Below are 71,560 nucleotides of genomic sequence, written 5' to 3'. Positions count from 1 at the left end.
GTCTCTGATGGGCGATCTGGGTGACAGCGATTAAAATCACAGGCAGAGGTACCGTCCTCAGAGGTCTTACTATTCTGCGACAGAATTGGCCCAGGCTCCCCAGTGGCTTCTGGCCTGGTGAGAAAGAGAGAGGGGTCAGCCTTGCCCCAAGTTATTAAGGGCCTTTCTGGGCAGCAACTGCTTATTGCTTTTCAGAGAAACAACCAGAGCTAAGAGTTCTCAGGCTTCTGGAACCTTGTAAGGGGTCCTCATGTGGTCCGTGTAATGTGCTACGGACCAGGCGAGGATGCTGGTTAGGAGAGAGATCGCACAGACCTCTGTCAAGGGAGAGTGTCGAGCTGAGCAAGTTCCAGGTCTCTTGCTCAGAAACCTCCCACCTTTAGCCTTCCAGTTAAAAACGATCAGTGAGGAACAGAGCTCAGGCACAGAGCTGGTGCCATCTATACTTAAATTTTTCTACAAACACAGATTCTGATGAAAATTGAGAAAAAACACATGGATAAATCTAAGTTTAACCACACATAGATATTTTCTAACATAGGTAATATTAAGAAAATATTTCAAGCCAACCAAAAAAAAACAAAAAACACCAGGCAATGAGGGTATTTCCTGCCAACCACCGTTTTCCTTTTCCTATCATTAGTCACTGTTCACAAAGATAGCTTCAAAACTCCCCAAAACTTTCTTTTCATAATGTGCTTGGTCTACACAAATTTGAAGGTGTCTCATTCAGCAGATTTTATCAAAGTTTAAGGTCTGCACAGAACTGAGCTGAAATCTGGTGGAAGCCAGTCTCCAGTTTAGGGTTGTTTTTACTGTACAGTCACTCAGTCATGTCTGACTCTTTGTAACCACATGGACTGCAGCACGCCGGGCTTCCCTGTCCTTCACTATCTCCTGGAGCTTGCTCAAACTCATGTCCATTGAGTCGGTGTTGCCATCCAACCATCTCATCCTCTGTCGTCCCCTCTCCAGCATCAGGGTCTTTTCCAATTTAGGGCCTTACTGTTAAAAGTCCCTCCTCAGTTGCGTGTTTATTGTTTCCTCTCTCCCCCAGTTCAACCCCACTGACAAGTGCAATGGAAAGTCATTTATTATAACTTAGAATCTCCGTTACTGAGGAAAATGGCAGCGTTTCAGCAGAGTTCTCATTCTGCTCAACAGCCAAAGTGTGCATTTCCAGCCATTCTGAGGCTTTATTTTCCCGGCTGAGGAGGCCAGCCAGCACAATGGGTGGGGAGGGGGACTGATGGGGGGCCGATGGCTGACTGTGCCAACCTCCCACCTGAGATTCTGGTTTACTCCTATCCATCCACCTCCAGGCCAGCACACTCTTCTGGGCTGAGTTGGACAGGGGCTCAGCCCGCTGGGTGCCTGTGGTCCTCCCCAGGCCTGAGCCCACTGAACCCACCTTCCTCCAATGGGAGAAATTATGCCCCTTTTCTTTGCATCTGTCCACCATCACCCCAAATTCCTGCACTGGGATTGTACATAAAAAGTCTGCTCTCAGAATCTCACTTCTTATGCAATTCTTTGAGCATAAAGTTTAACTGAGTCTCTTAGAAAACTATTCCAGCGTTATTGCAGTCTATTGTAATTATGGCTATTAAATGAAGGCCTCTCTGAAGAATTTCCTTGATCCAGCGATCACGTGGGTCTGACAGGTTGAGAGTCAGAGAGTGCTTGTCCGCCACTCTGATGCCCTGTGGGCTCACGCGGACACGCTGAGAGTTCAGAGCAGTTCATGGAAGAAGTCCATCTGCAGCATCTCAGAGACTGATGACATGCTCCACTTCTCCACACTGAGAAGCACTGGTTTGCTTTCAACTTTGAAAAAAAAAATTTTTTTAAACAATAGATATAAATCGTGTGAGAGGTAATATTTTTGTATAAAAAAATGTTAGTCAAATATTTGTCCTGAGTGCCCTGAGATAGGCATGTTATTTTCTTTCTGGGGATTTTAAACAATTCCTCCTCTTCTTGCTCCTGTTCAGAGCCCCCACACTGCCCATCTGGCCTGTTACCAGATGCTGTCCAGTGCTGCTTAGGGTGACAGTTCTTTTCAAACCCAAGGTAACAAGTAAAACTATTTAAAGAACGTGTCATCTCAAGTCCTTTAAAATTCTTTTTTCCATATAAAAAGGAGATAGAGACAGAGAAGGAGGGAGGAAGACAGATAGAGGGAAGGAAGAAGGGAGACAGAGGCAGAGAGGCATAAATCTCCGAAAAGTGGTTTTCCTCCAGGACTTGGAACCCCAGGCTGTGATGAGATAGGGCTCGGCACTGAGTCACCACGAACGTCCCCGCTTCTTGCACCCTGAGTCCTTTGCCCTCCTCTCTTGTGTCTCTGAGACACTATCCTTCGGAGTCTAATTATTTTTGGTATCTGTTACAATTTGGATGACATCTACAATTACAACTAACTTGGGGGTTTTGGCCAACCTGAATATAAAAATCTCATTTCTATGAGAAAGAGTATTATTGTTTTATGACAGTGAGCAGCATGGTGAGAATTCTTAGGAAATGAAAAGGGAAAGAATCATAAAATCCTGGGAAAAAAAATTCTAGTATTTTTCTCTGTGTGATTCATTCAGATTCACCACAATTGAGCTGTTTTCATCACTTGATTTCTCTTGATCTTGGAGGCGATTTGTCTGACATTTTGAAACTTGGAGAGAGGGAGTGGGGTGCCTAGAGCCCAGAGGGGCCCAGAGTGTTGGGTTTATCTTGACCCAACAGGAAAACCCCAGTGGAAAATGACTTTAGCTGAATTCGAGCTAATAGCACAGAGATGCAAATGGCTTCAGGAGGGATGGGGTAGGACAGTTACTAAATTGTTTCCTTCCATTTCGGATGGTAAGAGTGCTGTGCCCACAGCAAAGCAGAGAACACAGTGAAGAACAAGAAAGTACAAACATGAACAGAGGCAACCAACAAGTGCACACGTCCTGGGTGTGTGCTGACATCTGCAGAATCACATGGAGCGCTGGAGGCTGCGGGTTTGTCTCAGAGACGCCCTGGGTCTTCGCCAAGAGCCTCTCCCAGGCCCCGCGTGCCCATCACAGCATCGCTCCAAAAAGAAATAGAAATGGAAGAATCTTGTCATGTACATGTTTTAACCTTTAAGCGACAGAAAGGAGTGAAGTCGGCTCAGCCTCACCCCCATGGCTGCCCAAGGCTTCCGAGGACACCACCACCACCTGAGTTATATCCGGTTTGGGAGAAAGAGTTTTATTGTTTTATGAGAGTGAGCAGCATGATGAGAATTCTTAGGAAATGAAAAGGGAAAGAATCATAAAATCCTGAAAAAAAAAATTCTAGTATTTTTCTCTGTGTGATTCATTCAGATTCACCAAAATGTTTCCTTTACTGGGCCTGCCGTAGGGGCAGCTAGGAGAGACCCCACTCAGGATGTTCACAAGATCCCCGTCTTTCCCTTGCATTTTCCAGGGTGGACCCTAAACAGAGCTTGAGCTTCAGAGGAAGACACGCATTCCGTTCAGGTGCATCTAGTGGGCGGGGAGGGGGTTCCCACTGCCCCTAAGTGGACATGGGGCACCTACGGGGTGGGAACATGGAGGGCCCAGAGGAGGTCGCCCAGTGGTTTGAAGAAAAGTGAGGTCCGTGTGGTCAGGAGCTGCAGCGAGGCCTGCAGGAGGCCCCCCCTCCCTCCCCGTCTCCCAGACGTGATTGAGGTCCAAGTGCCCATCTCCCCTCCACAGGGCTCAGCAGCAACCTTGTCTCAGGTCAGGCTGATTTCCTCAGGTCCAACGCTGCTGGCCTTTGGGGCAGGTGATACTTCGAGGGGCTTTCCTGCATTTCGCGGTGGTCAACAGTCTCCTCAGACTCTGTCCTCAACACCCAGCCCCCACCAGCGCGACAGCCCCAGACATCTCCAGACACGGCCGAGTATGCCCAGGGCTGACCCTCCCTGGTCCAGGCCAGAAGGCGCAGGGCCATCCCTCTGCAGCAACCACCCCGAGGGCACCTAAGTCAGGTGACTTGGCAAGGCTGGGGGCGGAGGTGGGTGTTGTCTGATGACCCTCCCATCCCCCTAAAGAGAAGAAAAAGCTGCAGCCGCATTGGAGCCAATCTGGGACTCAGAACCAATGTGTGTTCTGACCCGGGGACAGATGCCAAAGACAGCAGGGTGAGCAGCTCAGGCCTGGAGCCCAGCCTTGCGGGAACTCATGCTGAAGGCAGTTTTCAGAGGGACATCTGAAATGATCCCATCTGTACACGCAAGGAGGGGCCTGCTATCCACAGGGCTGTGTGACTGGATGGATGTTTAGACAGAATTCTCCAAACTTCTGATCAACACGCAGCCTCCTCCACCCGAGCGGGCATGTCGCAGGCAGCCCGCCCCTGCCCGTCCCCACCCGCACGGCCTTAGACCTGCCTGGCTGCTCCAGCCCTGACCCCTCCCTCTCACAGTTGGGAACCTCCATCCTCACCACTAGCATTTGTCCAGAGTCTGTCCCCATCCACCAGCCTTCACTGCTTCCACTCCAGTCAAGCCAGGAGTCTTGATATGAATTCTTGAACCTCATCACCAGTCTCCCTGCATACACGCAGCTCCCCTTCATGCTCTCAGGACAGTCTGAGCCATCCTGAGGGGCATGCATGTCACTGACCATCCTGGGGGACACACGTGTCACTGGCCTGTCCAAACAGCACCTGCCTCCAGCACCTGTCTCCCCAGTTCCTTCACAGCAGGCCTCACTACCTGACACACTCCGTGTTTCCTGCTTTGCTGTGGGCACTGACCATCACCCACCAGAGGGGCACCTCCTGAGGGCACACCAGTGTGTGTCCTCACTTATTCCAGAATCCAGAATGGAGCCTGCACTTAGAGCCACATTCCATGGATGGAGGAAGGAAGGAGGAACATGTGCTCAGCGCTGTGAACTGCACTTGTTATCACACTTCCAGTCCCCCACTCAATGCACATCCAGAGATTTTGGGAAAGAGGGGCATCCCCTCGCAAGGACCAGGAAATGGACCCACCGCAGGAATTCACGTAAAAACCCTCCCGGGCCTCCCAGCTTCTGATTCCCACGCAAAGACCTTGAAAGTCACTGCTCCGTCTTTACAGGAAGTGACAACCCAACAGACCGAAGGATGGTGGCACCATTGGGTCCCCAGTGGGGGCACAGTGATCACCCTTCCAGAGCAGGGTCACAGGAGCAGACCCAGCCGTGGACCCGGGGTAGGACCCAGACAGCAGTGAGAGGATCGTGGGGTGGGTCTCAGGGTTCACTGTTCAGGGGGACCTGGCCACAGGCCCCACAGAGTGGTAGGGTTTACCTCTATGAGCCCGACCAGTTCCCACGGTAAAAACCAGAGACAAGTCCCCCCAGGCTTCGGGCAGGGGGAGGAGAAAGCTCTGAAGAACACCAGAGCACTCTGTTCTTCTTAACAAGGCCTGGTTGCAGGGAAAACTAGCTAACCAGTGTCTAACCAGCTGGGCTTTATCAGAGCTGAATGGACTGGGGGAGGGGAAAGACCCAAGTCCAGCCAGCTCCAGCCAGCCTGACCTAGAGGGGTCAGGGGAAATAAATCCAGATGGAAGGAAGGAATAAAACTGCTTGGTCCACAGTTGACATGATTGTCTATGTGGAAAATAAAAATGAATAAACTTAAAAAGCTATATATATTTATAGTTGTATATATATAAAATCTTCTTCCAACACAGGCTAAACTTGCATACAAAGATCAATCAGCTGGATTCTCCTCTTTTTTCTTTCTCAACATATTCATCTCTAAGATAAAAATGCCAGCTCTGAGATGCAAACATAAAGGGTGTCTGGGCACCCAGCAAGAATTTGGGAATAAAGTACTCCCATATGGACTCTGTGGCTCAGAAAGAAATTTGATCTGACTCCTTTAAAAGTATAAAAACCATAAAACTGATCTACAGGTCTGGAAGCTGCAGACAGAACCTTGAATCAATCACAGCCCCGGATGAACCCTGTAAAGTGACCAGTGTCCTGAGAACAGACACTCGTGTACAGTCTGCCCACCCTCATTCATATCCACCCGTGGCTCCCGGAACCCTATGGCCCTCTCCTCTGCTGGGCTGACGGCAAGGTCCTCACTGATGCTCAGTCCATCTTTGGGCCCCTCAGTCCTTTACCAAACCACTCAGATTCTCTACAGCCTTTCGTTCGCTGCAAATGGTCCAAGGTCTCAGGCTGACGGAGCTGGCGTCAACACCTGTCACATGACGTAAAGAATGCTTTTTCTGCTCCTCTCACATCTTGTTCACATTCTATTTATCTTCCTCTTCTCCTCCCTTGCCTGCATTTACACCAAGCATCACCTTTCATTCATATCACCCTTTGATATTCTTAAATATTGGTGGAAATAGGACAAAAAGATGGTAGACACTTAGCTAAGAGGTATATAAGTGCCATAACCACATTGAAATTCTGGAAGTAAAACCCCGTTTTAGCAAGTTCAGTGTTAAAAACTCATCAGATTAGAGATAAAATGATGACCTGGGCTACAGGACATCACAGAAGAATGCCACATATAAGGACTGGTTATATCGTCTGGACCAGGTCCTTTAAAGAAGCATACGGTGGTCTTCTCTTAAACAGAAAGGAAGTTAGGAGACAAGACAAAGGGGTGTCTCGACTCCGTCACCTCAAGTCTCCAAGCTACATATCTGTATGTCGCTAGTTCATACCATTTCCAGCGTGAATGACTAGGGGGTTGGGGCTGGGCAGCTGTGAAATTGGGGTCCCCCTCCCCCCATGGAACTGAGCCTTCAGGAAGAAGGCCCTCCTCAGCCCTCTCGTCCCAAGAAATCCAGACAGTTTGACCCATTTCATTCTGCTTATTTGACTCACACCCTCAAGAGAATGTAGAATTTCATGATTTTCAGATGAGTAAACGAAACAGTAATTTTTCAAAAGATTTAGACAATTAATCCAAGATTCAACTTCCAGTATTTCTGGTTGTTGAAAAAACTCCACTTCCCTTGAGGTCTGTCTCTTGTTCAGATTCCCCCTCATGTACCCTGAGAACCCCTTGTTATGAGTAAAGGACAACAGCAAGCCATTACTAGAGGTACAAACATATTTACATTTATTTACTGTCATGCTATAAAACACATAGCCAATAGCATTCTTCAGTGCTACATACCTTTAAGAAGGCAGTGATGAGATGATATCCTGTAAAAACACCTTTTAAAACCAAATCCTGGATGGCAAGTCAGCAGGACTGAGGACAAACGCATAGGAGGTTGGGGCACATTACTGGCCCAGCTGCGTGGCTGGGCACTGGCCAGTCCACACCTGTGACTCTGGAGAGGGTGTGGTGTTTTCCCAGAATGGGCTTTGATGGAGCCACTGTCCCTACCTTCCTGGCCACTCCTCTGCAGTCTGGAGAAGGCAAAGTCAACCCCACCATGTTTCTGCAGCCTCTTTCCACTCACAGCTTCTGTCTCCTAATTTTCCCTGACATGCACCCTGCCCAACTTGCAGTAAATGCATGACTCTGCCTGACCCCTGTCCTTCCAGCGACCTGGAGTGGTCAGGGGGCCAGTGAACTCTCAGAGTAAAGTCAGGACATCCCACTAGTGTCCCCACAGAATCTGATGGCTCCTTCAGTGGCAGCAGGCTCAGGAGAGAAATGGTCACACGCCCCTGAAGGGGGTTATCTTGCCAGAACTGTCCAGCTGCCCCTCCTTCTTTGGAAAACTGACCTCTTTCTGGCTGCAGCATCTGTTGGACCCTTCGGAGAGCAAAGCCCAAAGCTGGAGCTCTCCCTGCCCCACGCTGTGTCCAGGTTGTACCATTGGAGAACACAGACCCCACATGTCAAAGACAGAACATACCTGTGGCAGATAGATGTGTGTGCCCCAGTCCCATCCCTTCCTGCAGCCCCCTTCTCCTCCTGACCCCGGGACCAGCTCTCCACCCTCCTCACCCACTGTTCCTGATGCTTCAACAAGGGATGCAGAGCACCCGGGACCAACTCCTCCCAGGGGGGTTGTGGGGGGACACACGCTGAAGCAGACAGAACTCAAGGGCGAGGGAGGAGCCCCAGCCTGGGACCCCGACATCGGAGGGTGGGTGGTGTCAGCATCTGGAAAGGACATCTTTCCAGTAACCCCAGCCAGTCTTCTGGCCCAGCCTTGGTGCAGAGATGCAGTCAGTCCCCCAAGGTGGCTCTCACTACAGATCATAAGCTCCAACAAATGCCGGGACTCGCATGGAGACCAACCACACCCAGAGTCAGGGGTGCATGGCCCCAGAGTCTCCAGGGGTGCAGCAAGGGCACTGCTCAGGCTGTGCACCCCAAAGTCCTGACCCAGCCGCACCCCCAGCACTAGGTAGGACCTGCCCCCTCAGGCCAGGTGGCACCCCCTCCCGAGAGAGGGCCCGGCACCCCCAGCCTCATGCAGCCTCCTTGCCCCCGAGCAGGTGTGGACCCAGCCCGGGTGCTCATCTGAGCTCCAGCCCAGGCAGGCTGATCCGCCACCTCCCACCCCCACCCCCCTGCAGCCACAGCACCTGCGCTCAGCGCTCACCCCAGCCGCCATCCAGGCCGCCCTTCCCACACACTTCTGCTGTCATTCTTTGCAATAACTCAATCTTCTGAGCTTCCCCTTGGCGTTTTGGAAATCACACCAAGAAGCCCTAAACTATTAAAGTGAATATTGTTCATGGCCCAAGCCATTTTCTTTAAAAACAGATCAATAACCTAAAACAACAAAGATGCACTTTGGCCCCACTGGCCTTCACTGGCCAGGACACTGGGCACCTGTGGTCAGCATTGGGAGGAAAGCCTGTGTGTCTCCCACCAGCCGAGGTCCGGTGCATGCTCATCACCCCACGCTGCTGGGGTCCCACCCATCTGCCAGTCCCCCCAGCTGGGGTCCCATCCACCTTGTCCATCCCCCCCACTAGGGATTCACCCATCTGCCCATCCTTCTACCCCCATCCCCCACACTGGGGTCCTGCCCACCTGCCCATGTCCATATTCCTCCTCCATCTGCCTGGCCACCTGCTGTGAGTCCCTGACCCTTCCTGCAGGCCTGCCCACCTGTTGCTCCTGACTGTCCCTTCTGTTCTCTGCTTTCCCCATGGGTCATGGCCGGATTATTTCCGGGGCTGACTCATCGGCTTGGCTGTCTGGCAGCCATCCGCCCTGGCCAGGCTCCACTGGGGAGCGGCTCCCAGGCATGGACTCAGCCGCCTGGTCCGGCCCAGCCCGCAGCCATCACTGCGCTTGTGACCGGGCTCCCTGCGTCTACAGCATCAGCCACCTGCTTCAGGCCAGGGCTCCCGGGTCAGCTGTTGCCACACCTGCTCAGAATCTGTGTGTTCACAGCGGAATTCCCGCCCTCTGTCACAGCCTGTAGTCCCTCAGCTGTGGCTCAGACCCAAGTTCACAGCCACGTGCTGTTCCATGCTCCCATGCTCTGTGAGAGTGAGAGAAGATGCCCAGCGCCCAGAGAGTCAGGATGTGAGCCCACCCCTGTGCATCCTCAGATGGGCTGGGTCTCCCAGTCACTCAGGGCCTGGGTGTGTGTTCACCTGGCGGGTGGAGAAGGGGGTCTGATGATCTGAAGAGAGGAAGGGGCAGCGGGTGCAGAGAGTAGTAGTGAAGGGAAGGAAGGGAAGGGCTAGAGGTGGCGGTAGGACAGATTTCGTTTTTCACTTCTTCCACTTTTACTGAGGAATCACTGACGTGCCATGCCATGTATGCTTGTACAACATGATGGCTTGGCTTACATATAATGTGAAATGATCATCACAGTGAGTTTAGTGAGCATCTATCATCTCACACAGGCACACAAAAAAGAAAAAAATATATATTTTTCCTTGAGATGAGAGCTCAGGGTCTACTTTCTTAACAACTCTCCTGTATACCATTGGAGAGCATAACATTGTACAAGACTTCCCTTTTTACCACTTCTTCGCCAACACTTGTTATCTCTTGTCTTTTTGATGATAACCATCCTGACAGGCATGAGGTGGTATCTCATCGTGGTCTTGATTTGCATTTCCCTGATGGTTAAGGATGTCGAGCATCTTTGCCGGTACCTGCAGGCGTCTGTATGTCTTCTTTGGAAAAATGTCTATTCAGATCCCCTGCTCATTTTTAAATTGGATTATTTGTTCTGTTGCTATTTAGATGTACGCGTTCTTCACATATTTTAAATAATAACACTTCTCAGATACATGGTTTGCAAATATTTTCCCCATTTCACAGGCTTTTTTACTTTGTGGTTTCCCTTTGCTGTGCAGAAGTTTGTTTGTTTTGTTTCTTTTTTCAGTCCCAGTTGTCTATTTTTTATTTCATTGCTTGTGATTTACAGGGGATTTCCAAGAAAATATTACAAGAACCAATGTCAAGGAGATTTTTTTTTCCTGTATTTTCTTCTGAGTTTCATGCTGTCAGGACATACATTTTAGTCTTTAATCCATTTTGAGTTAATTTTTGTGTAAGATGGAGTCATTCTTCTACACGTAAATATCCAGCTTTCCCAGTACTGCTTATGAGCTCCCCTTGTGGCTCAGTCGGTAAAGAATCGGTAAAGAGATTTGGGTTCGATCCTTGGGTTGGGAAGATCCCCTGGAGGAGGGCATGGCAACCCACTCCAGTATTCTAGCCTGGAGAATCCCCATGGACAGAGGAGCCTGGTGGGCTACAGTTATGGGGTCACAAAGAGTGGGACACAGCTGAAGAAACCAAGCACAGAGTTTAAGGAAGAGACTGTGTTTTTTCAGTATTCTTGACTCCTTTGTCAGATATTAATTGTCTATACATGCTTGGGTTTAGTTCTGGGCTCTTGATTCTGTCTCAGGAGTGTTTTAAAGTAAAATGCATAAATTTCAGGAAATTCTGTGTTTCCAACAAAATTTAGAACAGTGATGTAAGAAAACTTTTAATTAGCTAATATAATGATGCTAAATGATACTTCCATATAGCAATTAAAAATATTCAGTGAGTAACTATACTCTTTGGTCTCTTCCAATAAAGTGTAAACATATAATTTCATCTTATTTCCATGCTTCCCCGAAGGCCCTTGCTTATGGGGGAATAGATGACTCACCATAGTCCCCACGTGTGTTTGGTGCTCCCAGGTCCCCTTCTCTGTAGCCAGGCCCAGACACAGTGTCACAGCATCACAGGACAGCCGTTCCCAGCAGGTGACTGAGCAGAAATTCTCAGGGGTGAAGCACCTGCAGGGGCAGTTCACGTCTGCACTGAAACCAGAGTTGCCCCATTGCCTCCCTTTTTATGGGCCCACAAAAGCCAGATTTAATCAATCACAAGAACAAAATGAACGGGATGGTTTCGTCACCCCATGCAGGGAGTGCTGACATTCACCCACCATGATGGTGTCACCCACCCCAGCCGCACATGGACACAGCTGACCCCTGGCTCCATCGTCACTTCTGTGCATGGGCAGGAGGTACCCAGTCAGGGTGAGGGGGTGGAGGGACGAAAGAATGCTTTTGAATGTAAGCAGCAGTCACAGCTGGAAAAGTCATTGAAATATAATATCAGCCCCCAATTGGTCATAAGTTATTTTTTGAGACTTATGAATGGTTAAAGAAATGGGATCCACCTTCGGGAAATAATGTTTCTTTATGTCTCATCCTCTCCCGTTATTCCCCAAAGATGGAACCAATGTGGGATGTTGTAAATCACAGTGTGGCCCTTGAACGGCTGTGCAGGCCCCCTGCCCATGGAGCCAAGGGTGCAGACAGCGTGCCCAGCCGTGGGGGCGTCAGCAAGGACGCGGGAAGGGGGGTTCACAGGGTGCAAGGTCAGTACGTGAGACCCAGCACAGGTCTGGCATGGGGTGGGGAGCCTCCCACTTCCTCCACTGCAGCCTGAAGCTCCCTGCCCCGTGCTCTCCCGGCCCCACTGTGGCCAGAGCCCCATCCCCACCCCAGGCTGCCAGCCTCTCATGAGGTCAGCTGCCCCGTGTGGGCAGGCGAAGAATTTCAGAGTGGCTTGTGAAGACCCCATCCGAGACAAGCCTGGAAACAAGAGCATACCAAGGCCAGAGAGGCTGGCAGGGCCACCTGGCACGGCTGGGCAGGGCTCTGCACACCTCATGTTGTCTAGATGGGGCATCATACAGCAAAATGGAGGGCAGTGGGTGTACCTGGCCGTGGCCTCACTGAAGATGTGAGACTTTAAAAACTGAAGATCTCATACTATTCATGTTGTATCACCTTTCTTTTCTTTTTTTAAAAAAGATGTTTTTTTAATGTGGAACATTCTTATAGGTCAATTCTCAAAATTACTGTATTTATTTTTGGCTGTGCTGGGTCTTTGTTGCTGTACAAATTTTCTCTAGCTGCGGCAAGCAGGGGCTACTCTCTAGCTTCAACGCACAGGCTTCTTGCTGCAGCAGCTTCTCTTGCCATGGAGCATGGCCTCTAGGACGCACGGGGTTCCGTAGTTGCGGCTCCTGGGCTGAGTTGCTCTGTAGTATGTGGAATCTTCCCGCTCCAGGAGTCTAACTCCCATCCCTTGCGCTATAGCCAGTCACTCTCCGCTCACTCAGCCCTTCCAAAGGGAGGACCACTGGTCAGGGCTTTTCCAGGAGCTGTCTCTACAAGAGAAGTTCCTCCTACAACCCAGATGAAGAAGTGGGAATAAGACACCACATTTCCTGCGCCCCCATAGAATGAAGGTAAAGGGACCCATAAACCACACTCCTGCCGGAGCTACCCACCTCATTCCTGTCTGGGCACGGGGGACCTGAGGCCCTCACCACTTTTTCCTCTTCACCACAAATAGCAAGTTTAAATCCACCCCAGGGTGAATGTGTGTTGTTACCCCCTGTGAAATCATACTCAGCTATAAAGCAGAGGGTGTCAGTCCTCAGGCCCACCCTCCCTCCCCACTGATGGCCTGATGGATGTTCCCAAACACCCTCGAGTCTATCTCCACTTGGGAACGTTCGCAAAGAGCAATGGATGGCTCAACGTGCCCGCACGAGAGGACACTGGAAACCGCCTGAGTGGAAGCACATTTTCCTTTTTAATAGTCTATAAAGTGGAAGTGTTACATGTCTTGAGAAAATATGGTATTATATCAGAGTAATGCAGTAGAAAGTCCGTCTCTAAACTGTTTGGCCAATCCACTTTACTATTCCCTGGCCGATCATTCTGTCTCCAAGAAGACAGCAATTAAATGCAAGATGAAGCCAGAATGGTCAAGAGCCTATGAACATACTGGGAATGAAAATTGCAAGTCTGTAGAAACTGGAATAAAATCAGGAATACATGGTGAAAAATCAAGGTCAGAAATGTCAAAAGAAAAGCGTAAAACAGGGGGCTTTGCTGCTACGGTTGCCTAGGTAGAAATAGGTGAGAGAAGGACCAGTTTTTGTGCCTCAAAGTGGTGATGATGCTGGTGACTAGGGCTGCCAGGACCCTCAGGGCTCATAGCTGTCCTGTCCACCTTCTCAGCACATCACTGTCACCTCCAGGGTCAGGTGCCTGCACAAGGTCACACAGGATGGCGGGAGGCAGTCCTTGAGGCCAACACCAATTCTGTGCTGTCCTGCAGGTTACTGTCATCTTTCTCTTCAAAAGATGAAACACTCCTTCCAGTTTAGTTTCTCCTCATATTTTAAAAATGATAACAAGTGTCAATAATGAGTACAATATATATTTCCATTTGTACCATCTTCAATTTCTTTCATCCCTGTCTCCTATCTTTCCAAGTATGAGAGATACTATCTTTACCTCCTTATTTTGATTTATTCCTGGGTATTTTATTCTCGTTGATGAAACTTTAAATGGGATTGTTTTCTTAATTTCTCTTTCTGATAGTTCATTAGTGTACAATGTATTGCTGTTGTTGTTTAGTCGCCAAGTCGTGCCTGACTCTTTACAACTCCATTGACTGTAGCCCACCAGGCTCTTCTGTCCATGGGACTTCCCAAGCAAGAATACTGGAGTGGGTTGCCATTTCCTTATCCAGGGGATCTTCCCGACACAGTGATTGAACCCATGTCTCCTGCATTGACAGGTGGATTCTTTACAATCTGAGCCAGCAGGGAAGCACTTGCCTTTTTCAGATTCTACATATAAGTGATATCACACAGTATCTTTGTTTCTCTGTTGGGCTTATTTCATTCAGTGTAATGTCCTCAAGGTACTTCCTTTCATGTCATTGCAAACGGTGGAATTTCCTTCTTTCTCACAGCTCGTGTTCTATTGTACATACACCACATCTTCTTTATCCGTCCATCCATTGGCTGCCCTGGAGTTGTTTCCACATCTTGCCTATTGTGAATAAAGCTGAAATGAACATGAGAACACAAATACCTCTTTGAAACAGTGTTTTCATTTCCTTTGGGTTTATACCAACAAGTGGGATTTCTGGGTCTTAAGGTAGTTCTATTTTTAAATTTTTGAAGAACCTCCAGACTGTTTTCCATAGTGGTTGCGCCTCTGTGTTTTGGAAACATATTCCTCTAGCTTTTACTTCTTCCAAATATGTCTTGATATGATATGTCTGAACATGTGCTTTCATTCTTGAAGAATAGTTTTGGTAGATATAGAGTTTGCAGATGACAATTCTTTTCTTTCAGCCCTTGAAAAAGGCCGTGCCAAATACAATTCCAAACAAAATTCCAACAAGTTATTTTGTGGACATTCACAGATTGCTTCTGAAGTTTATATGAAAAGACAAAAAATCTGAAATAATAAACTCAAGACAGAAAGAGAGCAAAGTCTGGGAATGGACATACCTGACTTCAAGATTTACTCTGAAGCTCCAGGAATCAAGACAGTGTGGTGTTGGAGAAAGGATGGGCAGATGGGTGAACTGGAACAGAATAGACAGGCTGAAAACAGACCCAGAGAAACATACAGTAGGCCCCCTACTTATGAACCTTTAAGTTGCAAACTTTCAAAGATTCAAGCTTGTTCAGTCACATATATTAGTTCATGTGTCTGGCGTACATTGTCACATGCTCTATACGTGGTTGTGCTTTTGTGTACTTTTTATAGCGGGCTTCCCTGGTAACTCAGATGGTAAAGAATCTGCCTGCAATGAGAGAAACCTGAGTTCAATCCCTGGGTTGGGAAGATCCCTGAAGAAGGACCTGGAAACCCACTCCAGTATTCTAGCCTGGAGAATCCCCATGGACAGAGGAGCCAAGGCGGGCTTCAATCCATGGGGTCGCAAAGAGTCGGATACAACTGAACGAATAAGCACACACACATAGAGTACAGTAGTATGATATCTTTATTTCAAGCCCACGATGTCCAGAAGCAAGTGTAAAAGTAGTGATGTAGCTGGTACTGCTAAGAAGCGCCAAGCGCTAATGATGAAAACAAAAGTGAATATGGAGAAAATACAGCAAGAAGAAGAAGTAAGTGAAGAACAGAAGAGATTCACGATGCAGGAAATGGCAAGGGGGTTTTCTTTATTTGAAGAGGTTCTGTTAGTCTTTGAGACTCAGGACCCAAATGCAGAATGGTGCACCAAGTTTGCAGCAGCTGTTCAGAACGCAATCCAGTGCACCGTGTCATCTAAGATGAGAGAAAAAGAGCTACTACCCAGACATCACTGGACGGTTTTTACAAGAGGGTGGATAGAACTGAATCCAATAAGGAACCAGAACTGATGCCATCAACAACAGGCGTGAGTCAAGTTCAGCTTGCCCTCTGTCTCCTATTGTTAACGATCGTTTGGCTCTACCATCTCCTACCTCCTCTCCCTCCTCCAGTCAATACCTTTTCTTGCCTGTTCACCTGATGCCAGCCCCTGTACGCCAACTGTTGTTCTGTGGTATTGTGCTTTTCACAGTACTGTATTGTAAGGTTTAAAAATATTTTCTTAATTTTTTGTGTTTGTTAGCTTTTTATGTGTTATTTGTGTGAAGGATATTATAAACCTACGATAGTACAGTACTATATAGCTGATTGTGTTAGTTGGGTACCCAGGCTAACTTTATTGGGCTTAAGAACAAATCAGACTTACGAAAGCATTCACTGCCTGGAAGGGAACCAGACAAAGACATAGTTTTCAACCTCCTTTTCTAAGTTGTTTACTGTAGTCAGCTGATCCCTGAGAAAGGGGCAAAGACAATTCAGTGAGAAAAGATAGTCCTTTCAACAAATGATCCTAGAACAACTGTACATCCATGTGCAAAAAATGACTCTAGACACAGACTTTATCCCCACTACAAAAATTAACTTAAAATGATTCACAATAACCAAGACATGGAAGCACCTTAAGTGTCCATCAGCAGATGAATGAATAAACAATTCAGTTCAGTTCCGTCGCTCAGACATGTCCAACCTTTGTGACCCCATGGACTGCAGCTCGCCAGGCTTCCCTATCCATCACCAACTCCTGGAGCTTGCTCAAACTCATGTCCATTGAGTTGGTGATAATATCCAACCAACTCATCCTCTGTTGTCCCCTTCTCCTCCTGCCTTCAATCTTTCCCAGCATTAGCGTCTTTTCCAGTGAGTGAGTTCTTCGCTTCAGGTGGCCAAAGTATTGGAGCTTCAGCTTCAGCATCAGTCCTTCCAGTGAATATTCAGGGCTGATTTCCTTTATGACTGACTGGTTTGATCTCCTTGCAGTCCAAGGGACTCTCAAGTCTTCTCCAACACCACAATTCAAAAGCATCAATTCTTCAGCATTCAGCTTTCCTTATGGTCCACTCTCAAATCCATACATGACCACTGGAAAACCTGTAGCTTTGACTAGACAGACCTTTGTTGGCAAAATAATATCTCTGCTTTTTAGTATGCTGTCTAGGATGGTCATAGCTTTTCTTCCAAGGAGCAAGCGTCTTTTAATTTCATGGCTGCAGTCACCATCTGCAGTGATTTTGTAGCCTAAGAAAATAACATCTGTCATGGTTTCCACTATTTCTCCATTTGCCATGAAATGATAGGACTGGATGCCATGATCTTCATTTTTTGAACATTGAGTTTTAAGCCAGCTTGTGACATATATGTGTGTGTGCATTCTGTGTGTGCGTGTGTATGTGTGTCAGAGTATTATTTAGCCATACAAAAGAAGGAAATACTGCCATTTGTGACAACACAGATGGACCTTGAGGACTTTATGCTAAGTGAAATGTCAGACACAGAAAGACAAATACTGTATAATCTCATTTATATGTGCAATCTTTAAAAAGGAAGAAAAGAAAAAAAAACAAATCATAGAAAAAGAGATCAAAATCTCAGATGTGTGGTTATTAGAGGGGATTGAATAACAGCGACTAGAGAAACAACTGGGAAATTTCCGAGCTCTGATCTGAGAATTGTTCAGTGCTGCCAACACTGGGCCACCTCGAGGGAGAGGGCAGGATGTGAAACCCATCGTGGGCTTCCCACCAGGGGCAAATTCAGGTCTCCTGTGTTGGGAGATGGATGGTGGACAACAGGCCACCAGTCTGCCAGAGCTAGGCCACCTGACCTCAGGTCCTGCCGGGCACTGCCAGCAGCATAGGCCTCGGCCCTAGGGTGACCAGGCACCTCAGGGCCCCCACTCATGGCACGGGGAGGAGCAGAGACCTCAGACCCTGGAGGGACCATCTGCAGACGCTGAACTCCACCCTCTCCCCCACTCAGTCCCCCCAGACGCAGGTTTGTGCCATGAGAAAGTTCAGATCGTTCACTGAGAAAGCCGAGCTGCCCCCGGAGGCCCCGAGCTTCCGCTGCGCTTGCTCCAGGGTCTGGCCTTTTCCCTTTTCTGCTCCTGCAGCCGCGGGGCCTCAGCACCTGCTCCCATCACACGATCCAGGTGCAGACGCACCCGGGGAGCAGATCGAATCTCCCCACCTGGCCGGGCATATGTCTGTCCTGCTGCGGCAGGAACGTGACGCCAGGTTGACAAAATGCATGCATCCAGGGGCCTTTGTTCCACTCAGCGCCCCTGCTGCCAGGTCTCCCCAGAGTTCAGGGGTCCAGACTTCTAACACAAATGGCGGATACCAGATCCCAGTGGGCGACACTCAGCTGGATATGTGTATCCCCCACTCAGGGTTCCTCCCTGTGTGCATCTCAGAGCCAGCGAGGAGTCTGGGGTCCATGTGCACACGTGTATGTGTCTGTGTGTCTGTGTCTGTGTGTGTACGCACACACCCCACCTCTGGCCAGGAAACCACGTTCCACCATCTCCACCCTCTGCCATATGCCTGGAGGCTCATTCTGCCTCTGAGATGCCTTCTCGCCGCTAAATCTGGTCTTTCCTTGGGGTGGGTCCTCGAGGATGCTGCCACCCCAGGGGTACCTGGATGCTAGAGATGGAGCTCTTCCCACGTTCCGTCTGCAGGGGAGGCGGGAACTACATGAGGCGGGGTCCATGGGAAGGCGGGGTCTATCAGGGCAGGGCCTACGGGGGCAGGGTCTTTGAAGAGGTGGGGTCCATGAGGAGGCGGGGTCTATGGACAGGTGGGCTCTATGGGAGGCGGGGTCATAGAGAGGCGGGGTCTACGGGGGTGGGGTCTGTAGGGAGGCAGGGTCTGTGGGGAGGCAGGGTCCATGGGGAGGCGGGGTCTATGTGGGCGGAGTCTACAGGGGCAGGGTCTGTGGGGAGGTGGGATCTGTGGAGAGGCGGGGTCTATGAGGAGGTGGGGTCTATAGATGTGAGGTCTATAGAGAGGCAGGGTCTATGAGGGTGGGGTCTGTAGGGAGGCGGGGTCTGTAGGGAGGCGGGGTCTGTGGGAGGCGGGGTTTACGGGGAGGCGGGGTTTACGGGGAGGCGGGGTTTATGATGAGGCGAGGTTTATGGGGGAGGCGGGGACTTGGGGCCTCACCTAACAGAACTCCGGGTGCTGTATGGGCACCAGGATGGCCACCCTGGGCACCACAGGGAGCAGATATGAGATCACGGTGCCCTAAGCGACCTCAACAGTTGCTGAAGTATATGGCCTCTGAAAAGGGGTTAGATTCCAGTACCCGGGAAAGGACAGAGGGCAGGGACAATAGGAGAGAAAGTCAGGTTCAAAGGATGCGGGGACAGGGCAGGAGGTGAGGAAGAGTCGTCCCCAGGTGTCTGTGCCCCAGGCCTTCCCACCTGGGAGCCCCCGCCTCCCCAGCACTCAGCCCTCCTCACGCTCAGCACACAACCCCCTGAAGACCCTGGAAACTGGAGGAACCCCAGGACCTACAGAATGTCATCGCGGGGTTAGAAGGGTGGGGAGAGAGGAGAAGAGGGGAGGACCCCAGCCTGAACGCTTTGTTCCCTGTCTCCGACTCCGGGCGCATCCTGAGTGACTTGGAGGACAAAGCCGGGGGCTAAGAGCATGAACAAGCTCCCCCCTCAGCATCAACAGCTTCCTGGGGAAACCCAGGAGCCCGTGAACAGGCCAAACTCTGGGGCACAGGCAGCGGCTCCTAGATCCAGGGATTAGTCACATCCTCTCCGGGGCTGGGCTTTGGTCCTGCTCCCCGAGGAGGCTGGGTCTGGAAGAGCTGCCTCAGGCCGAGCCAGGGCCAGGCCCATCCAGGCTCCTCCAGGCTCCGCGGGAAGGCCCGCCCGCGCCTGGCACACCCACCCGAGCCTGGGACCCACAAAGAGCCCTCTGTGCTCCGGCCCCGCACATTCCTGTCTGCAGCGCCTTGTACAAATAGCAATTTCAGTTTTGACCAGTGTCTGTGGGCTCAAAACTGAGGGGAACAGAATAAAAGAAGGGCGGTTGGAAGCAACAACAGAAACTCAAAGCCAAATTCTTGGTAAGTATATGCTTTTCAGAACCATGAGAAAAAGGAAAAGGCTTCAGAGATTCCTGTGGTTGAGCCCACCGACCACTGCTCTTAGGGACATCTCACGTTTCTGATGACAGAGCACAGCCCGCACCCAGGCACAGGGACACTAAAGGGTCCTCTCACAAAGCCTGGGGGACAAGCTTCTGAGTTTTTAAGTCGAGAGAAAAACCCAGATGGAAAGGGGAGCGTTCCTACCTGCAATTGGCCTGCTGGGCCACCCCAGCCACACTGGATGGCTGAGCCCCCATGCCTGGAAAACTGAGCCCCTGGGCCTAGACGGCTGAGCCCAGGGGACTGGAAGGCCGACCGCTGAGGAAGGGGCTCCTGCTGACTGCTCCCCTCGCACAGAACAGTGTCCCACCCAAGAACCTGGAGCCTGGAGGCACGAAAGGCTGAGAAAGCAAAGCAGAGCATGATTCACTCTGAGATGAAAAGTGACTCAAAAAGGAAATTGCCGGGTGCACTGGGACAGCACGGTTCACAGTAACCCACCATGAGCAGGCCCCGCGTCAGGAGCCCTCGGGGAACACGCCAGGCACACCCCAGCCTCGACACCACCCGGAGACCAGGACAGTTCCTGGCTGGTCTGGCACTCCTGGCTGCTCCTGCCAACACTGTTCGAGACCCCCTGAGACTCCAGGAACCGAGTCAGAAGTGAAGACAGGATGGTGGGACCCAGGAGGGTGGCAGAAAAGCAGGGAACCCACCTGCTCCCCGATCCCTGGAGCCTGCGCTTGAACTTCCCGCCCCAGCTCGGAGTTCCCTGCAAGCCACACACAGGGAAAAGACATGAGCTCACTTGTGTGCTGACACGTGACTCTTTCCTAGTCTCTTCCTTTCTCTCTTTCTCCTTTCTCTCTTTCTAAGGTAAAGCAGCTTTTCTTAAGCCTTAAAACAGCTCAGTATTCCATGAGTTCGTTCACCCCTGAAAAGTAAAGATTAGGGTAAACTAAAAAAGTAAAGATTAGGGTAAACTAACATAATATTATAGATCAACTCTACTTCAATCAATAAATAAGTTACAATCAATAAGTGCACTTATAAATAAGTTTAAAAATAAAGATTAGGGTAAAGTATATGAAATTACTGCTTCGGTAAGTCAAAACTGGGGCAAATATCCTCATAATTAATCTAACAGATTATACTGGGCAGAAGCCAAAGCTGCTTCAAAAGTTGCCCTTTTTTTTTTCAGACGACTTCATTGGTGTCTCGGGAGATGTTAGCACCTGTCACTCTTCCTCACCTGGTGGTCCTTACCACGGGTCCTCAAGCACCCTGGGAGGCAGTCATCTTCCCTCACCCCAGTCGTGACAAGCCGAGTCCACCTGGCATTGACCTCTGGGCAAATTCACACCACGCCAGGCTCAGGGGTTACCAAAGAACAGCATGGACCTGGCCAAGGCCGAAACCAGACTGACAGAACAGACTTTCTCAAGGGGAGAAAGCAGCCTCCTTCCCCTTCGAGCTCGGGACCACTGTGTCCCATGACCCGGGCAGAGTGAACCAACTCGGCGGGTGGGGGATGGCCACCTGGTCCATGACTGTGGGTGTGCTGGTGGCACGCTATCCTCCACGCGCCATCGCCACCCAGCGCGGGGCTCCAGGACGTCTCCACCGGGCAACTCGGCAGCTTCCATGGAGCAGTCTGCCTGCCTGCGTTCCTGCCGCCCTTCTTTCCTTCAGCGAAAACTTAAGTGTTCATACAACACCAGGCACTTCCCAAAGAAGAATCATCAGTGTCTCAGACTGTTCCCAGAAGGCAGGGACTGTGCCCCAGCCAGGCCTGTGACGTCGCAAAGGGGTGTGTGTGGTGAAGATGGACTAGACCGCAGGGGACCAGCGAGCGTGTGGGGGCGTTACTGGGGAAGGAGCCACCCATCCCCTCCTGGGTGGCCACCCCCGCTCCAGGTGCTGGGGGCAGAGCAGTATAGGCACCTCTGACATCCGCCTGCCTCTGGATCACGTGGGCTTGACAGACAGGGGGTCTGGAGTTTAGAAAAAAATATGCAGTTCTTTAAAAGAAAGCAGGATAAATAAAGTTGTATTTAGAAAAATATATACACTTTTTTAAAAAACAGGAATCAGGAACGTAAGGATTTTCACAAAAGGAGCAGCTTTCGGTCATGGAAGCACATGGAACACAGTCCAGACAGGAAAACTATAGAAACAAAACTTTTCAGAATCTACAGCACAGGGAGCTACACTCAATATTTTGTAATAACTAACCTGTAAGGGGAAAGAATATGAAAAAATTACACACACACACACACACACACTCAGTCACTTCAGTCGTGTCCAACTCTGTGAGTCCATGGACTATAGCCTGCCAGGCTCCTCTGTCCACGGGATTCTCCAGGCAAGAATACTAGAGTGGGTTGTCATCCCTCCTCCCGGGAATCTTCCCTACCCAGGGATTGAACCCCTGTCTCCTGTGTCTCCTGCATTGGCAGGCAGGTTCTTCACCATTGAGCCGTCAGGGAAGCCCATATATATACACATGTATAACTGAATCACTTTGCTGTACACCTGAAACTATGCACTGTAAGTCAATTATACTTCAATAAAAAATGAATAAAAAAACTTTCAGAATCGGATGAATTCTAGAAAAAGGAGAACAGTAACACATCCTGGACTCTGCCTCTGACCCCCTCAGACGGGTGACCCGCACCCCCAGATCTGCCCTAGTCATCGATACAGATGGAAAGCGTAATGGAAACAAGTCTGACGTTTCCACTTGCCTCCAACCCAGACCTCCTGAGCATTCTGCTTGGAGGCAGGGTGGACTGGGTGGAAAGGAAGAAAATGGCCCAGCTCCACAGAAGACCACTTCCCAACACTGATTTTCCACATTGAGCATTCTCAACGTCTGTCAGCTTCAGCTGGTGTATACAGGTGGATCCATTTCTGAATTCTCTCTTCTCTTCCATGAAGCTGTTTGTCTGTAAGCCAACAGCACACCACTATCAGATCAACACAGATCTGTAGGAAAAATCCCATTAGACAGTGTCAGTCTTCCAGTGGTTTTCATTTCTCAGCTTTGTTTTTGTTTTCTTGGGTACTTTGGTTTTCCAAATATGTTTTAGAATCAGTTAGTTTATTTCTTTTGAAAAGTGCACCCTGATATTTTGATTGCAACTGTATGAACAATAGATCGATTTTAGGAAAATTAACATTTTAGGAATGTCCTCCAATCGGTGAGCAGGAGCATCTTATTCCATTGACTTAGGCTTCTGTCAAGCAGTGGTCTTGTGTGTGTCTTTTCCTTCTTAAGTATTGTATTTTGTGTGTTGCTATTGTACACAGGATATTCGTGTCCTGTCTTCCAGTTCTTTGCTACTGGTATGTAATGTAACTGATTTTTTAAAACCGACCATCATCCTGTGACCTTGCTGAATGCACCTTGGGTTCCAGAGAAGTTTTAGCAGATCTATGTAAACCACTGTCACCTGCTAAAGAAATAATTTTACTTCTTCCTTTCCAATCATATGCTTTTTGTTTACATTTCTTACTGCACTGGCTACAATCTCCAGTATATGCTGAGTATAAGTAATGTAAGTAGTTACCCTCACATGAGTCTCAGACTCTGGGGGAAGACATTTAATGTTTCACCAACTAAGGAGGATGAACTGCAGTTTGTTTTCAATCAAGATCTTTTTACAGACTCAGGGGCTAGGACCCATAAGCTGAGGCAGTTCTGTTGGAGCCCGAGGAAGTGAGAGCCATGGCCAGTGTGACTAATCCTAATATTATGATGATTTCATTCATTCATTCATTTTTAAATATGTATGGAGCACGATCTATGCAGCCCAGCTCTGTGCCAAGTGCTAGAGATAGAGCAGAGAGCAAGTCACCCTGCCTTCAAGAAGCTTACACTCTAGTAAAATGGCATGATTCAAACAACATTTGAGGATCATTGCAAAGTGTGCTCTGTAGGAATCATACAGCCACTCCCCACCACGCTGAGTAATGGGTGGCGAGGAAGCTGCTGGCGGAACTGGAAGGTGGCAGAGGATTCAAGGATGCAGGCTCCCAGGGAGCCTGGCTCGGATGGGGGAGTTTGGGGTGGTGTCCTCACAGCAGGACAGAGAGTGGAAGGAATGAAAGTTGTTTCTTCCTTCCATCCCTCAGGAAATATCTCATTCACGCTTGAAGGCACTAAGCTGTATATCAGACACACCTCCACGTCAACCTTTTCATTCATGCTTTAGATTCCTTTTCATGCAAAAACTTGAGATTCCAACAGAAGTAGCACATTTAAACCAAGTGCACCAGGAAGGAAGGCAGTAAAATTGCATCTTTCTAATTTTTGTCACATGCAGTCAAGCTCAGCGGACGTGCTCCAGAGGAAGTGCATGGAAACAGCTCCTTAAGTAACAGGTGGCGTTTTGCTTTCCATCTGCCTGCTTTTCGGCTTTCTTTTGTTACAAGTGTTTTTTGCTTTATTTTGTTTTAATGTCAGAAAGAAGCTCTTCAGCAAACGCATAACTTAGAGCCTCCAGGTGTCTTTCTCGAGTAACAGTCTCTACATTTTCTATCCTGTGAGATTCTAGACCCTTGGAAATCATTTAATAAGTAGAATGCTTTTTCTTCCTTCAAATATACCCTCTTAAGTGTTTATTTTAGCATAAAAGCTTTCCTATGTCACCAAATAAACACCGTAGAATAATTTCAATTGAGAACAGAAATGCTTGTGCCTCCTCTCATCCCCACCGGTGACTGTATTTATTCATTTCATAAATACTTCTAAAGTGGTTCCCATATTGTGAGCCAGACACTGATAACTTAGCTAAACAACTTTCTTTTACTGCCTTCAATTTATAAATGCGGTTAGAAGACTTTTCTTCCTTGAAACTACAGGCATGCAGATATTAACTCTCTCTATATATGAACATATGTGCAACTATGAAGTTATAGAAGATTACTGTAGATTCTTAAAAAGTAATTAATTATTATACTGCAGAGGGGTTTCACTGAGTCTAGATAAGAGATGTAAGAGCTTTAGCAAGAAAAAGAACATATTATCTATTTCACATGTTGAACAATAAATTATCTCATGAAACTTTTACAAGTGTTCCCCTGAACAAAATCCACAATGTGAAAAGAAGAAAAAATCCAGGGGGAAAAAAGCAAAATCAGTGTCATGCTTTTCTCTCAGTCCGAGTTCCATGGTCCCATGTCCGGGAGACAGTGGCCGCTCAGAGGCTGACTCAGTCCTGTTTCCACTGTAGGCGCTGCTGGGCCGGACCTGGTTTCTCAGCGATGTCATCTTATGTTTGTGCCACTTTTGTGGCTTCAGCCAAGAGCCCACCCCAGTTAAGTCTGAGAAGCTATCGTCAGTGTGCCAGGCACAAGCTGCCAGCCCATCGGGCCCCTTTGCCCACTCTGCGAGGGGCTGCCTGTCCCCGTCAGCCCCCTCTGGAACCAGATGGAATAATAAGATGAACAGAGTGGTGCTGCCACACAAGTGGGGGATAGGTAGAGAGTGAGCACCTGGGATGAATCTGCTTCCCAGCCAAGTCCCCTTAAAACTGGAGCCCTCGATCGGCGCCAAGTAAACCCCGAGATGGTCTCCAAGCCAGAGGTCTTTCCGGCAGCTCCCTCCATGGCTATTAGAGCGATTTTCTTGTCTTGAGAAGTTATGAGGAGCTTTGAACAAAGTCTGCCTTCACTGACTCAAAGAAACGATTCTCTCAAAAAGGTATCAAGAGCTTTGAGAGGCTCTTTATCAAAATATTTTTATGGAGGCTCTTTCTTAAATGTTTGACCTCCAAGTTTCCCAGACCTGAAGCTTTTCAGGTTTTCTCTCCAGACGAGAAAGAGAAGACGCTCCAGGGCTAACAAGCGCACATGGAGCAGAAACGGGACCCGGCAACAGTGAGCGAGCTACATTTGCGCATGCTCCTTTCTTCTAATACTGTTTATTTGAAAAATGCTAGAAATAGCAGAGAAACAAAAGAGTAAGACTGCAGAATGTTCATAAAATTTGAATTAGGCAGGAAATCACAACGTATTGCATTTGACAGTGAATAACTGCACCACAGGCCACAGAGCTGGAGAAAGGCCGCACACCACCAGCAGAATGCAATCATCTTTGCCTGGCTCACTCTGGAGGCGCCTGTGGGAGAAAGGAAACACGACCCTGGAAATGAGGTGACACCGAGGGATTTTCTTACAGTACCTGTGAGCAGCCGAACTTCCACAAAATTAGGGGATGATTGTCAATAATTTTAAGAAAAAAAGAGAGTTTTAATGGCTCAGGTAGCAAAAAGACCAGAACGGGATCTTCCAGTTCCATTCATTCGATCTCTGTTGATTCTTCTGGGTCCTAATTCCACACATCACCTGTTGGCAGTGTCTTCCTGGGACAATGAGAGAAACTTTGCCCATTTTAAGGCTCCATCAAGAAGACAACTCAGGTAGTAGCATTTACGAGTGAGAAGGTCTGTGTGCACCTGTCCCTGGATACAGGCTGCTGCCGCACTGGCCGAGAGCCTGAATCCACACTTGCAACGTGCAGGTCATACTTTCAGTCCAGGGCTCCCGGCTTCTGTCTAGGTTGTGGTCATGATGTGCACACTGTCTTCCTCTTGACAATCAAGATCAGCTGCTTTCTCCTTTGCACATGTTCTTTGACTTTCAAACTTTCAAGCACGTGTGTCTGAGGAGGATGTTGCTTTAAGACTAGCAGGGCAATTATGAGGCAGGATGGATGGTCCACACACAAGGGCTTGGAAGAGAGCCCTGGCATGGAAGCAACATGGGGTCATGCTTATGATGTGCACACAGCTGCCAGGTCCCTGATGGCTGCAGAGCCTGAGTATGTGCCTATAACTGGGGCATTGAGCAAAAACTTCATTGATGTCTCCTGCATCTTCCTGAAGACCAACAGTCTATGATCAGGGCAGAAAAATGCAGTATTTCCCAAGATTTTCTGGCCCTTTGGGCAAAAGAATAGTCTTTTTGTAAGTGGGAGTTTGTCAAATGAGAAATTTGGAGAGAACGTGTAAGTCAGCACGTGATTGTATGCACAGCTTCACTCCAGGCGCCGGCACACTAGGAAAGTATGACCACGATTACATCAGGCCACTGTGAACAGCTCTATGGACAGTAAAAGAAGAAATCCTGAGCACGGAATAGATGTGCTTCCCAGCATAAGCGAGAGCTCACCAGGCAAACCTCTAGCGCACATTTTCTTCCTAGTTACGATACTCGTCCCCCAGGGCTGGTGGATCCCTTCAGCCCCTGTCTCCGAGGAGCAGAGCTACATCCAGTCAGGCCCGCATGCCCTTTGCTGTTTAGCCTTCAGAGGACAGACATCATGGCTCAGGAAAAGCTCTAGTTAACTTCAGTCCACAGCTGCACTCGTTTATCAGGCTCCTGTACCCCCTGCCCCACTTTCCCTGGCAGCTGGGGTGGGGGCACAGGGAGGCGCGTGGCTTAGAGACAAAGCCCCTGAGGACACCAGTTTTCTCGTCTGTCTTCAGACTCATCTTATGGACTCCTGCCCTTTCTCCCCACCCTCAGGGAGGGGCAGCCTCCTTCCACCCTCTGCAGTTAGAACTCAGCCCTCACAGACTCCAGCACCTCCTCCTCCCCACCCCCAACAAACTGCCAAACTCCAAGTGCCTGGAGTCTCCCATCGATCACCTTGAAAGCCCAGACTACACTGAGAGCCGCCTATCACCTCAGCAGATCTGATCTCAGGAGGAGAGCTGTTATCTTGTTATTCCAAGCGGGGATGTTCAAAATTGAAGACCAGCAGACCAGCTTACCTAGAACACTACCTGCTCAGGTGGTCTGGGCGTAGCCCTTAGCATCCTGCATGTGTCTCGAGGGCAGGTCCGCAGAGCCATAGGACCCCGGGATGCCTGCCAGAGCGTGAGCTGGGGAAGCCATGCCAGCTCAGAGCTGGGGCACGCCTGGAGGGAGCGGACAAGCTGCGCCAGGATAGTGATGGGGCTAGCCAGATGCAGAGGTGGCAGAGCCAGGTGTGGGGTGTGGCCCTGGGGAGCTTACTGATTTGGAAAAAGCAGCGGCTGTGAGGACTGTGGCTCACAAGACACCCCCCACCACCACCACCAGATTCATTCCAGGATTGAGGAAACACAGGAGAAACTGTTCTGGGGGTGGTGGTGGAGACCACAGGGGCCAGGGTCCCCACCATGGCAGGATGGGGCAGATGCCAAACGTGCATGGATGCACAGAAACTGGGACAGTTTGTTGAGAGCCCAGGGTCGCGCAGCAGAGACCCTCTCCCCAGCAGACGGGGAAATAGCCCTGAAGTGAAGATTTGGAGCAGGAGTAAACAGTGGCCGCATTTGACAGAATGGCTCAGAATTCTCACTGAACTGATTGTATTACACAAAACAGACACATCAGCTTGGTGGCTACACGCCACAGCCCTTACTTTCTGTCTCCCTCGCAGAGACAGGGTTCTGACCCAGCAAACAGACCGTAATGAAACAGCGATCCACACCCTTTGTGGCTGAACAAGAGGAACAGCTAGACACAGTTTCCATTCCGTAGTCCCCCAAAACTAGATGTGAATTTTCCAGTATTTCTGCTGCTGTGGAGTAGAAGACATATATCTGAGGACCCAGACATTAAACACAGCCACAGGGGCCTGCTTTGCCCAGTCCACACCATCACAGTATCTGAAAGCCAAATATCCATTTCCTTCAGAGTCCCCATAGCACGCACCACCTAGATGCACTACATTTTGAAAAATCGATCTATTAATTTAAATTACATAAATTCAATTCTATTAACTTCACCCTAAAGTTTTAACGTAACAACAAAGTAGATCATCTTTGAGGGTTTCTTTAAATGAAAGATGCAAAGTAACATAACTGTGTTCTTTCTGCAGTTCCCTACACTCCTGTTCCTGAATCCAGGACACGGAGGTCAACAGCAGAAGAAGTTCAAAAGGTAACGAATTGTGGGAGCCTGTTGAACTGGAGAAGCAAGAACACAGGATTTAATTTACCTCAGTGCTTGAAGAAGAAGGGAGAGAGGACGGCAGAGGTGAAAGATCCGACATTCCCGTGAATCCTGGGAGCCAGCCGCGTCCGGCTTTCCCAGCTCTGGTCTGGTCTCTGGTGCCTGTTTCCTCGGCTCGGTCCAGAGGACAGAACTTTTAAAAGAAAGAGCAAATACAACAGAGAAGATTATTTTTACATCAGTTCTTTGAAGAAGTCTCAATACTGCTCATTTCTCTTCTGATCTTTAAACTTGAGTCTTTTTTTTTTAATTTCGGCTTCACTGAGGTACAATTGACACAGCTATAAGATATGGAAAGTGTACACTGCGGTGATCTGATACACGTGTGCACCATGAAAAGATTTCCCGCACATGGTTAACCAACATCCGTCTCCTCACGTTTATCTTCATGTGTGAGGACATTTAAGTTCTTCTCTCTTAGCAAATTTCAGTGATACAAACAGTGATCAACAGTTGTCACCACATTTTATATTCAATCCTCAGAAATTATCCTGCCTGTAAGCTGGAAATTTATACCCTCTACCAGCCTCTCCCTGTTCCCCTGGTCCCTGGCAACCGCCACTCTAGCTCTGTTTCTAGGATAAACTCAAGTCTAAGATGGAAAGGAAATAACCCACAAAATGTAAACAACTTAAATGCTCGTCTTAAGACAAAGTATCTACAAGAAGCAGTTATATTGAGACTTTGTTATTAATAAAATAGAAAATTCTCTCTATTAATAATACACTAATCCAACTTTATGTGTTTTTTTCATAAGCAGCCTTTATTTGATACTCCAACCCCTGTAAATTTGGGATGGGCTGGTAAATGCAATCCATCAACTAAAACTGAATTTTAATAATGTCAACATCTCATTGTGTTTAGAAGTGGTAGAAGCAGAATTTGAACCTGGATCTCATCCCCCAGCCTCTCCTGATTCCAACAGAACCAGTTGTCTTTCTTAGTTGACATGTTGAAACAAATTGATATACTCAAGTTACAGCATTTAAACTATGCATTTCCTTGGTGCACTGCCCTGAGATACTGGTGGGTTACCCTGGGGACCCTGGTAGGTTACCCGGGGACCCTGTTGGTCCCTGGTCCCTGCCCAGCTCAGCCCCACCAAGCACCTGCCCACCAGGCACAGAGAGTCCAGGCAGCAAGTCCTCACCCTGCTGCTCTCAGAGTGAAATTTTCTCCAGGCACGTTCTTACCTCCCAGCGGTCTGTGTAAAGACCTACTGGCACACAACCTTCTAAAGGAAATCAAGATCAACTGAAAGGCACGTTTAATGCTTATTGTCAGCTTTACATTTTGCCAATACTGTATATGAAATATATTGTAAAAAATTAAAAATAGCACTACCATATGATCCAGCAATCCCACTCCTGGGCATATAATTGGAGAAAACCATTATTCAAGAATATACAGGCACTCCATTGCTCAGTGCAGCACTATTTACAATAGCCAAGACATGGAAACAACCTAAATCTCCACTGACAGATGGATAAAGAAGATGTGGTGCATACATACAACAGAATACCACTCAACCATAAAAAGGAAATAATTTCATTTGCAGCAACATGGATGGACCTAGAGATAATCATACTAAGTGAAGTAAGTCAGACAGAGAAAGGCAAATATCATATGACATCACTTACATGTAGAATCCAAAAAAAGGTACAAGTGACCTTATTTACAAAACAAATCTAGTCGTAGTTGTAGAAAACAAGCTTAGGGTTACCAAAGTGGGGAAGGGATAAGTTGGGAGACTGGGATTGACATAAACACACTACTGTATATAAAATACATGACTCAGTTCAGTTCAGTTCAGTCGGTCAGTCGTGTCCGACTCTTTGCAACCCCATGAATCGCAGCATGCCAGGCCTCCCTGCCCATCACAAACTCCCGGAGTTCACCCAGACTCACGTCCATCAAGTCAGTGATGCCATCCAGCCATCTCATCCTCTGTCATCCCCTTCTCCTCCTGCCCCCAATCCCTCCCAGGATCAGGGTCTTTTCCAATGAGTCAACTCTTCGAATGAGGTGGCCAAAGTACTGGAGTTTCAGCTTTAGCATCATTCCTTCCAAAGAAATCCCAGGGCTGATCTCCTTCAGAATGGACTGGTTGGATCTCCTTGCAGTCCAAGGGACTCTCAAGAGTCTTCTCCAACACCACAGTTCAAAAGCATCAATTCTCAGCTTTCTTCACAGTCCAACTCTCACATCCATACATGACCACAGGAAAAACCATAGCCTTGACTAGATGGACCTTTGTTGGCAAAGTAATGTCTCTAATAAGGGCCTACTGTATAGCACAGAGAACACTATTCAATATTCTGTAATAATTCATACGGGGAAAGAATCTAAAAGAGTGAACTCTGTACATGTATAACTGATTCACTTTGCTGTACAGCAGAAACTAACACAACACTGTATATCAACTATATGCCAATAAATAGATAATACAAACATACATAAATACTCATTTACCAGCAAGAAAAAAAAACAAACGTGTTGAAAATTTGGGGTGCAAATGAGCAATAATCACTGTACAAATGGACATGAGGCTACTGATTGGCTTAATATGAAATTAGCTGTATTAAATTAACTAAATTAAAATGTTCACTGCTGTGGACACGGTGACAGTATGTGAAATGACAGGATGGATGCTGACTTTCCAGCCAAGTCAATGGCAAGAAATGATGGCAAAACTTTCCCAAAAGTGAGAGGAAAAACGCCTCATCCTCAAGGCAATTTGTTCAAGTTTGCAAAAATAGTTCCAGGGTATCTGCCTGGGGTGTACCTGAAATAGAAAATACCAGAACGTGTACAGTTTTCAAAACACTTTTTTATGTGCAAAGAATTCATGGCTTAATATTATTGAAAATATATACAAAATTCAAACCTCATCAAAATGAGTTTGTAGGATTGTTCAAATTGCTGCATAGCCCTAAAGAAAGAAATGAATCAGGTTATAAAGCGCTCACTAAAGCTTCTACCAGGGTACTGCAATAAGCAGATGGATCAGACAGCTGACACACAGTCAGAGTTGCGAATAACCCCAAAGTCATAATACCTGGAGTGAGTTTGAGGTTCACGGCCATGCAACATCTTTACAATTCAAAAGGGCACACACACACTTACACATGTCTCCTTCCTTGCATTTTTATACAAATTCACACACAATCCTGAATATGCATTATTTTTCTAACCTTCTGACAGATATAGAAGAGAAGAAACAGTTTTAAGAATTTATGAAACTTTTTAAAACATCATCTATAAGCTGATTAAAAGGTTATAGCTGAAGCCACATCAGGAAAAAACTGTAGTTACGGGGCCTATTAAAACCTCTACTAAACTTGGCCTCTCTGTATGTAGAAAGATATTTTTAAACACAGCTCAAGTGATGGCAGAATTATTGAATAATGACGTACAAATTGTCATTTTTATTAGCTGTGGCCTTTCAGTTTCATACTTTCCACATTGTTTTTGTTTGGCAATAAAGAGAATCCTGACACTGATAAGTCTGAAAACGTTTAGAACTTGAATTGCATTATCTCTGGAATGGAATGTCACCTCCTGAGGACATTTCTTTGCCAGGTGAGCAGACAGCCTCTGGGTGTGATGGGCTACGTGTGTCAGTCACGTGCTGGGCCCCGGGCCCTGTGCTGGTCACTGCACCTCTCCAGCCCCGCAGCCGAGGAAGCTTCCGCCGCGGCCCCGCCTTCCCGAGACAGAAGATCCTTCACGGCCCCGAGCGTCTCTGCAGAGGAGCGGACCGAACACACACAGCGGGAACCGCTGGCCGCGCAGAGCCTCACGCACTGGATGGACGTGAGGAGGCCGCCCGTGGACCGAGGCAAGAACCCAGGCTGAGGGGGAGTCTGAAGTCCAGACTCCTCTCTGGGTGAATGTAAGCCTTTTACAATACACGCCCCAAGGGTAGAACTGACGACTGTTAGAACAAAAACAAGGAGTCAGTATTCTACACAGCGGGTAGCGACCTGAGGGAGTCAGGATCCGGCAGGTCACGTGTGCACAGTCCAGAAGAGGCCGCCCCGCAGGCTACACCATGGCACGCGCTCACACCCGCTGTTTGTAAAATGGATACACTGCCATTTTCTAGAGTTATTAAAAATTATTTTTAAATCTTAAAAAATCCATATGTCTTTGAAAACATATATACATATTTTTCTATCCTTTGAGTAGAAACGTTTGTGTAAAATTAGTTTTAGGCCTTGATTCTGACGTGTTTATTTCTTTCCTTGGTTTGCATCAGGAATTACCCCCTGACAAGTCCCTTTCTGATAACACTGCTGGTTCTCATCTAAATAACTAATTTAAATAAAATAATGATAAATAACTGGTTCTCATTTAAATAACTAAGAAGTGACCAAGCCAAAGGCCAGCACACATGATGAAGAGAGACGAGGGACTCCTCTGTCACATTGCCTGACCTGTGGCCTCAAAATGAGAAACAAGTTTTGAGGTAAGAATCTTCCCAGAAGGGTGCAAATACTATTCAACGCCCATCAACAACATACACACTTCACAGAATCCCCCATTTATTGAGAATTTTCTCCCACCCTGAACTAAACCTCAGAGAAACACACTGGGCCTTCTTAGGAATAAGCCCAAAGCCTGAGGTCCCAGGAGCTATGAAATTAAAAGCAAATAAATAAAATTGAATAAATACATAATATGTTGAGCAACCTGGCTGAGCCTTAAACAACTTTTCCTTGTATGAAAACTTTCAGAAAGAAACTGCTCTGAAGTCGATAGGAGTGCATGCCCTAAGGGTTGTGCTGTGATATTTTAACCAAGATACAGGGAATGGTGACTGCAGCCACTGACAAGGTCTCCGGGCTGTCCCTTCTACTCGGGCACACACACACACAAATGCACACGCATACATGCTCATGCACACACCCACACATAAATGCATGCACATAATGCAGGCACACACATGCACGCACACACATGTACACTCATTGTATTTATTTTTTTAATGTATTTAGACATTGATGAGAATTTAGGAGCATCTCTCCTGCTCCTCTTGTTTTTGAAACTCTGATGCACATTTTAAATCTACAATAGGCACTATTTAGTCTCAGCAGGCAGGGACCCACAGGGACTGGGGGCCCTGCCTGCAGACCTAAGACAGGGAGGAATGACAGATAAAATACAACTTCATCCAAACCCTTCCCCAGAACAGATGCTGAAAGCCAAACCAGAACTGCTTTGAAGAGCATAAGAAGAGAAAACTGGGTTAACTCTGGGTTTTGCTGCTTTTAAATGAGGGTTAGTCTGCAGAGTCTGCACTTCTGAGCCCCTATAATAACTAGATGCTGCAAGAGAAATGCCAGGCCCACCCCCAAGCTGCCCAGCACACATTAATTGAGTGCCTACTGCATACCAGGGACAAGTCAACCAACCAGCACTTTCTCGGGGATCAGTAAGATGGGCAATGCTCAGAATACAGGTGGGATAAAGTGTAGTATTCTGCTTAGAATGCAGAGTCAGGCAATAGTCTTCACGTTTCCCACGCTTTCCAGTTTTCTCTCTGCCAGAAAGGCATCCTACAGCTTGGCATTCTTCTCGGAGAAATCTGTGACCACACTTATAAACAAGTAGCTATTTGTCATGAAGGAGCTTCTGTGTGGGGATACATGGACAGTCAGTGCACTGTCCACAAACCTCGAAGACCATGAGGGAAACGGAGATCCTGCAGGGCTGGGAGCTCCGGCCAGGTCCTACACCCATGCCCACGCTGCCTGGCTACTAGTGGGCCAGAGGACAAGCCTATATTTGGAACAGCTGAGTGTCCCAGGACCTGGCCAGGCATCTGAAGGCCATTCCAATATGGAGAGCAAGTTGTCCCACTGACCAAAAGCCTTCCCCTTCTGTCAAATGATAATTAACCAACAAATTAAATAATGTAACAAAAAAAAACCTACCTGGACAGTGCAGATCCACAAAATAACCACTGTCTACAGTGGGGCTTCTGAAAGTGAAGACAGTTCTGTTTTTAAATGCTCTTCAGACCCCAGGCCTGCACTCACTGGCCTCATGAGGCTGTTAATTAACAACTGTGACACTCACTCAATTGCCTAAACTGAGCTGTCAACCTGCTCACCCAAGAAGCTGCTACAGGACCAAACGTAAGGCATGACCTCGACTGAGAACAGTCCCTTTGACATCAATCCCTCCTGGTCCTCCTCGTCTCAGGTGACACTTCAGACTCCACCATCCTTCACATGGCCACCACTTAGTCCAGAAACAGCTCACCACCCCACGCTGGCCACTGAGTGCAGGTGGGGGTAGCTCCTAGAAACAGGAGTTTGTCTCCTAAGAGAAGGACACATAACCCCTCGACTCCCTCTGAACCTGCCAACTCAGCACGAATGTTGTCACATGGATGCTGAGAAAGATCAGAGAGAAGGAGGCAGCCTGATGTTGATACACCTGCAGTATCGGAGGAACTGACCTCTGAAATTCTCACTGTATGATGGTCGAATCAAGGGTTCGCTTGCAGGCAAGAGCTCCCTAGTGACTCAGAAAACATAGTATTCCTTCTGCCATGGTCCCTACAGATGAGTCTGAGAGTCCTCCAAAAAGCAGAGATTGAAAGACTGGCAACAGTCAGAGTACCATATTTTAGCTAAATGCAAATATTTGTTTTGAAATAAGTGTCGATTCACATGGCTCAGAAAGTAAAGAATCTGCCTGAAATGCAGGAGGCCTGGGTTCAATCCCTGGGTCAGGAACATCCCCTGGAGAAGGAAATGGCAACTCACTCCAGTATTCTTGCCTGGGAAACCCCATGGACAGAGGAGCCAGGTGGGATGACAAAAAGTTGGACACGACTGAGTGACTAACACTTTCACTTTTTCATAGGTCATTTAAACTTGATTTTAGAATTCCAATGGAAATATACTCCTTGGTATACCCCTCCAGGGGTAGGTGCATAGAGATCCCTGCTGTCACCAGGACTGGTGTCACGTGTAGAAAGCTTGCATCACTTTATACCCCCTTTTCTTCCATCACTCAAAAAAATTATTGGCTTAAATATTTCTTCTCACGTATAATGCTATATCCAGAAGTTTCATAAGTTTTGCTTAGACTGTCAGACACCATTTGGAGAACTCAACAAGAGAAGGCAAACACACTGTATTCTCACATTTTCTCTCTTTCCGCTCATCCTGCCCTGCTCCCCAGTCTCCTGGGGCTCGGATGACTCAGCACTGGCCCCTACAGCTGGCTCCCTCTGGGCCATTTGCTGGTGTGGGTGGGTTTGGGCAGGATCAGGTTGTCGTCTAAAAGCTTCCTGTCCTACGAGGCTCCCTTCCCTGGTCCTCAACCATGTCTTAGCTTCTGGATTATTCGGGCCCAGGTCTGGGGCACGAGGCGGAGAGAAACCAGGGACCCCTGCCCCACTCTGTGTTGTTCTCAGGGGCCTCTTGGTTCCTGTCCACCTGCCTGCCTCCACCGTCAGACTCTCACTTCATGTATTAGACTTTTGACGCCCACTGATTTCAGTTGTGCTTCGTGGAGGAACAGGAAAAGTGCGTCTAATTCATCCTCCTGAAAGAGGAAACGCCTCCGTCTCTGTCCGGTCACTGCGGAGGGGAAGGGGGGTTGCTTTTGCTTTTTGATTGTTTGGTTTAGTTGTTTTGCAAGCAAGAATCATGGCATTTTTGCGACATAAAGACAATATTTTCTCAGTTTCAGACTGAATTCACAGTTTTCTGAATGAAGCAGAGAGGCATCATAATAACAAGCTATCAGAATTCAACTGAACGATGGGAACCAGGCCGAGGCCCAGAGCCCCATGCAGACCCCGGGTGAACCAGGACACACAGGCCTCCAGGCCCCCCGGGGAGGAAGAGGAGTGTGGACAGTCCTCCCAGCCACCTCCCTCGCTTTGGGTTCCACTTCCACAGGCCTCTGATTCAGGAGAACGGCCAGCAACCAGGCCAGCTGCTCTGCGCCCGCTGCCCGGAGAGCCGTTGGGGACGCATAGGCCCAGAGGCCAGGCTATGAGTCCACTCAGGGAAGGAGCGACAGCGCCTGTCTTCCCTGCTCTGGGTTCATCCCACTCCGGGCTCCCGAGCCTGCAGCTCAGCTCCCAGCCGAGCAGGAGGGGCCTGGCGGCAGGCCGCGGCAGCAGGAACTCCTCTTGCAGACAGCCAGTCTGCGGCCGGTGGCCCACAGAAGGCCACTCTGTTCCCGGCCACCGGCAGCATCCCCACTGCACAGGCCTCGAAGGGGGAGGCTCTGAAAGGACTGTTTTTTTTCCCTAGAAAACACAGCACTCTTATTTCCTTGGGGGTGCAGCAAAAAAAAACGGGCCAGGACCAGATCGGCAAATGCTGGGGAGTCAGCAAGGACATTTATCTCCAACGCTGGGGCACGGGACAGGTCGCTGGGAGGCACTTGGAATGCTTCAGTAAATCATCGTGAAACATGAAAATAAGAAAGCATTTGCTAAACACGTCTGGGAGGAGGCTTTCATGCCTCTGCTTTTTTCTACCAACTGCTGCTCCTGGGAGAGTCGACGGGGCTGCTGGAATCCAACAGAAATTGGGTATTTGTTTGAGATGGGAGGGGGGAGAAAGCAGTCCATGCCTAGAGTCTTGATTTACACAGGTTTCTGAGGTCAAAGAAAATTCAGCTGGTAAACCCATGTGCGTATGTTATAGGAAGTGTAAAAAAAAAAAACAACAATAAAAAAAACCAAGCAGGAATATATCTCCTGGATGTGTGCATTCTTAACAAAAGGTCTATTGAAAAGTACCATATCATTTGCTTTCCCTTTCATTAAAATATAAGAATTGGTTTCCTTAAAAATCTGTGAAAAGAAGCCACATTCTTTTATGAAGCAGGCTCGTGAGCAATGTTGCACTAGTGTGGACGCTGGAAGCCCAAGACCATCAGGAGACACACACTGGGGCTCAGCTCCCTTCTTGGCAGGCAAAGCCCTGGTTTGTTCTGAGCAGGAGGTGGAACCACATGAAAGCAGGAACCCCTTCCAGCCTAGAATCCGTCCCTTCGTGATGCTGGCCCATCCTTCCTTGAGGCCCTAACCCAGCCTGACAGCCACTTTCTCCAGGAGCCTGTCTGCAGCCCAGACTATGGGCTACCCCATGCTGTCTGTGCCCCCGGTTTCCATCAGGGACTGAATCGAGTCCCCCACACACTTGGGGCTGAAGTCCTGACCCCAGGACCTCAGTGGGGGATACACTTGGAGAGAGGCCTTTAAAGAGGTGGTTGAAGGTCCTGTCTAAATGGTGTCCTCATAAGAAGAAGAGCTTCAGACCCAGACACATAGAGGGTGATGGTGAGACAACAAAGGAGATGGTCACAGGAGAAACCTGCCCTCCAACCCTTTATCTCCAACTCCCAACTTGAGGACCATGAGAAGCTGCACGTCTGTGACACTTGTTACAGTCATCCTGGCAAAGAAACAGCCTCTCACACTCCGTGACATCCAGCTCCCAGCCTCGGGCAAAGGAAGACGCAAAGCTGGCTTGTTGGTGACCCAGTTTGCTGTTATATAATACATAATAACGTAAATATATGTAATGACATATGTAGTATATACAATACATATAGATTAGATAAATTAATACAGTGATGTCTCGTGTGACATAATTGATGTATAATTCTATGTAATGTATATAATGTTATATTTGTGTAATACAGAATAATACATTATGTAATATAACACTATGCATCACATAGCATGATATACACAGAAGAAATATAAGGGTGAAAAAGAGAGCTGCAATTTTCTGAAAACTAAAAAAATGTACTGAGTTCTAAAAACATTCTGTAAGTAAGATGCTTATAAAATATTTAAAAGAAAAACTAAAAATCTAGCAGCCTTCCATCGGACTTTTGCTCCCAGGAAGATGTCATAAACAAGTTTTTCCCTTTCTTCCTGTTAAGCACAAATAAAAGCAATAAACAGCATATCTAACACAAACACAGAGGCAGGAGAAGGCTGGTAGCTAGAGAACAAAGTCACAGGGCCTGTAGGTGGATGTAAAAAAGAAAAGTCCCTGAAAGAAAGGAGGAAGAAAGTGTATGGAAAACTATTCAATGAAATAATGACTCAAAAATCTTCAAATTTGGCAAAGGACATAATCCTACAGATTTAAGAAGCTGAGAAAATCCCAAACAGGATAAACCCTAAAACATCCTTTCCAAGAAACATGCTAGTCACATTACTAACATGTGAGGGCAAAGGGAAAAATCTGGAAAATAGGAGAGGAAAAGAACATGCTTTCTCTAGGGGAAAAACAATTTGAATGAGAGTGAAGTTCTCTCCAGAAATTAGAGTCCACAATGTTTTTTAAGATATAATAGAAAAGAACTATCAATCCAGAATCCTATACTGATAAAACACCCTTCAAGAATGAAGAGAATTCAAGACTTTCTCAGATAAAGAAAACATCGCTGCTTGCAGAACTGACTCAACAGCGGGCTAAGTGAAGTTCTCTAGACAGAAAAGCATGTCTGACAGGAGACTTGGAGCAGCAGGAAATGAGAACAATGGAAAGAGTAAAAATATGTATCTAGACAATGCATGTCCTTCTCCTACGGAGTTTTCCAACTTACTCTTGATGATTAAAACAAAAATTATAACACTTTCTGGCGTGACTCTAAAAATACATAAAGAAAATACATAAGACAATTGTATTTTAAACAAGGTTATAAACGGGATGTAAAACAAGGTAGTCTCCAAACTTCATTCAAACTGGAAAATACTGACATCAGTAGTCTGTGACTAAAACAACAATAATAACAACTAGAAAGAGAGAAAGAGTTACATTTAAAGACACTAAGATAAATCTAAATGAAACTCAAAAGACGTGTTCAACTAACCCAGAGAAAGCCAGGGAGAAAAGACACAAAGAAAAAAAAAAACAATAAATAAATAAATAGAAAAGAAAAATGAAAGGGTAGGTTTAAGCCATAGCAATTAATAATTATATTAAGTGAGAGGTCATCACTTAAAAGACAAAAGTTGGCCCAGGGGATTGAAAATTATGACACAATTATAAATTATGACAAGCTATATAGTAAAGATGCATCATGCAAACATTAACCCAAGGAAAGGAGCTATCAACATCCATATTCCTATCAGGTAATGGAGACTTCAGAGCAAAGAGAAACACAGCGGCAGAGAGGAACAGTGCATTATGGTGAAAGGTCTGGCCGCCAAGAAGACATAACCGTCACGAATGTGTATGCACCCAACCACAGGGTTGTGTAAGTTATCAAACAAACCATGATAGAGCCGAGAGGGGAGACAGCAAGCCCACAACTCCATGTGGAGATGCCACGACCCCTCTCTCTGCACTTGATGGACAGTGACTCAGAAAACCACCAGCTACGTGGAAGGACTCAGTGGCACCATCAGCCAACAGGATCCAGTCAACACATCAAGAGACACCATATGCTGGTCGGAAAACAAAACCAACAAGTTTAACAGCATTAAAATCATACAGAATGCTTCCTGCCCATAACAGAGTCAACATAGAAACCAAAAATGGGAAGATACTTCTTTCTGTGGTGGATTCATTTCGATGTTTGGCAAAACTAATACAATATTGTAAAGTTTAAAAATAAAATAAAATTTAAAGAAAAATAAATAAATAAATAAATAGTCCATGGGTCAAAAAGGAAGTCTTGGGAGAAAGAAAGTGTGCATTGAACTGAATGAAAATGAAAATGGTCCATATTAAAATGTGTGGTGTGTGGCTAAAGCAGTGCCAGGAGGGCCATTCATAGCACTAAATGTTTATATCAGAAAAGAGGGAAATCCCCACATCGGGGATCTAGGCTTCCCACTCAAGCACCTAGAAAAGTAAACACGAAACAGAAGGAGGGAAAAGCCCAGAAACCACTGAAATTAGAAGCACAAAAACAGTAAAGAAAACCCATGAAACAAGAAGCTTTTTCTTTGAAAAGATCAACAACACTGACAAACCTCTAAAAAGACTTACAGGAAACAAAGAGAGAGGGTACGAGTTTCCACTCGTGGGGATGTTACAGTCATCCCCAGTCCTGCAGTCGTCAAAATGGTAATAAGAAAGTGACATGGGCAAGTCTGCACACAAGAATGTGACAGCTTAGATGAGTGGACCAATTCCTTGAAAAGCACAGACTACCACAACTTACCCATTATGACACATGGAATTTGAATAGCCTTTTAACTATTTGGGAAATCCAATTTGTTACTAAAAACATTCCCCAAAGGTAATCTCTAGGCACAGAGCGTTTCCCTGAAGAATGCTACCAAAACCTTGTAGAAAAATTAACATTAACTGTTTAAACTCTATTCTGGAAAATAGAAGAACTAAGTTACACCCCAGGCAGAATGAACAGCCGTGTCTGAGCTCCTGCCAGGGGCCAAGAAGACACAGGCTTTCTGAGCCACAGCTTCGGGCAGGGCTATGCTAGGTAGGCCTTTCAAGTAGCTGACAGAATCACAGGGTTTATGAGAAAGCAGATGCAGAAGAAAATAGTTAATATAAAATCTGCTAAGCATTCCAAAGTGAGTATAGAAAGGATGCCGATGGGAACAGGGGCGGAGGTAAGATGTAAAATAGAAACATTTTGGATTATAATAAACTTTAAAGTGCTTTGTTGTCAGATCTTTTGAGGAATTGCACATGTATTTAATAACAATCTGAACCATTAGAAGGTTGGAGGATATTAATGAAAGACCAAGTCTGTGTTGTAATTAGCACACTGATTTGCATGTAAAGCATAGCTGAGCACAGAAACGTGTCTATGTAGCCACAAGCCCTGGGTGTGTTATCAATTTATCAATTTTAAGCAAATAATTCGCCATGTGTTTAGAAATTTAAATTGTAACTTCATAGGATGTATGACATGGGACAGCCTGAGTGCACGAGGTTTTGCTATAAACACTAGTGAATTTTTGGTCTGCTTGAAAACAGAAGATTCCTTCCAACGAAGTGAGGTCAAGTGTAAAACATCAGATACAATGTGATAAAGAGCACAAAGTAATCAAGTTGCTCATGTAACCTCACAAATAGATGTTTACTTTTCAGATTCTGGTCTTCACCTTAAACTTCTCTGGCAGGAAGAAGTCTGCTTGACAAGGCATATAATAACATAAACTGAATCTGCACTCAGCTGAAGCGTCGAGGCCTGTGCAGAGCAGCCTCGCCGTTCCCGGGCTCCCCTCGCAGCATCCATGTCTGCTGGGAACTCTCGGCCGAGGGGCCTGCGGGGGCTGCGTTCTCCGCCCAGAGAGCACTGTCCACATCCATCTTCCAGGGGAAATAGCTGTCCAGGGGCCGCAGGCCGATAAGAAGTGGCAAGTGACAGATGAGGCACCAGCACCGGCGGACAAATGGCCCCTGGGGACAGGAGAGCCTATGAAACGGCAACTGCAGTTCAGCCGGCCACTGCAGGCCCGCCAGAAACATCACACGAGTGTGCACTGTGCACACACACGAGCGCAGACATAGAAACAACCACCAGAGCGCTAGGAAAGCACATTCTGAAGTGGCGCTCGCCCTTCGCTCCAGCGTGAAAATGGCAACTGACCCTCTCTGACCCTCAGGTCCCTCCAGCACAGCTCTGAGAGGAGAAAGGGGCCTGCCTCCCTGGGCCCACCTGGGCTCAGACGCTTCAGGACAGGCAGCATGCCGAGAGTGGCGTCCGGCACGTGGTCAGTCCTCAGTGACTGCAGCTGATCTTAAAGCAAGATGAGGTGCCCCATTGCCACCTTTCGGGTGCCTACCCTCCATCTCCAGCTTTCTACCTGTCACAACACGCTTCCCCGATTATAAATGCTGCCAAACTCCAATCAGCCAAGCTCACAATTTGTTCTGAGGACAAATCTTTATCCTTAACTGGCCTATCCGGCCCTCAGCTGTGTTTCCAGATGCTCGACACCCTGGATTCCACCTCCAGGTGAGGGAGGGGGACTCCCTTCCCGCTGGTCTCTGTCGCGGCCCTGGGCACCCACATCTGGGCCACATAGGGAAGGATCCAGCAGCCGGGCCAGGAGCAAAGCTCAAGGGCTGCAGGGCCCGCTCACCACCTCGGCTCCTCCTGGAAAAGCACCAGCTATTTTTGAAACAAAGTACTTCCTTGAGCCCGAGAAAGTCCATATTAGTAAAAGCACGGGGACTGCCTCCCGGCCCTTCCTCTGGCTCTCTCTCCCGGTTATTTTTAGCAGTTCCTTTCTCCACACCGGCCATGGAGAGAGAGGAAGCAAGCGTGTCCCTAGGGCGACGCTGTGACCTCATGGCTCCCCGGCCATGGGGTCCCCACGAGGCTCAGGCTCCAAGACGTGTGTGCCACCCCGGGAGTCACTGGACTGCTCAAGCCTCAGTCCTCTGCCCACAGAGCAGTTCTGCACAGAGAAGGGACCTCAGCCCAGTGCCTGGGAGTTCTGGACACAGCCCTGGAGTGAGAGGCAGCCTCAGCTCGGCATACCCCATTATATAAGAGTCTCCCAGAGATCCATCTCCAACCATCCTCGGAGGTTTCCTGATACTCTTGGCCAAGACCCCCAGAAGCGCATCCCTCAGAGCCGCTGGAGGCCACAGGCTGCCTCCTGCCTCCCCCTGTCCCACAGAGCCATGTCCCCCAGAAAGAGATGCCACTTCTCTTTCCCTGAGTCCACGCTGCTGTGGACCTGCTGTGACAGGGGATTGGGGCTGGAGGAGGGGCAGCCTCGAAGCAGTGTCCACCCCAGCTCTTCCCACAGGATGAGGCTGAGCCCCCTTTCCGGAGGGCTCAGAGAGGGGGCCACTCTGAGTGAGAGGGGGAGAAGAGTTCACCTCCCCTGGAGGCAGTGCTGGCCAAGAGCAGGGCCACCTCGCACCCTCAGGGCCACCATCGTCACTTCCCAGGAGACGCACAGAGAATGTTGAACCAAGCTGAGCCCAGATCACCAAGCACAGACCTGGGAAAAGACAGCTGGCCGTGGTTCTCAGCCACAGAGACTGGTCTAGGTGTCCATAGACACAGCTGATTCAGCCTGGCTGCAGCCCAGGCCTCCAGGCAGCTTCCCCCATGTACCCGGCCTCAGGCTGGTACATGAATCCCGAGCTGCCCCTCGCAACGCCAAAGGAGATCTGACTTCCCTGAGGAGACACAAGCGGGTCGCCCTGGTCAACACGCAACTCGAGAGGAACCCTAAGCTTCCCGACACTACTCCACGCAACCCACGAAATTCTCCCCTGCACGCTTGAGGTGCATGCTGCTCCCCTCCCTGAGGTGCCCCCACATGCCTTCACCTGGTCCTGGGAGGCCTCTCCCCTGACCCTGGCCCTGTGACGCCCTTCAGGCCATACATGTGGCCCTCTGACTCATGGCTGGTGTCCAGCAGGTCCTAGAATACCACCTGCCCACTGCATGGGCAGAGACCAGTAACACCTGCTGGGTTCAGACTGACATGGTTGCTTCCCTCGGAGCCGGGATGGGCTCCCAGCCATGCACGGCTCCACTCCACGGGACCCCTCAGACCTGAGCCCCCATCATGTGATTTCCCTTCACCCAGAACTGGTCTGGGGCAGGAAGCCTGTCCACCCCAGCTCCTGGAAAAGGACATGTGACTCCAAGGGTATCTTATGTCACAGTCCCTGAGGTGGCACAAACCCACCCACAAGGGAGACCAAGGCCAAGGTCTGGCAAAAGCAGCCCCATGCCTGGCTTCAAGCCTGTCACCATGGGGAGGTGACGAAAAGAATGGACCCCAGGAGGGAGCCTCCTAAGAGATGGGCAGATTTCCCAGGAACAGTTCTTGAGGAACTTGAATCAAAAAAAGAAAAAAGAAACTGATGTCGTAGAGAACAGACTTAGGGACACAGGTTGGAGAAGAGGAAGGAGAGGGCGAGATGATTGGAGGGAGAAGCATGGATGCATGTGTACCACCGTATGTAAAACAGATAAACAATGGAAATTTGCCGCATGACCCAGGGAACGCAAGCTGGGGCTCTGTAACCACCTAGAGGAGTGGGAAAGGGTAGGAGGTGGTTCAAAAGGGAGGGGAAATATGTACACCTATGGCTAATTCATGTTGACGTATTACAGAAATGAAAGCAACATTGTAAAGCAATTATCCTTCAATTAAAAATAAATGTATTAAAAAAAAAAAACTGATGTCCAAACTAACAGTACAAAGGAGAGAAGAGTGTGTGCATGCAGAGCTTTATGGGATGTCCCCTGGGCTCAGCTGAGCCATGAAGGAGTCAGTCCACACCACACAGGGCCAGCTGAGGTCAGCAGAGGGGTCCAAGCCTCCGATCTTGCGTCCAGCGGGAGAGAGCAGGGGAGAATGTAACGGATGCGAGCAGTCCTGGTTCAGGTCCAGCCTGGCCTCTGATTGGCTGGTTGGTTCATCCTCCTGGTCATGGGCTTCTTCCCTGAGAAGATCAGGAAATGCCCCGAGGCCATTGCCTAGGATGAAATGAAATAACGACAGAGAGGTCAAGTGAGCCCAGCTCAGGCACTCAGGAACCTGTGCTTCTCTGAGTGAGCCAAGGAGAAAACTACATGTAGGCATTTTGTGACCATTGTAGAGACAACATTTGGACTGTTTCACAGCCCCCTTCTTTCCAACACTGCTGCAAATGTAAACACTTCTATCTGACACCCTCACACAGACCAGAAAGCTCTGAAGGCTGCGGCCTCGGGGAGAAAGGATCAGGGCCCCATCCAAGCAGCTCATTGGGTCCCAAAGGTGGCCCAGCAATCAGGACAGCAGGGGTCGGGGACCAGCCAGGCTCAGCACACCGCCCACATGGGAGGGAAGCCAGGTCCCCCATAAGAGTGAGACAGTGGGGGAGCCACAGCTGGCAGAGAGGATGCCCCTTCACGAGATGCCCCCTGACATCCTCATCAAAGAGGATCTTTTCAGCAAGCGTTGAATCACTTGAAAATGCTTCAAAGTATATATGTCTATATGGAACTCACAGTCCTCCTACTAGAGCAGGACTCAGCTCACACCAGACCTTCTGCAGAGTCGGGCCCTGGACCACACTCCAGGTGTCACCAAGGGCATCTCCATGTCCCCTTCTGGCATGGTATTTCTCCACCTCCCAGAGCTTTGCTCATGACCCAGAATCAGGGAAATGAACCATTTTTAAATATAAATAGGGACTGACTTATTTATATTTCCCATCAATTAATTACATCAATTCCCAGGTTATGTGGACACACACACACACAATGAGAAACATCCATGGTTCAAACAAGACTTTGAAGCAGAGACATTTAAGAACTTGGTTTCCAGAATAAGAAGAAACACGTTGGAACCGAATCAAAGCTCTGCAACCAGGCTCGATTTTTGTATAAATGCAAGGTTCGCAGAGCACTGAGGAGAAGCCATACCTAAGTTCTCAGACTTAATGAGAAATGGCAGGATCCCCAGTGAATGCAGCCAACCCCTGAGAACTCCATACCAACCATCCTTCCATCAACCCCAAGGAGACTTAACCTGGCTCCCTCTCTTTTGACTGAGATTTCTATCTCCTCTCGTCTCCTGAGTTCCTGCTGGTCCCACCCCATCCCTAACCCAGCAGAAGCCACACTCCCAGCCACAAAGTCAGCTTCTCAAATGAGGCGTTGCCTTCTGCAGAAAACCAACGCATCAGCCCATGGAGATTATAAAACAAGGCTGCTTAGCCGATGATCTAGGCTGTCTCTCCCAAGTCATCAAGAGCGGTCATCTTGTTAACCGCATCCTCTAAGATCAGGGTTAGTCACACTTTGCTTCATAGGTTCCCAGGTCTGAACTGAATGGACGTGCTTCAGGGGACTCCAAAGAAGCACTAGAGTCATGAAGTTTCATTGACAGGAATTCCCCTGGTTGGAGACTCGGGGGAAAAATAAGTAGAAGCAACAGTGGGCAGGGTCCCTGAACCCCTTGTGTACAATGAGTCCTGAACAGTCACTTGAGCTTCAGTAAGAGATGTGTAGATCTGCCAGGTTTAGAACCTGACCTCCATCAGGAAATGATTTCACCAGGGATGAACCAAAAAGAAGGAGGTATCTGATTCTTTCTAAGCTCTCCTTGAAGGAAATACATTCAAATGTGTAAAATCAATATCTTATTAAAGGAAAGAATCCATTGACTCTGACCTTCCAAATGTGAGCAAACTGTGCTGTTTCTACTCGGTATAAAACCCAGGGTGGGATGTAAAAGAGAAAGTGAAGGTTCTGCTGATCTTGAGGCTGAAATCCACCGAGTCCTAAAACATGATGATGAACAGCAGGAAAATTGTAGGAAGCTAATTATCTACAAACTCGAACCCGACACGGACATGTCGAGTGATGTCATCATAACTGAAGCACTGGCAGGACTCTTCATTGTTTAACTGGGTCTCTCCTCAGCACAGGACATGACATCACCTCACGGAACACAATACGGGTTCAAGGTAGGCAGATGCTCAGAAACAATAGGGGAGGAAAAAAAACAGAAAGCCTGCTTTCAAAGCTCCAAGGATGTCACTGCAAGGGACACGTGGATTTAAGCTAAAAAAAAAAAAGTGAAGGGAATGTGATGTGCTTTTCGGAAACGTTATGGAGAGTATCCTTCTTCCCTGGGGAGAAAACACTTCCTCCGGCTAACACAGGAAGGAAGGGTAGGCGGACGCCCTGGCAGCCGTGGGGAAGAGGTGACAATTCAGAAGGTTCCCTCAGGACCACCTCTGTTTTCTGTTTGAAGGAGGTGGTGAGGCTGCATGCTCAGGTGTGACACCCTCAGAGTGCCCAGAGGAACAAAGGAAAACAGCAACGGCTCTCCCACATCACCCGGACGACCAACTTCCCCACCCCGAGTTGTTATATTAGAATGAGCTTTTGTTGTTGTTTAGGTGATGACGTGTGTTCCAAGGCAGGCTCTTAAAACCATGTGCTCTCCTTTTTGTAGAACAGTCACATGTGTGTCCCAAGACCAGTGTTCAGAGAAGCAGGGGAATACACAGGACCCCTTCATTCATTTATCTGTTGTATGCATTTATCTGCTTTCAGAACATCACGGGCATTGCCCTTAACATGGATTAAATTATCTGGTTTTGACTGAACTAACTGTGAAAAAAAGGGACAAGTAGGTTAAAGTCATTTCTTCACAGAAACACTGATTTGAGGGTAATGGTAACAGGAAAGGCATAAGCCCATGAGAAGAGCACAGCGCCGCTTCAGCCCCTGCCCACGGGGCTCTGCCATTGAGAGAAGGATGGCAGGATGATCTCGTCAGATCTGCAGAAAGATGGCCACCAACGAATGTATTCTCTGATCTATGAGATTACAAATGAATCACTGAAGAGGAAGCTGCGACTAAGAGAGCACTGCAGTTGAAAACACGAACTAATGACAGCACGGGCAGTAAGACAATTAAAAATAAGCATGTAGAACAGGGAGAGTAAATTGTAAAAAGCTTTACAATTTTTAAGGTATTTAAGGCTGGGTATACTCAACGTAGTACTTTACAAACTTTTTTTTAACTTGAGAAATATTTATAAATCTTGCTTGGGCTCTCTCGCTTCATAGGAAGAGAAAAAAAAAATAGCCAAACAGTTGGGGAAACTCTTGCTCTTCCTGGAGACAACATATCAAGATTATAAGCCATTCATTCTTCAGCATGCACAACTGGAAGATGCACATGAACAATTATGTATGGAGCATATCCCCTTCCTATCAGGGATCGGCTGCACCATTTTGCTGGACAGTATGTATTGTTCAGGGTTGCTGCTGCTGCTGCTAAGTCGCTTCAGTCATGTCCGACTCTGTGCGACTCCATAGACGACAGCCCACCAGGCTCCCCCGTCCCTGGGATTCTCCAGGCAAGAACACTGGAGTGGGTTGCCATTTTCTTCTCCAATGCATGAAAGGGAAAAGTGAAAGGGAAGTCGCTCAGTCATGTCCAACTCTTCGCGACCCCATGGACTGCAGCCTATCAGGCTCCTCCATCCATGGGATTTTTCCAGGCAAGAGTACTAGAGTGGGGTGCCATTGCCTTCTCCGTTGTTCAGGGTAGGTGATCTGTAACACAAGACCTCAAGTTTCAGGGTGGAAGAGCATGGAAGACCTTCTTACTCAGTGTCCACAGAAGGTGTCTGTCCTCCAAAGATCAACCTCAAACCCCCAGGCTCCCGACACATGTTCCCCCCCACCCATCCAGGGCAGCACACGTCCTCTGCCTCCAGGGTCAGGAGGGATGCGCTGTGGCCAGGCTGGGCAGCCCCTCCCACTTCTGCCCACGTCCCTCTGACCAAGGCCTGGCGATGTGGTCCCATCTTGATGCAAAGCCCTGAGAAGGGTGGTCCCCCCACAGAAGCAGGAGGGACACTAAGGGTGTGCTCCGAACCATCACAATGCATCTCAGCACATCTAAGCTTACACGTTTGATTAACTGTATTTCAAGAACAAAATGCTGTGAGTCTCTCAGTAACAAAAATGGCAGAGAAGTATGTTCTCACATAAAAGGAAGTAGTAATTAAAAAGAATATCACATTAAAGATAAAATGCGAAGCTGTGAAACTTTGACCACAGTGAAAAAACAAAACAAATCTCCCTGAGTAATGCTCTGGAGACAACAGCAGGCCATTAAGTGGGTCATTTGTGGTCAAAGTACTTCAGTGACGAAGTTAATTCAAGGAGAACAAAGTCTGTAATGTAGTCAATTTTATAAAGCGGTGACTTACAGTGCTGCTGCTGCTGCTGCTAAGTCACTTCAGTCATGTCCGACTCTGTGCGACCCCATAGACAGCAGCCCACCAGGCTCCCCCGTCCCTGGGATTCTCCAGGCAAGAACACTGGAGTGGGTTGCCATTTCCTTCTCCAATGCATGAAAGTGAAAAGTCAAAGTGAAGTCGCTCAGTCGTGTCCAACCCTCAGCGACCCCATGGACTGCAGCCCACCAGGCTCCTCCATCCATGGGATTTTCCAGGCAAGAGTACTATTTGATAGTAACTCACAAGGAGGAGGGTGGGGGATGAAGGTGGACCTTCTGTGCATCAGTGATGCTCACTGTTCAGAGCACTTTGGAGAAGACAAATGCTGTGAGCATCCAGGATGAGCACGATCACTTAGTTTCCTCAAAGACGGGCATTCTGGATTTGCTGGCATTTTCTGTCATGTGCGGCTCATCCAACATGTGCTTTTGACCCTGCCGGCGAGGGAGGGGTGGATGAGCAGTACAAGCTCAACAACCCACAGATGACAAACACACTCAGGAAATTTGGAATAGATAACTTCCTACCCTGACGTAGGCCATCTGTGAGAAACCTACAGCAAAGAGCACATGTGATGTGAGACAATGGCACCTTTCCTCCAACAAGAGAGGCAGAGCAGGGGTCACTCTCACCACTGCCCTTCACAGCACACCGGAAGGGCGGGAGCAGGCATGCCTGCTGCCCCCTGTGCTGGAGGCATGTGCCCAGTGTTGATTTTAAAAGGCATACAGACTGGAAAACAAGAAGTAAAAATGCCCCTATTTATAGACAGCATGATCATCAATGCAGAAAAACTTAAATAATCTACAAAAAAATCTAGTAGAAGAATATATGAGTCCAGCATGGTTACAGCATACAAGGTCTGTATATAATTATCAGGTATATTTTACGTACTATCAAAGAACAACTGCAATATTAAATATTGCATTTATATTAGCATCAAAAATACTTACGAATACATGTAACAATAGGTGCTCAGATGTGTGCACATAACACCTCAGAACAATGCTAAGAGAAACTAATGAAGACCTAAATAGAAAGACCTACCATGTCTGTGAGGGACTGGGGGCAGGAGGAGAAGGGGACGACAGAAGATAAGATGGCTGGATGGCATCACCGACTTGATGGACATGAGTTTGGGTAAGCTCCAGGAGTTGGTGATGGACAGGGAGGCCTGGCGTGCTGCGATTCATGGGGTCACAAAGAGTCAGACACAACTGAGCGACTGAACTGAACTGAACCATGTCCCTGGACCAGAAAAACCGATACTGTTAAGACATCAATTCAGTTCAGTTCAGTTGCTCAGTTGTGTCCGACTCTTTGCCACCCCATGAATTGCAGCACGCCAGGCCTCCCTGTCCATCACCAACTCCCAGAGTTCACTCAAACTCACATCCATCGAATCGGTGATGCCATCCAGCCATCTCATCCTCTGTTGTCCCCTTCTCCTCCTGCCCTCAATCCCTCCCAGCATCAGAGTCTTTTCCAATGAGTCAACTCTTCACATGAGGTGGCCAAAGTACTGGAGTTTCAGCTTTAGCATCATTCCTTCCAAAGAAACCCCAGGGCTGATCTTTAGAATGTACTGGTTGGATCTCCTTGCAGTCCAAGGGACTCTCAAGAGTCTTCTCCAACACCACAGTTCAGAAGATTCAATTCTTCGGCGCTCAGCTTTCTTCACAGTCCAACTCTCACATCCATACATGACCACTGGAAAAACCTCAGCCTTGACTAGACGGACCTTTGTTGGCAAAGTAATGTCTCTCCTTTTTAATATGCTATCCAGGTTGGTCGTAACTTTCCTTCCAAGGAGTAAGCGTCTTTTAATTTCATGGCTGCAATCACCATCTGCAGTGATTTTGGAGCCCCAAAAAATAAAGTCTGACACTGTTTCCACATCTATTTCCCATGAAGTGATGGGAACAGATGCCATGATCTTAGTTTTCTGAATGTTGAGCTTTAAGCCAACTTTTTCACTCTCCTCTTTCAGTTGCATCAAAAGGCTTTTTAGTTCCTCTTCACTTTCTGCCATAAGGGTGGTGTCATCTGCATATCTGAGGTTATTGATATTTCTCCCAGCAATCTTGATTCCAGCTTGTGCTTCTTCTAGCCCAGCATTTCTCATGATGTACTCTGCAAAATTGCTATATAGATCTGATGTAATCACAATCTTAGCAGGATTTTGCGGGGCGGGGGGCAACTAACAAGCTGATTTTAAGGCATGCCACCCTCATGGCACAAGGTGGATGTGTATGGCACAATTTTAAGGCACGAGTGTGGATGTGAGAGTTGGACTGTAAAGAAAGCTGAGTGCTGAAGAATTGATGCTTTTGAACTGTGGTGTTGAAGAAGACTCTTGAGAGTCCCTTGGACTGAAAGGAGCTCAAACTAGTCAATCCCAAAGGAAGTTAGTCCTAAATATTATCCAAAATCACTGCAGATGGTAATTGCAGCCATGAAATTAAAAGATGCTTACTCCTTGGAAGGAAAGTTATGACCAACCTAGATAGCATATTCAAAAGCAGAGATATTACTTTGCCAACAAAGGTCTGTCTAGCCAAGGCTATGGTTTTTCCAGTGGTCATGTATGGATATGAGAGTTGGACTATGAAGAAAGCTGAGCACCAAAGAATTGATGCTTTTGAACTGTGGTGTTGGAGAAGACTCTTGAGAGTCCCTTGGACTGCAAGGAGATCCAACCAGTCCATTCTAAAGGATATCAGTCCTGGGTGTTCATTGGAAGGACTGATGCTGAGGCTGAAACTCCAATACTTTGGCCACCTCATGCAGAAAGTTGACTCATTGGAAAAGACCCTGATGCTGGGAGGGATTGGGGGCAGGAGGAAAAGGGGATGACAGAGGATGAGATGGCTGGATGGCATCACTGACTCGATGGACGTGAGTCTGAGTGAACTCTGGGAGTTGGTGATGGACAGGGAGGCCTGGCGTGCTGTGATTCATGGGGTCGCAAAGAATTGGACAGGACTGAGCGACTGAACTGAACTGATTTATTGGAAGGACTGATTCTGAAGCTGAAATTCCAATACTTTGGTCACCTGATGCGAAGAACTGACTCACTGGCAAAGACCCTGATGCTGGGAAAGATTGAAAGCAGGAGAAGGGGACGACAGAGGATGAGATGGTTGGATGCTATCACCGACTCGATGGACATGAGTTTGAGCAAGCTCCGGGAGTTGATGATGGACAGGGAGGACTGGAATGCTCCAGTCCATGGGGTCACAAAGAGTCGGACACGACTGAGCGACTGAACTGAACTGATGCCACCCTCAGTAAACCTCGGGCATTTGGCTTCCCCACCACTCACTTGCTTAAGGTTCCAAAAAATTACCAGAAATGTGTTAATAGCAGTGAGTGTTGAGTATGTATTTCAGGAAAATATCTTCCTCACTCTCCAGCCCTTTAATGTCCCTTCTTTGCATTCACAGGGCTCTCCAGGACAGGCGCTGCAGAGGAAGGGCTCCAGGCTCCACCTGCTCAGGAACTCCCAGCTACCTCTCCCTAAGTGTGGACCACGGAGCATGGGCTGTGCTGCGAACTGCAGAAGGGTGACAGCGGACAGACACAGGGATTCAGAGATAAAACAGACACAAATATGGGGGGAAAGCAGGATCATGTGATTCACAGTCCAGCGGGGAGACATATCAGAGAGCCATCACTCACTGTGGGAAGCGCTGGGACAGAATGGTCTCCAGGCAGATAACGATTTACTCACGTCTCTGAAGAGCTGTCCTAGGGGACTGAGGGAAGGACAGGCGGGAGTCCTGGAGTGGGGAGACAGCTCCGTGCTGTCGGAGGGGCTGTGGGGAGCAGAAGAGGGGAGAGAAAGTGGTGAGAGATGGTCGCCTGTCTGAAAGGTTGGCTACAGTCCCCCCAGAACTTCTCAGTACTCTCCTACAACCTAAAACTGGTGTAGCTGGATATAAATCATGTAGATAAGTAACCTCTATATTTTCCTTTCATTAAAGTAATTTCACAGTAGATTTGTAATGTACCTGGAAATCAATTCTGTGATGTCATCTCCCACAGTTTCCAAATGCCTCCATTATAAAAGGTCCACATTAACTGAAATACTGTCATCAGTTTGACATCCAAGCTCTTTATCATAGCAAAACTTCAATTAATTGTGAGTCTAAGAGGAGGCTGTTTTGCAAACAAAATTAAAGGAAACACTCATAATCACTTTAATACACCGTTGTATCCACAAAAGTACCCATCCCAAAGCTGCTCGAACTCTGGACAGTTCTATGGCTATTTCTTACACAGCACAGAGTGAGCCCAGTTTTTGATTATTCTATTACTGATTGATTTGATATGAGGTAATTGTTCAGGCTTAATTTCTTCACTCGGAAAAAGCCCTTGGGACGCAGTCCTGCATCTCTTCCACACAAGCAACTAAACCTAAGAACAGAAATTACAACCAGTCTCAAAATACAGTCAGCAGACTCCATCAGGCCCACAGCTTGTTCTAAGGTATAAAAATATTAAGTTCAAAAAGGTACAAGAATGTAGAGAATGCTCTGAAGCTGGCCAACATGTGGACAAAACACACCCCTGATAAATACCTGCTTTCCCTGAGAAAGGTTTGCAAGACTGTATGGATGTGAGGCCAGTTCCACAACCCACTCTCTGAGATACTAGGGCGATGCTATGATGCGCTTGTAAAGTTCTGGCTAGGGAAATAACACAGAAGAAAGACCCGGGAGCGAGGGTGGGAGCAGGACGCCTCACCATGGTTTCTTGGCAGGTTCGGGATTTCAGCTGGTGGGACAGCTCTGACTCCTAATCAGGCTTCTGTCATACTGCCTTCCAGTGGCTTTTCCACTTTGAGGGAACATGGATGGCGGGACTCAGGCCTGAAGCCTATGAAGGAAGAACTGATCTGCTCCCCAAAGGTGCTTAGGAAGCTTCCGGCACATGAAGTCTGCAGAGATGCGTGGACACACAGATGTGCCAGCCGGGTGTCTGTTCAGCACACCTGGTAGACACGAGAGGGGCCAGCGGCTTCCCCTATTAACCACAAACAACCATTCTTTCAGCTGCTTGTCTCTATGATGAGCACCCCAACAATCTCTATGGACTAAATATTTGCCATAGCTCTGATATCTGACAAGTCCCTAAGGTCTCACAGTGAATGTATCCGAATACATCCATCCCCATTTGTTCCCTACAATCCTATTAGAAATGCCACACCTGCCCGACAAGACTACGCATAAGAATACCAGTTAGCCATTAACTGGCAAACTCACAATCACTATCACTTCATATTAGTTACTGTTCTCAAGGAATCTGCTTCAGGATAACACAGTGCCTGCCTTCCTCAAGCATGAATCCTTGACTCTGGATTCAAATAACATCCCAGTCTTCCATTCCATAACAAATGAAATAAGGAAACAGAATCAGAGACCTGATTTGGAATTGTTACTCATGGTCAGTAGAATTTTTCTGCTTTCCATTTTACAATGATAGTACACACACTATAAAATAATTTGTATTAAAAAGAATTACTGCTTCTGAAGTGAAACAAGTGACATGTTGGAGAATATTGTAGGACTTTTTCCTCCTGGCTGAGCTAACCCATGTTACTGTCTTAATTCAAACAGGGTGTCTCATCTGTGTTAAAAGCAAAAACTTCTCTCAGAGTAAAGATGTAAGAACTAGCCTTTGTTTGCAGTCAAAGAACTTGTCTTTCAAATAAGTAAAAGATTCATTTTGTTGGGATATTCTTCCAGAAAAGCAAGGTCAGGTTGTACCCCAGAGCCACTGTCCTTTGTCAGCGTGTCTTTATTTAAAAGGTTGACTCTTTATCCAGCTTAAAAAATTGCTAGGGGTTTTCCCCATATTCGACTGACAGCCTCCACCCCCACCTCAAGAATGAAAGGGGAAGGGAAAAATAAATAATTATTACAAGTTCCTCTTGCTCTCAGTAACAGCATCAAAACCTTGAAGATATCTTGCTGCAGACTCCCTCCTGGCATCAGAGCAAAAGGACTGGCAACCTGAGAGCAAGCCCCTCACCCTCCCTTCCTGCACAGCTGTCTTCCGGATCCACACCTGCTCATTCCTGCATGCCCCAGGTTCCCAGACCTCCCTGAGGACCTGGCGTCACGCTCACCACCCAAGACATCCCTGCACGGCGCGCACAACAAAATTCAGACCTTGACTCACGGTGCAGCACAGCAAAGGGGTTGTGAATCCGAGCCAGACACACCTGGATGGTCACTCGCCGATGTCACAGTCGGAAAGCGGTCGGAGGGCGCCTGGCCTGCTGCCCAGTGAGAGAGAGCAGACCCAGCAACCAATCAGCGGCCGCCCGAGGGTTGCCATGGCCACGCCGCCTGTTAGGACCGCGCCCTCTCCTGCCCAGCAGCCAATCGGCGGCCGCCTAGCCGTTGCCCCGGCCACGCCGCGTGTTAGGACCGCGTACACACACAGGGGAGACCTGCCTGCAGCCAAAGACCCAGGGCTCGCAACCGTCCTGGCAGCCGCCGCTAGACACCGGCCGCTTCCCGGTTTCCTGAGCTCCCAGCATGAACCGCAAGAAGCTGCAGAAGCTGACGGACTCCTTAACTAAAAATTGCAAGCATTGTAAGTAAGAATCAAGGGCTGGGCGGGCAGAGACTCCCAGGCCAGGCCCTATCTTGCGGGTGCTAGAGTCCGGTCTGCAGAGCCCCTCCGCGCCTGACCCTAAAGAGAAGTCTGGAAGGGAACACTAGCATCAGCTATTTTGGGTGGACACCCACAGAGCCCAGGATCTTAAGGAGCATTTCCAGGTGTCCAGGCACCAAATTCTACACCCATGCATGCACGTACTTGCTTTTCAAACTTTCTCTTAACTTCCCCTTACCTTATAAGAAATGCAATTTAATTACCCTGAAGACATATGTTGCCCTAGCCTCAGATTTAGGTGGAAAACAAGCACTAAAAACCACTGGAATCAAGAGAAGTAGCACAACAAAAAGCTCTTCTTAGAGCAAATCAACTGGCAAGGTCCAAGTTCTGGAAATTACTAAGCAAACCTTATGGGAAAGTGGTTATCAGTGGTTGAACATCCTTAGGAAAGGTGGGTTAAAGTGGTACAGAAACCTGTATCTCAGGGCAAGGAAATGTGCCTGGAAACAAAGGAGCTCAAAAAAGTTAATCACACGATAGAGTATCTGTTCCCATCTCTGGGGCCCCATTTTCCTGCAAAGTGAAGGAGACTTGGCAGGTGGCAAGATGAACACCTTTTAAAGATGTTAATGTCAATAACCTCCCTGCTCCCATCTCACACATATTCTGAAAAGTGGTCCTAGAGTTTCACAGGTAACTTTATAATTATATTCAGACTCAAAAACAGAACTGTGCTTGGGCAAGGAAGCTATGGATATGGTATAAATATTTGATGATCCAGCTTATAAGTTATGTGCTTATCACAAAACTACTCATCTCTTAAAAAGTAGAAGAAACCATAATCCCAAGACTATTCCCATAGTGCAAAGAAAGAAGAGCAAACATGTTTTGATGTAGTTCTAAAGATTATGGAATCTAGTGCCTTCTAATCAGAGTTAGTATCTTATCCAATGAGAGGTAAGAAAGTCTGTCAGGATAGTGGTGCAAATAAAAGTTATGGTATGTATAAGCATCTTAAACTCCAAAAATAAAAGTTGTCCTATAATCTATTATTATGAGTACTATAATCTGAGAGTTTTGTCCTGTTGTTTTTCTTAAAATATTTTCATTTGTTGGAAAAGACCAGATTTTCTTAAAACATCTAGTAACATATTGAATAAACAATGCAATAACTACTATACACAACAAACTCTGAATTTTATTTAGTTCCTTTTCCAGTGTGTTTACAAATGTATTGCAGACATTCTGTGAATATATTAAAAGATAAGTGAAAATGGGACAAGAAAACCAGTCAACAGTTTTGATTTTTGTCCTTCACATAAAATTTTTAAAGTAAATCTTAAGAACCTTGATGATTAAATTCTGTGGAAACAGTGACTAATCATAGACATTGTAATAATTTTGAATCTTTACACAGAAGACCTTTCTTCTAAAGTCAGATTTCCTTTTAGTTGCCAGGTGATGTTCCCAGCAGGATGAAGTGAGTAGATTTTGCAGAATCAGAGAAGAAAGTATCTTAAGTGGTGGTCTAGTTAATCCACCACCTGGCAGATCTGATGTGCAGAGCAGACTTACAGCAATCTGAAAAGATAAATCCCTTCTCTGGTGTCCCTAATTTCATTTAGTATTGTATTCTTGAATTTAAGAAACATTTCAGCAAGAGAATTTTTCCTGTGGAAAAATTACTCAGCTTTGATACTTTGGGTAATAAGCTAATATTCTTTCATTTTTATTCAGCTGAGATGGGAAAATGGCTAATCAACACCCCCTCAGCTAGCATTTCATATACATGAACAGATCACATCATCTTTCATGCAAGTCTCTCTTTCCCAACCATTAACATCTCTTTTTATTTTTAGAGTTTTTATTGTGGTTAAATACACACAATGTATTACACAAATACACAAAATGTATCACTTTAATTATTTGAAGTGCACAGTTCAGTGGCATTAAGTACATTCACATTGTTGGGCAGCCATGCCCCCTATCATCTCCAGAACTTTCTCATCTTCCCAAACTGAACCTCTGGTCCCTTCCTCCTCCCCTAGCCCCTGGCACCCACCACCTACTTTTTTGTCTCTGTGAATTTGACTACTCTGGGTACATCATATAAGTACAATCATAAAATATTTGTCATCTTTGTTGGCTTATTTCACTCTGCTACTGCTAAGTCACTTCAGTTGTGTCCGACTCTGCTCGACCCCACAGACGGCAGCCCACCAGGCTCCCCCGTTCCTGGGATTCTCCAGGCAAGAACACTGGAGTGGGTTGCCATTTCCTTCTCCAATGCAGGAAAGTGAAAAGTGAAAGTGAAGTCGCTCAGTCGTGTCCGACCCTCTAGCATGTTGTACTCAAGAGTCATGATATGGTAGCGTGATTCACCATTTCCCTCCTTTTTGAAGCTGAATCACAGTCCATTGTATGGATGGACACCCATCTACTCATCCTTCCATGGACACCTGGGTTACGTCCACCTTTTGTGAATACTCCTGCTATGAACACTGGTGCACAGGTATCAGAGTCCATGCTTTCAATCCTTTGGGGAAAATACCCAGAAGTGAAATCACTGGATTGTGTAGTATTTCAATGTTTAAATTTTTTGAGGAAGTGACATACTATTCATACCATTTTCTGTGGCAACTAACAGCTCTTTTAAAAAGTACAACCACTGTATCATTGTCTCCTATTTATCAATCTATTTACTAAATCATTTATTTTCTGAAGTTTTCAATGTTCCTCTTAAATTGTGGTGCCCCAAACCAGAAATCAGCCTCAAACCTGTCCTGGCCTGAAAGACGAGATGGGATTTACCCGCTTCTCTGTGCCGTTTCCTTGTACATGGACACATCTTCTTTGTTTTTAAAAATGCTCAACCACAATTTTGCCTTGTTTTGAAATAGAATCTTCCCCACCTTCCCCACCTGTAGTTCATATTTAAACTCCTTTTTATGTTCTTAATGCCAGACACTAATCCTTCCAGCTAGGCACCTCAGACGGTGATCAGGACACAATCAGCTCTGTGTTTACTGCGCCACCCTCTCCACAGTCATGTGTACTGAAAGCAGACGCATGTGTGCACACGCTTTAGACAAAAGTGTTCTTCCTCCAAGGTGCTGCTGCATGGTTGCCTGTTCATTTTCACATCACCCACAACCCACACTTCCTGTGTGCTAGAATATGCTTAAATCCTTCTTTATTGGAAAATAGGTGATTCTGATTTCCAAAATCTGACTCATGGCTCCACAAAAGCTAATGTGAGATGAAGTTGGTGCCTAGTTTGGGGGAGATCGGTATCTATCTCCAGGGGAACGCTAAACTGTAAATCTCATGAATGCCTGTAATCAAAATGCTGCCGAGGGCTTCCCTGGTGGTCCAGTGGTTAAGAATCTGCCTGCCAATGCAGGGGACACAGGTTTGATCCCTGGTCTGGGAGGATCCCACAGCCATGGAGCAACTTAGCCTGGGCGCCACAACTATTGAGCCTGTGCTCTAGAGCCGGGAGCTACAACTACCCAAGCCCTTGTGCCCTAGAGCCTATTCTCTGCAAAAGGAGAAGCCGCGGCAATGAGAAGCCCATGCACTGCCACAGAGAGTAGTCCCTGCTTGCCACAACTAGAGAAAGCCTGGGCGTGGCAGTGAAGATCCAGCACAGCCAAAAATAAATAAATAAAGTTATTTTTTTTAATGCTGGGGAAAATTACCATTCTTCACATCACCATGCTCACCTCTGCTGCCTTGCTCAGGTTATAATCAGACCCCACAGTTGCCTTTCAGATGACCTGGCTGATATTATCCTTTTTTTTTTTTTTCCTAAATATGAGAGCCTCAGTCTGTGGGAGGGATGGCTGTTGTTTCTACTGTGGCGAGACTCTGGGGTGATGGGGTCCTCTGTTAGCATGGGGGTCATGAGTCTCAAAGCAGGGTCGTCTCCTGTCGACAGCTGGCTGTGGACGGCTCCAGTGTAGTTTGTTTGCAGACTCATTCATGCAGAGTTGAAGCTGGACTTTAAAGGTTAAAATGCCTTTTGTTATGTCTTAATTGTATTCTTTCCCAGTTAGTAAATTTGAAGTGAAATGCCTTATCAACCTCTTCTATAACCTGGTGGGAGAAGTGACGGAGCGGCAGAGCGTGATCATCGGGCTGGACCGCAACGCCTTTCGGAACATCCTGCATATGACGTTTGGGATGACGGATGACATGATCATGGACAGGGGTGAGCAGATGCCAGCATCCTGACGGGCCAGATCCAGCCATAACTGAGGAAAACGGTTTGGAGTTCAGGCAAACTCTGGGAGGAACGCTTCATGTTCTGTGATCCCAATTCCACTTGAACATACAAATTTAATTTTCATATTTGTAGGGAAGAAGATAGCGACCACTCTTTTTGTGTATTTAAGAAGAGGACAAAGTCAGCCTGAATAACTAGGTTTCCTTTACCTTATATCAGAAAACCCCAAACATTTCTATTTCTACTTAGTAAATAGAATAATATTAAAAATATAGTTTTAAAAGGACATTCAAATTTCCTTATACCATTGAGAGTATTTCAGTAAAAATTAAGATATAGCCTGTCACGTAGTAGCATTACTTTCATTGAGTAACAAAAATACAAAATTATATATTTCATGTTAACATACCGACATCTAATATACCAACCTGTTTATGTGTTAATTGTTGATTCATGTCTTTAGATATTCAGTGTGCTTGTTCTCACAAAGTATAAAGGGAGAATGTAAAAGCTTAGGTGAAAGAGTTTTCCAGTGCTATGATGTCTCAGTTTCCTGTTTTGTCAAATAAGAACATGGGGCCACATGGTCCTGAAGTTTTGCTTAAACATTAAGAGTGAGCCGTGTGGCACAGGCCTTCGCTTAGAATGCAAGCCCAGCACGAGCGTCATGTTGTATGTCTCTCTCTTTTTTTAGTTTTCCGAGGGTTTGATAAAGACAACGATGGTTGCATAAGTGTAACAGAGTGGGTTTATGGACTATCAGTGTTTCTTCGAGGAACTTTGGAAGAAAAAATGAAATGTAAGATTTCACTCATCCTACTGGTTTGTACTTTATGATAAGCAGGTGCAAAGAATGTGAATTAGAGTGGTGGGTGTCTGTTGTTTGCTTCATTTGAACTCCCATTGACCTCATGTAGGGAGCAAATTCAAGTCAATAATAAGAGTGGAAAAAAAGTAATAAACAGACAAATCAGGACACTCTAAGGAGGAATCATGCCAAGCAAGACCACACAGGCATGTAGCACACATGATAACCATATATGCATGCCTTTAGGTATGAAAGGATTGAGTATTTTACATACTTTGTTACTTGAATTATAATCGTAAAAGTCAAAAACATTGATTCAAGTTTCTGATTCTTAGTTAATTCCTAATTCACCCCCAGTGAGCTCTGTTTAAGAGGCACATTTCAATCAGTTTTCCAAGGTTTCCAAGATGAAATTGTCAACTTGTTGTTCCTTGGCCTGCTTTTTGTAGGTAAGTGTAAGAAACCTTTCTAGGACTGTTGAGTATATTCAGTAAGTGGATGTTGAGCATCTATTATGGGAATTGATTGCTTTGAGTCCTGGGCCTTGATAAGAGCATCACCCTAGAGGCCTGGGCCTTGAAAACCATCAGAGCAAACTCTACTTTGCTAATGGCAGCACTTTTGTATTGGTTGTTTTTTTAAGATTGCTTTGAAGTGTTTGACTTAAACGGGGACAGCTTCATCTCCAAGGAGGAGATGTTCCACATGCTGAAGAACAGCCTCCTGAAGCAGCCGTCTGAGGAAGACCCTGATGAAGGCATCAAGGACTTGGTGGAGATCACACTGAAGAAAATGGTGAGATGGATCATTCAGACTTTTCTACTGAAATTCACTTCCCAGGTGGCACTAGTGGTAAAGAACCTGCCTGCCAGTGCAGGACACATAAGAGACATGGGTTCAGTCCCTGGGTGGGGAAGACCCACTGGAGAAGAGAATGGCAACCCATTCCAGTATTCTTGCCTGCAGAATCCCATGGACAGAGTAGCCTGGAGGGCTATAGTCCATAGGGCTGCAAAGAGTCAAACACAACTGAGTGATTTAGCGTGCACTGAAATTCACAGGCCAGAGATGGGCTAGAAATAAGAATTCAAATTACGGAAACTCTTTTCCTGGGCTTCTCTGATGGTTCAGTGGTAAAGAATCCACCTGCCAATGCAGGAGATCCAGGTTCAATCCCTGAATCAAGAAGATCCCCTGGAGAAGGAAATGGCAACCCACTCCAGTATTCTTGCCTGGGAAATCCCATGGACACAGGAGCCTGGCGAGTTATAGTCCATGGGGTCACAAAGAGTCTGACGCAACTTAGCAACTAAACAAGAATCAGTCTTATGCCTGGTGAAAGAAAGCGCCAGCTTGTTCTCTTTCACTGTAGTATTAAAGGATCTTTTCCATTTCAGCACTTAGTCTTTTACTTTTCTAACATCTTTCTTTGAACCATGGACCACGAGAAGATAGTGTGTGTCTGTGATCAGTGTTTCCATGTTAACTGCCGCTTGGCGGTTGCCCCCAGGACCATGATCACGATGGGAAGCTGTCTTTCGCGGACTATGAACAGGCCGTGAGGGAGGAGACCCTTCTACTGGAAGCATTTGGGCCATGTCTCCCTGACCCAAAGGTAACAGCATGTGTTCACAGAACAGAGACCAAAACATCCTATAGGAGCAGCAGCCCAGGACTCCCTGGTTTGGCAAGTGATCAGATGAGTCACATTCACCCACAGAGGACAGCTTCTAAAAGAGAAAGGCAGCCGAGAAATAGGGCTGGTCCATGTCTTTGAACTCGTGTAGTCCGCTGTGACTTTTTCTTTCACTAACTTGTTTGTTCCTGTAAGAAACTGTTACTGAAGCATAATGTGGACCAGAAACCCAGATGAAAAACTCCAGGGCTGCACTCCAGAGCAGGGAAAAAAACCAACATGAAAATGATTACATGATAATAATAATCATTATACCAGCATTGCAGTAATGCTAATCAGTACCATGAGTGGTGCTGGCAGCCCCGTGTGGCCTCACTTGTCCTCTGACAACCCTGTGAAGTTGGCAATATCACTGTCCTCATTTTATGGATGAGGAAACCTAGGCTCAGAGAGTGTAGGCCACTTGCCGGGGTTCACTGATCACGGGTTACAGAGTCCCCGGGACCCAGGTGCTGGGGCTCAGAGGGGCATGTGTGGTCAAGAGGGGACGTGGAAGACTGCTGCAGGGAGTTGGGTGGACAGCTGGAGGGACAAGGCAGGCTCACGGGTCCTGTGGACCCAGTGGTCAACCAGATGCCGGGGGGCAGCAGGGCCCACACAGAGGGAGTGTCCTGTGTGAGAGGGAAAGGGGGACAGTATCAGAAGAGCATCTGGAGTCGTGAGACTGACGATGAGCCTGGAGGGCACGGAAGGGCCCAGTGCATGGAGCTCGGAGCTTGGCCTTTGTCTTGAAGGTCATGAGGATCTGTTGAAAGGTGTTAGGCAGGTGGAGTGATGTGATACATGAATATTGCCATACTCCCACCCCAGTGTCTCATCTGTATCTCCAGCTGGGCTCGTGTCTTATTTGACCTTGTCCCTTCCCCACCCCCAGGTCTCCCTCCAGCATCTCTGCTGCCACCACAGCCTGGCTGTGCCATGATGAGCCCTCTGGGATCCCCAGGGTGCCCGCCCTCCTGCAGCCCCGCTGCGGTGAGCTGAGCCCCTGGTTCTGGCCTGTGAAGCAACCCCTGGTTCTGGCCCTAAGCCTGTGGGCAGGGGCCCCTGGGAGCCAGGTCTCGCCCTCCTGGTGGTCCCTGAACCAGCACTGGGCTGGAGCAGAGTCAGCACCTGAGAATGAGCACACAGCCCATCTCAGGCCCCCACCTCATGCTCCTCATCGCTGCCAGGCTCTTCGGACGTCAGGCAGACACACAGAACGCTTTTTGTTAGTCTGTACTAATTTGAGCACCTTCATTTTACAGAGCCAGAGTGAATTTGAAGCCCAAGTATTCAAAGATCCAAATGAATTCAATGAGGTGTGAATTCCTAAATGTCATCTCAAGTGAGTAAAAAGGAAGGCTCACCCATACTGCGTGTTCTTCCTGCTTAGCCTGGACGGTGCGGGCGAATTTGGTGAATTGTGTGTTTGAGGGGGAAAGGGTCAGGGTTGACTAATGTACATCGTCACCTTTGGTATAAGATCAAGTAAGACACAGACACAGATTTCCTTATTAGCTGTGGTTGGGTTTGGCCCGATGGGTTATCACTGCAGAGAGGAGTTATCACCTAGAGCATCTGTTGACACAAACTATCATAAAATATCTCCATGAATGAAACGAATAGAGAGAGAATGTAATCGTGAGTTGTTTTTTTCATGATGGAAAGATGGTGGGCACCCATCTGAATATCACTAAACCTACTGAATTCCCTTTGGAGCAACCAGTAACCAAGATGGCTTCCAAAGAATGATGATTCTGGTGTTCAGTGTTGAGACACCTTCCTGCTGTGCCCTGGGTGACAGTCAGAGACACAGGGTCTGTTTTCATATGCTCTGTGTCACTGTCTGAAGTGCCTGAGGGCTCAGCCTGCTGCCCAGAGGGGCCCCAAGCAAACACCAGGGACAGACAGCACCATGAGGCTGACCCATCTGTGGGTGGGCAGGGGCGGGGCATGCTCCTCCCTGGGTCTGGGGTGAGGTCTGGGTGTGAGTCAGCTCGGACATCCCCCTTCTGGTCAGATGCAAAGCCCCCACTCTGTTCTGCCCTTGGGATCTCCCCCTGGACCCCACTGTTAGTCCACATCACCCCACCTGGGACACCCCTTGTGCAGCCCCTCATCCGGGGCCACGTCACATGTGCCCACCGGCTGGGTATCCCCAAAGCTGGCCTTGCCTTCCCTTGCCCCAGTTTCCAGTGGGTGCTAAGGGCATCGGACGCAGCTCGAGAAAGACGGGCCTCATTCTGCTCAAGAAAGACGAGCCACGTCTGCCTCCTGCGAACTCCAGGGCAGCCGCGGGACGTCAAGTGGGAACCCCAGGTCCACGTGCAGACACGTAAAGGCCACACGGCCTATCAAATTCCTCTTGTTACTGCATATGCTTTATTGCATTTTAGCAAAAGAATACCTAGTGTTAAAAATGAAGTGCTATAAATAAGTGGAATATCCAGTTTCATGAAATAGAAGACATTTTACTGTCCAAGTGTTTTCTTAAAGTTTTGGATTCTCATACAGATGGACTTTGATACAATTTTTCTGTCTTGAGTTGGCATATAAAAAATGCAACACAATATACTTATAATTTTTATTGTATTTTTCCAATTACAAATAATAATCACTGAAAAATATTTCAGAAGTTTAAGAAATTTTAAGATGAAACTAAAACATTAATATTCTGGTATAGACTCTCTAGGCTTCCTTAAGGCCTCTGTGAGGACACCTATGTTTTCACACAGTCGTCCATATTTTTAGGGGATACCACTGAACCTCCTCTTCTAAGCTGCATTTTTATGAACCACTGTGTCAGGAACATTCCCTCAGGTCAGGAAATCCTCGTCCAGAGCCGTCCTGGGAGGCTCTTTCCCTGCCCTTCACAATTTGAATGTCCCCACGTTTGCTGTTACGAATAATTCTCCAAATGAACTGTCCTCGGAGATAAATCTCCTCACAAGCTTCATCACTTCCTTACCTGGGGTGACTTTGTGAGTGGGAGTGCTGGCTTCCAGGCCTGCATCTCTGGAGATTTCCGGCACGTGTGACTACACGGTCCTGGGAAGGCCAGCAGGGCGGGCGCGTGAGGACCAACCCTGCCCTGCACTGCACTATTTACTTCTTTGCCAGCATGTGGGCCATAATCGACTGTGATTTTAATGGATCATGCAAAGCCCTGATTTTATACATCTGTTCCTGAACCTTTCCCTGTAGGTCAACCTCCATGTGAATAACCCTGTTTTACTACTTGACTTCATTTAAAACTAAAAAAGCCTTTAAAACACTTGTGGTGGGACTTGAGGGTGGGGCACCCAAGGGAAGCGGCTGGAGCCTCCCCACAGCCCAGGACACGCTGGGTCCCACGCCTCTGCCCTGTTCTTCCCTCCGGTGACTTTCTGTAGATGTCTAGATTCTCTGTGGCAGCTTGTGAATGACTTTATCCCCGAGGGTTCACTCAACTTCACAGCAGGTCCTCTGAGCACACGAGTCCCCCCTGAGGACCAGCCTCTCCTCCTGCTCCGCTTGGGCCCCGGTGCCTCCCCGCCTCCTCCTTCCAGGCTCAGCGGGGCTCAGCACTGCGTCTGCCCCGGGGTGGCCGGGTTGGGGCTGCGGGGAACAGTTGTAACCCGGAGCCTCCCTCCCACTGGCTCCTCAACACGCTCCCCCCTCCACGCCCTGGGAGGCCCCTCTGGGAGGGCTGCACAGCCCCTGAGCAGCACAGAGAGACTCTGTTTGGGAAACAAGTAACTTTTTTTTTTTCAGCCACAGGATTTAAAAGCTACCACTGAAAACTGGTAGTCCTGCATTCTTAACCTGCAAATATCTTTGGGAACAAGATTGCACTTGTGAGAAGCCAAGCCTGCAATTGCCTGCATCATAAAATCATCCAAAACATTCATGAGTCCCACCTCGGGCTAAGCTGGCAGGGGCGGGGGAGGTGGGTAACCCAGCCTAAATCAGTCCCCTGCCCGGTCCGCGGTGTAGACGAAGGCTCTGCACCCTGCGACACCCCTGTGACACCCCTGCTGTCCCCCTCTGCTGGAGCCCCTCCTCCCCTCCCCCAGCAAGAGTCCTGTTGTGGAGATGGTTCAAGGGAATTCCCATCACACAGGCTCAGAAACTGTACCAATAGCCCCTCTAGAGAAGGTTCTGAGCAGCGCTTCTCAGCATCCCTGACCTCCCAGTCGTCGGGGTTCACATGCAGCTACCGGGGAAAGGAACAGACATGCACCCCAGATCATGTGTTGGTCATGATATACTAACTGTGCAACTACCTGGCGATACCCAGAAAGTGCAGAAGTCATGTGTGTCCTCCTCCTGGGGGACCACCCCTCCCTCTGGTTGGAGCACACGACCTCCTGAAGTGGCTCCAGTCTGGTCACCAGTGAAGGAGGAGCCAACCCTGAACACACCCCGGAACCAGAATCGGCCCCTAGACGCCAGATTTCCGGCAGAGAAAAGGGCAGCTATGGTGGGGCCAGCCCAGGAGACTCTCTCCCCATCCCAGCCCCATGGGGATACACCACTCCAGGTCCCATCATCCTAAGGGTAGCTTCCTGAGGCCCAAGCCTCCCACCATATCCGCCAGGAAAACACTCCTCCCCAAGACCCACATCTTGTCTGCCTATACCTCCTGCTGCCCTGCCTGCCCATCTGGCCCTGGGATGGACCCACCGGCCCTGGCATCTCCACGGGAGAGACAGTCCACCTGGAGGTGTCTGCAGAAACCAGGTGAGGTCCCAGCTGTCCTGCCCTTGGCCTGTGTGCACCGTCTCCTGTCCCCACCCCAGGTCTCAACATGGACAATGCTCGGGGTCTCAGAGCCGGGACAGAAAGCCAGGTTTGGAGCAGGGCCCCAGGAAGGCCGGGAGTGGGCACGTCTTCCCTGCAGTGGTGTTTTGAGTGGAGCCACTGCCTCCTGGTGGGAGCGATTAGCCCAGAGCTCAGGACACAGCTGGGCCCCGCCCTGCCACAAGGAGGCCGTGAGGAACAGTCATGGGGGCATGTTGGAAGTCCTTCCCAGAGAGGACGAGCTGGACCCTCACACAGAGGATAGAGCGGTGCCAGACACAGACTTCCGTGTGCAGAAGGAGAAGCAGAGGCCACATGATCCCGCAGCACACACACAAGTGACCGTGTGGCCCTTACAGAGGCAGGGAGGGACCCAGCCCAAGGACCCCAGCATGGGGCGGGGGCATGGATTTGCACCAGGCCCTCCCACCTCGGTCCAGCTCTGACTGCCTGACACAGGCCACGTGGACTTGAAAGTCCAACATAAGTGAAAGGTGATTTGTGAGCTGGTGGGGACTGGAATACTCACCGTCCATCAGGGCTGCACGGAGAAGTTGTGGTCACAGTGGGACAGTCACGTATTCTCAGTCCATAACATTGTTATTGAATTGCTAAGTCTTGTCTGAATCTTTGGAACCCCAGGGGCTTTAGCCCACCAGACTCCTCTTTCCATGGAATTCTCCAGGCCAGAATACTGGAGTGGATATTCATTCCCTTCTCCCGGGGATCTTCCTGACCCAGGGAACCAAACCCACGTCTCCTGCATTGGCAGGCAGATTCTTTACCAAAGAGCCCCCTAGGAAGTCCCATAGGCTATAAACACTCTCCAAAGTGTGTTTCATATAAAATGTGAAAACACCTCCACTCTCTGCCTCCTCTCACAGGGACTTTGAGAATGAGTGAGAATAAGTTTATGATGCCATTTTGTAAACTGTGAAGTGTGACAAAAATCTGAGATAAATAAGGCTACACCGTAGACGTGAGGGTCTAGGGCAGGCAGGGTCCTCACCAGGATCTCGTAGCTGATGAAAAAATAAGAACACAGTGGACTCGACTTGAAGATCTGGCTCTGGGTCCTCCCCTTGACAAGTGTGGAGCGTCGTCTGAGTGGCGGAGCCGAAGTCTTGTGAGGGGTTCCCTAGAACTCCTTTAGTCGTCTAGTGTATTTAGAGAAACGGAGCTCATGAAACCAGCATAAAGCTCCAAAGAAAGTGTCACTAGGATTTTCACAAATGTGACACTCTTGGGGTATGTCTTTGTGAAGTTCCCCCCTGTTAATCCACTAATGCATCCTCCCCACAAACTCACAGAAACACACAGTATTTTATTCTGTTTATGAGACACACTCGAGTCCCCTGAAACCCCATGAACAATATGAAAAGGCAAAAAGATATGACAGTGAAAGATGAGCCCCCCAGGTTGTAGGTGTCCAATATGCTACTGGAAAAGAATGGAGAAATAGCTCCAAAAGGAATGAAGAGGCTGAGCCGAAGCGGATACAATGCCCAGTTGTGGATGTGTCTGGTGGTGAAAGTACAGTCCAATGCTGTAAAGAACAATATTGCATAGGAACCTGGAACGTCAGGTCTATGAATCAAGGACATGGCCAAACAGGAGATGGCAAGAGTGAACATCAACATTTTAGTACTCAGTGAACCAAAATGGACCATAATGGGCAAATTTAATTCAGACGACCGTTATATCTCACTCGTCATGACCCTGCTAATCCCGAAGCCATTGGTGCTGTCCCGCTAACGTCTGTCTTCCTGTCAACCCCACTCGAGGCTCCAGTGCTTGTGGCACTGGCTCGTGGGTGCGGAAATAGAAATCAGTAGGATACAGGGTTTGTGTGGAAGCACAGACGTCTGAAGGCTACTGAGCAAACAGGAGCTGCATCCAGTTTATGTGAGCTCCAACAAGCCCAGTCCACCTTTGGGTGTGCCTGCCATGTTCCTGAATGGGACACTGTGCATTTGACTAAGTGGAGAACAAGCTTCTTGCCTCTTTGAATTTCTAAATAATTATCTTCTGCTGATTTTGAGGCGTGTAAATGCAGAAGAGCACAGCGACCTCAGGAAACCAGGGTCAGTTGACGGCCAGGAAGGGTGGACACCTCCTTCTTGCCAAGGGCACCATCCTGTCTGGGTCTGTGCACAGAGGCTCCGGTGTGCAGAGTCTGCAGAGCACAGGCCAGGGCACTGGAACTCCAGGCAGTGCCCACCTGCAGGAGTACACGGTAGGGGGAGGGGAGAACCGTGAGGACGGGGGAGGGCGATGGGATGACGGGGTAGCAAGAAAGAGATGTTCTGACTGGCGGCATGGTTTTTAAATCATGAATTTTTTTTTTTAAGATAACAGGTAAGATGGAGAGTTAAGAGCGGCATTCGCCCCTGCCCGCGTCAGGTAGGAAATCCTGGCCGTGCAGTCTGGCCTCCGCGGGCACAGCAGGATGTGAGCAGGCTGGGGCCTGCAGCACAGCGCCAGGTATGCGGCCCGAGGAGGGCGCGCCCACGGCAGGTGCAGCTCGGCCAGCGCCCGCGGCCCCGGGACAGGAGCCCTGCAGGTACGGTCGGGACACGCCCGAGTCTGCAGAGCCACGCGGCGCCCTCCGCCTGCAGGTCCCGAGGTGCAGTGGGGCGGGGCCCGGGGGCTGCAGGGGAGGGTCATGGACCTGGCGGCTCGGGTGACGCCCACGGGCAGCTCCGGGAGGGGGTGTGGGCAGAGGGGGTTCCTGGGGAATCCTCTCTGCAGAGGCCTTGCCGGACACTCAGAGCGGCCCCACCCCTGCATTCTTGGCACCCACAGCCCCCCTTGCCCCGGGGCAGCCGCTCCGACCGTGCGCCCTGCCCGGACCTGCTGCTGCGGGGGAGGAAGGCCGGCGGTCACGTCCCTCAGGTGCTGCCGGGCGAGCAGTCACAGAAAGTCAGAGTCAGGATATTCTGGGACTCAGGCCCCCGAGGTTGTGATCCGAGACTAGGCTCCTGCAGCTCGCGGAACCTCAGGCGGTGCCGGCCCGGTCTAGGGGCGGGGGAAGGGGCGGGTGCCGCTCAGCCCCGCCTCTGAGCTGCCCCCACCCCCTCGCCCAGCCCCACCCTGCCTCCCCAGGGTCAGCAGGCTTGCTTCGGGTCCGGCCCCTCTGCACGCCCCGCCGCCGGGCACCCACAGGAAGGTGGGCTCAGCCAGGCGCCCAGGGTCCTTTGGGCCTCACACCGCGTGCCCAGTGAGGGCGACCCAGATGCCCACCCGCAGCGTGTGGAGACACAGGAAGGGGCAGATGGGGAAAGGGGTACCTGGAGGGCACCCGGCTCAGCCCCAGACTCAGTCGTCCAGACGTCCAGACGGCCTCCAGTGAAGACCTGGTGCTCTGGCCACGTGTCAAAGATCCAGACCGAAGGTGCTCCGATGGCAGTGAGGCAGGGCTCCCTGGCTCCCTCAGCAGGCAGACTCCCTCACAGGGCCTCGAGGGACAGAGTGTCTGGGGGGGGGTCACTGAAGGCGCTAGAGTGTCGTGTCCTTGGACTCAAGGGAAAACAGCACAGCTTGTAGTGACACGGGGACACTATGGTGACACGGGGCACAGTGACACAAGGATGCTATGATCACACGGGGATACTATGGTGAGTCAAGACACAGGGGGCACGCTCTCTTGCCCAGGCTCCTTCCTCAGCACCACCAAGTCCCAGGAGCTCACAGGTGACAGGTGAGGCCCAGGGACAACATCCTGCACCTGCTGCTGACCTCTGACGCTGTCACTGCTGTGTGGTCAGAACGCTGTCTCTGATGCCACTGTGGGCTCTGGTTGTGTCTGTGTGTAGATGCATCTGTGCTCACACACACGCTCACACATAATACACACTCACACAGACACACTCTCACACAGTCACACATACTGTCACACTCACACAACTCACACTCACATACACAACTCAAACACACACTCTCACACATACACACTCACACAACTCACACTCTCACACAACACATACACTCACAGTC

The 71,560-nt window shown here is 48.1% G+C and overlaps 1 protein-coding gene and 1 long non-coding RNA gene across 5 annotated transcripts; one reads left to right on the top strand and one right to left on the bottom strand.

The window, feature by feature from the left end:
• Window positions 1–44,823: 44,823 nt before the first annotated feature.
• On the bottom strand, window positions 44,824–55,764 carry LOC109568303 (uncharacterized). The gene is made up of 3 exons (XR_002182226.2): window positions 55,618–55,764; window positions 53,175–53,259; window positions 44,824–45,164 (listed from the first exon to the last, which is right to left on the bottom strand). It is a non-coding gene; the product is annotated as an uncharacterized lncRNA (long non-coding RNA).
• A 108-nt stretch (window positions 55,765–55,872) lies between these two features.
• Window positions 55,873–66,711, top strand: CLXN (calaxin). Of its 4 annotated transcripts, none has more exons than XM_019974086.2 (7): window positions 55,875–56,047; window positions 60,126–60,284; window positions 60,994–61,098; window positions 61,751–61,902; window positions 62,618–62,722; window positions 64,048–64,127; window positions 66,536–66,711. In XM_019974086.2, exons 1-6 carry the CDS (start codon window positions 55,990–55,992, stop codon window positions 64,105–64,107), a joined length of 639 nt encoding a protein of 212 aa, XP_019829645.2. In that variant the 5' UTR covers window positions 55,875–55,989; the 3' UTR covers window positions 64,108–64,127; window positions 66,536–66,711. The 4 variants fall into 4 exon arrangements, with proteins under 4 accessions (XP_070658624.1, XP_070658623.1, XP_019829645.2 ...); XM_019974084.2 differs by lacking the exon at window positions 66,536–66,711 and adding an exon at window positions 64,972–65,409; XM_070802523.1 differs by lacking the exon at window positions 62,618–62,722 and having other exon boundaries at window positions 55,873–56,047.
• Window positions 66,712–71,560: the final 4,849 nt, after the last annotated feature.

This window comes from Bos indicus, chromosome 14, assembly GCF_029378745.1.
Source record: "Bos indicus isolate NIAB-ARS_2022 breed Sahiwal x Tharparkar chromosome 14, NIAB-ARS_B.indTharparkar_mat_pri_1.0, whole genome shotgun sequence".
NCBI lineage: Eukaryota > Metazoa > Chordata > Mammalia > Artiodactyla > Bovidae > Bos > Bos indicus.
Note: the sequence above shows the minus strand (reverse complement) of the source record. Positions and strands in the feature narration are given on the sequence as shown.

Coding starts and splice junctions, on each gene's coding strand:
- CLXN (XM_019974086.2), top strand. CDS start 55,990: ATGAACCGCAAGAAGCTGCAGAAGCTGACGGACTCCTTAACTAAAAAT. Junction 61,903..62,617: donor AGATCACACTGAAGAAAATG/GTGAGATGGATC, acceptor GGTTGCCCCCAG/GACCATGATCACGATGGGAA. Junction 62,723..64,047: donor CATGTCTCCCTGACCCAAAG/GTAACAGCATGT, acceptor TTCATTTTACAG/AGCCAGAGTGAATTTGAAGC.